General features: G+C 37.3%; 1 long non-coding RNA gene and 2 pseudogenes across 20 annotated transcripts; 1 reads left to right on the top strand and 2 right to left on the bottom strand.

The window, feature by feature from the left end:
• The first annotated feature begins 23,751 nt into the window (after positions 1-23,751).
• Positions 23,752-27,374, top strand: LOC147499282 (uncharacterized). Of its 20 annotated transcripts, none has more exons than XR_015195792.1 (7): positions 23,792-24,062; positions 24,564-24,619; positions 24,734-24,802; positions 25,214-25,335; positions 25,791-25,916; positions 26,059-26,113; positions 26,781-27,374. It is a non-coding gene; the product is annotated as an uncharacterized LOC147499282 (long non-coding RNA). The 20 variants fall into 20 exon arrangements; XR_015195787.1 differs by having other exon boundaries at positions 23,815-24,062; positions 24,564-24,613; positions 26,054-26,113; XR_015195794.1 differs by having other exon boundaries at positions 23,827-24,062; positions 24,590-24,619; positions 26,054-26,113.
• Positions 27,375-28,143: 769 nt separating this feature from the next.
• Positions 28,144-28,872, bottom strand: LOC147499281 (protein DMP2 pseudogene; annotated as a pseudogene).
• A 10,541-nt stretch (positions 28,873-39,413) lies between these two features.
• LOC147499280 (glucan endo-1,3-beta-glucosidase 4-like) lies at positions 39,414-63,046 on the bottom strand (annotated as a pseudogene).
• Between the last annotated feature and the right edge of the window lie 9,043 nt (positions 63,047-72,089).

Raw genomic sequence — 72,089 nt, 5'->3', positions numbered from 1 at the left:
TTTGCATTTAAAACGGTGTTTATCTAATCTTTTTTCCTATAATTGGGAACATCTTAGCTTACTATTCAAGTAGCTTCAATATGAACTTTATCTTATTAGATAATTTCATAAAACTTCAATAAAACTTCTATTATTAAACAACAAATAAAGTTGAAGGGTTTTATCAATGGCAAGTTATTTTTTTTTAATAGAGAGTACGTGAGGTTTTCATGTTATAAGAAATTTGGATAAGTGAGCAATATAATATCTGTATATAATAGTTATGCATATACAGTTGAATATATTTTTCAGAATAATAAATATGACAGGACTCATTCGTAGATAATCTTTGAAGATCCCACATAGTGAGTCAGGTATATAATTTAAAGAATAATTAACGGAAAATCGGAAACTGGATAATGTTTGATGATCCAATATAGTAAATCAAGCATAATTTATTTTTATGTCATGTTTGCAAGGACACTACATATGGATAAGTAGAAAGTTGGTATTATACACCACATTGGATAATTAAAAGGAAATCGAAAACTGGATTCAAATACATTGAACTGAGCTCAAAGAGTAATTAACGGGAAATTAAAAACTTTATGCAAATGCAATAAACTAAACTCAAAAGGTAATTAATTAGAAATCGAAACCGATGCAATCTGTATTAAACTAACGTCAGATAATAATCAATGGGAAATTAGAAATTGGATGCAAATGCTTGAAAAATATTTAACAGTAAATCGGAAACGGTATGCAAAAATACCTTAAATAATAATTAACGATGAATCATAAACTGGATGCAAATGTATTGAACTAACCTCAAAATATAATTAACATGAAATCAAAAACCAAATGCAACTGCATTGAACTAACCTCATAGAATAATTGACGGGAAATCAGAAACTACATGCAAATACATTAAAATAACCTCAAAGAATAGTTAACGGGAAATCAGAAATCGGATGAAATTACATCGAACTAATTAAAATCTCAAAGCATAAATAATCATAAATCATAAACTAGATGCAGATGTATTGAACTAACCTTAAAGAGTTATTAATGAAAAATCGAAAATTATATGCAAATATAATGAACTAATCTAAAGACTAATTAACGAATATAGAAACATAAAAAAATGGATGCAAATGCACTGAACTAACCTCAATGAATAATTAACGGGAAATCATAAATTTGATGCAACTGCATTAAACAAATCTCAAAAAATAATTAACGGGAAATCGAAAACTTGCTGCAAATGCATTAAACTAACCTCGAAAAATAATTAATGGAAAATCAGAAATTGGATGCAACTGCATTGAATTAACCTCAAAGAATAATTAACAGAAAATAGAAAATTGGATGTAACTGCATTAAACTAAAATCATATATTAACTAACAGGCCAAGAAATCAAAAATTGGATGCAATATCCTTGATGAATATTTAACGGAAAATCAGAAACTGGATGCAAATGCATTAAAATAACCTTAAAGAATAGTTAACTAGAAATCGAAAACCGGATGTAACTACATCGAACTACCCTCAAAGCATAAATAACCGGAAATTGATTGGAAACTAGATGCGAACTAACTTCGAAAAGTAATTAACGAGAAATCAGAAACTGGATGCAGATGTATTAAACTAACCTCAAAGAGTAATTAACGGAAAATTGGAACCTTAATGCAAATGCAATTAACTAATCTCAAATAGTCATTAACGAAACATTGAAAACTAGATGGAACTGCACTAAATTAATTTTAATGAATAACTAACGGAAAATCGTAAACTTTGTGCAACTGTAGTAAACTAACCTCAAATAATAATTAACGGGAAATCAAAAACTTGATACAACTACATTGAATTAACCTCAAAGAATAATTAATGGAAAATTGGAAACTAGATCCAACTACATACATTGAACTAGCCTCAAAGAATAATTAACGTAAAATTAGAAATTTGATGCAAATGCATTGAAATAACCTCGAAATATAGTTGTATTATATATAGGGAGAATATAATATCTCGACAAGTATAGTTTTGCATTTTAAGTAGTGCTTATTATAATTATTTTATTATGATTGAGAATGTCTTGCTATTTAAGTAGTTTCAATATCATCTTCGCCACATTGAGCATTCTCACAAAATTTCAATCAAACTTCTATTATTAAACATAACAACCAAAATAAATCGACGGGTTTTACTAAGATTTGGTGCTTTCGTTTGATAGAGAGTGATACAAAAAATTTAACAAGTGATTAATATAATTTTCATATCTCATAGCTATGAATAGTTGCTAATATTTTTTAGAATAATTTAATATAACGACACCCGTTCGTAGGACGGGTTCGAAAGCTAGTATATATATATATTATAGCTCTCCCCTCTCAATTGAGAAAGCGTTGCTAGAGTGTCACGTGTCCAGACTAATTACGATAAAGTAAGAGAAAAAAACTGCGAAAACTAAAAAGAGTCACACGAAATTAACCCCAGACCCTCTTTCTTCTCTGCTCACTCATTTAAAACCCCAAAACCCCGATAACTTCCCCACCTTGACGATGATTTGCTATTTTCTCGTATAAAACTAGCGCCAACTTCACTTCACTTCACTTCTCACTTCCCCATTCTCTCTCTCTTCTCTTATTCTCTCTCTACCACGCTTTAATATTTTGAATCGTTTGCGATCATGGTGTTCCAAAGGAGTCTATTGAAGAAAACGATGGAATCAAATAATAAGTTTCAGCAACTGTCTCTTTGTAGATTCTCATTGGTTTATGTTCCAAAAATTCCACGTTTTGCTTACGAGCCGAAGAAGTACAATGGCCCATCAGTTGATCAAGTTTTTGAGAAGCGGAAAAAGTTTCTTGGGCCTTCTTTGTTTCATTACTATCAAAAACCTGTAAGCATTTTTTATTTTTTTCATTTTTGTTGTTTCTATTTACTTATTTTTTGTTGGATCGATTTAGGATTTTGATCATTTGTGGAGTTTGTTTTGTTCTTCATCTACAATGTAATATGCTAAAAATAGATACTTTTTTGTTAGTTTCGAACAAGGTCTTTCAATTGAGTGTTCATCTTTATGTTGTCTCCCTTGATTTGTCTGTTGATATTGAAAATGTAGGTGTTTGAAGATTTGTGGATTGAGATTGAGATTTTTATTGCTCTTGATTCACAATGCTATAAGAATAGAAATGGTTATGGTCTTCTAATTGAGTATTCTAAAGTTCACAATGAAATAGTGGGTGCCCATAATTGTTTCAATTTGGTATGGATTGTTATTTTGTGTTGCATTAAGGATTAATTAACAACTGACCATTTTGGTACCTCGAAAGGGACGTGCTCCTTACGATGCTATGGACGATTATCTGAAGTGTAATGACGGGGTAAAAATAGGGAAAAGAATTATTCTTCTTATAGGCTTATGTAGGGCATACTTCAGCTCTACATACTACTTATTTAAAGTTTCTGCAATGTGATTGGATATATGATGGTATGACCTTTGCAAAGTGTAATTTTAACTAAATAAATTGTTTATAAATGCTTTCGAAGTTTATGCAATTCTATAAGGCATACCTTACTTGAAGGTTCTCTTTTTGTTGTTGTGTTCGATCTTGCTGCCTATTGTCCTCTTTCACATAACGAATACTTGAGTCTTATTGTTATGTGTTCGATCTCGCTGTCTATTTCATTGTCCTCTTTCACATAACGAATATTTTGAGTCTTATTGTACTCTCTTGGATCATTATGTAATTTCTTCTTGCACTGTATTTATTATAGTAGTTCCCTGTTGTTGAGACAATTTGAAATTATAATTTGGGTTAAAGTTGCAAGTGTTAATAGACCAATCAGAATTCAAAGAGTATTGTTACTACAAGTCGGTGCGTATCCAGGACTATGAACTCCTTTGATTGATAGTTAGATACTTAGATGCATGTTATATTTTTTGATTTTTTGATTTTTGATATATATTTGTTTATTTCATTTGAGTAGACCTAATTTAAGAAACATGCATTTTAGAGTGGTTGATAGAGACAGGGAGTAAGGACCCATATTAAAGAGCTACAAATGAAGTTTATGTGTTGGATGTGGTTGTTCATCTCTGCTTGCACCTTAACTGCTGATGTGCTTTATCTTGCTACTCTGCCAAGCTTTTGTATCTATTGTGTTAAAAGTCTGCAGGTTTGTAAAGATTAATTAGTAAATCGAAAGTTGGTTTGCTGCAAGCCAATGTTTTAGTGGGCATTTAGTGACAACAATATAGACACGAGTGGTTTGGCAGATTTTTTTTGTTTGATAGATTAAAAATCTTTAATTACATAAGTTGTGTTGGATTCCATTTCTATATGAGCAGATGCATTAGTTCCTTGGGATGTGAGCAGGGGCTAGAGATGAACTATGGACTAATAGTACTTAGACTTGAGAATTAACTTTAGAGAGGGGTGGGGGGTGTCTTAGGCATTTTGAACGGAGTTTCTACTTTTGTCATAATTAGAACTTAGAAATGTGCAGTCCAAAAGTTATCTTCTGAAACTTGAAGTCAATCATAACTCATTTGTAAAAGCCCCACCTTTTCATGGGTTTTTCAAAAAGTTGTTATTTCTCAAACTGAAAGTTTAAGTATGCCGCAATAACTATCTTATTGCTTACTATATTAGGGTTTTTCTATCATTGCTATCTGCCTATCTAATAATAATACTTTGGTGCTTTTTAGAGTATCGGTGTTGTTTTTGCACGTACTAGACATTCATTTTGCCTGATCAAGATATCTTAGGTGTTCATTCGTTTCATTTCCTTGCATTCTACTATTATGGTTATGAAGCACTTTTTTTTAAAGTAATTTTCTTGCTTACGCAAAATTACCCCTCAAGCCACCATATTGGTTGAGCTGATATATGACACTTCCTGTTTATATCATTTGAACTAAGGTGCTATTTTCGTTATTTTTGTGTAATTGCATATTTGCATATCTCCAGTTATGGCTATTTAGTTTGAATGTAAAATGGTTTATTTTTACAAGAATGGTAAGAAAGCTATACATATACATCCCCTTTTATTGGGGATGGTTATATGAACTCCACTAAAACGAACTCCAAATGAACTCCACCACTTAACTAAATGAACTAGAAGCTGATTTTTGGTGGAGATGTTTTCCACACAATAGAGATCATCCTCACAAAAAATCAGCTCATTTGAAGATGTACAACCTCATCAAAAATCATTTAGAAAGTTATGAAATTATCCAACGGTCCAGATTTTTTTAATTTCGATACAATTTTTGACAAGGTTAGACATATTCAATTGAGCTGATTTTTGGTGGGGGTGTTCTCCATCATGAGATGTACACATCTACAAAAAATTAGTCCTCAGTTCATTTTTATGAGTGGAGTAACTTTGGAGTCGCTATAAGGTGGAGTTCATATAACCATCCACCCTTTTATTTCTTTCAACTAAAGCATATCATATATGCATATGTACAGTTCACCGATAAAAAGCACTGATTCATTTGTCCATTTTACCTACTATTATGTTCTCATGCAGCTGCAATGAAGATCGGAAAACAAACATCAGAGTCAATACAATCACGCATGACTTGCACTTACAAGACAAATATGTATTGTTGGTGGGGAAGGATTGACGGAGAAAGCAAAGAAGTAGGTCAAAGAAGTAATGCCACTTCTCATATAGCTTGGCTTGATGTGAAGAATGACATGGCATCTACATTTGTTATATGGTTAGTGATGATTAGTTTGTAAGCACATTCATATTTGAAATAATGGTCGAATATTATACTGAAATTTTGCAAGAACAAATGGTTATGTAATAGACATAGTTATGTGTGCCTATCAGCCAATATGTACCATCATGTATCATCAATTATTAACTTTACAATCCACAAAAAGTAGGGACAAAAGTTGTCAATTATAAATTGTTTGTGCCTGTTTATTGTTTAGTAACTAATGACGAAGATAGGGGATAAGCACGAACGACTTGCAGGTGAAAAATTCTTACTTTCTGCAAGCAATTGCAATTGTTTGGTGCTCGGGAGTATTGGTTTTCACATGAGTCCTGGACAAAAAACTGGATAAAGTGGACGTAGTAGGTACATGTGATAGAGAGGACCAAAGAGGTACAAAAAAAAGAAAAGAAAAGAAAAGATAACATTTCCTCAAGTCAACTGAACTTTATCTACTTCATAACATGTGTCATTATGTCAACACTCAACAGACAAGAGTACGTGTTGGGCTTTTTTTTAAAAATAAATAGTGAGGCCCAAATGACTTTATGGATAACTCGATGTTTAGACGATTACGCCATCATAAAAGTCCAACGAATTCATGGACTATGGGCCAAAGTGTGGCCTTTCGTACAATACATACATTATTAGAACAGTTTGGGCTTTTGTTCATACATTTTTTTCCCGGATATGCTGTTCGTACATCCAAACAACACTCTTACACTTTGTTCAAACAATGTTACGACATATTTAAATGAACCCATTCTGCAAGACCATGACATAGCCCATTCTTAGCTAGAATGACCCACAAAAACTTAACATACGCTACCCTAAACCCTGAACTAACCTCAGAATAATTAATAGGAAATCATATACTAGATGCAACTGTGCTGAACCAACCTCGAAGAATAATGATATATCAAAAATATTTAACTGGAAATCAGAAACTGGATACAAATGCATTGAATTAACCTCAAGGAATAGTTAACGGGAATTCTAAAATTGGATGCAACTGCACTGAACTAACCTCGAAAAATAATTAACAAAAAATTGGAAACTGGGTCAAATGTATTGAACTAACCTAAAAAAATAATTAAACTGGATGCAACTAAATATACTTAACTTAACTCAAAGAATAATTAATGAGAAATCGGAAACTTGATATAAATGCATTGAACTAATCTAAAAAATAACATAGTTGTATTATACATAGTGGGGATGTCTCGACAAGTATAGTTTTGCATTGAAAATGGTGTTTATCATATTTCTTTTCTTATATTTGGGAATTCATTGATTTTCAAGTAGCTTCAATATCATCTTCGCTTCATTGAACATTTTCACATAACTTCAACCAAAATTCTATTATTAAACAACAAAAATAAGTCCAAGAGATTTATCAAATTAGGGGTTTTGTTTTTTTTTTTTTGTTTTGTTTTTTTTGTTTTTTTTTTTTTTTTTTTTTTTTTGGAGAGTGGGGATTTCACATTGGATAAAATTTAGATGAGTGATCAATATAATATTCATATCTCATAGCTCTATACAGTTACAAATATTTTTCATAATAATTTAATATAACGGCACCATTCGTAGGCAAGTCGATTATGAAAAATAAAATAAAATAACGACAAAGCAATAATGACAAATATTTTAAAATATATATAATACTGAATGAAACTAACGTCAAAAAACAATTAATGGGGAACCGAAAATTGGATGCACATGCATCGAACTAACCTCAAATAAAATTTAACAGGAAATCGAAAACTGGATGCAAATGCAAGCATTAAACTAATCATAAAAAGTAATTAATAGAAAATCAAAATATGGATACAACTACATTAAACTAACCTCAAAAAATAATTAATTAGAAATCAAAACTTGGATGCAAATACATCAAACTAACATAAAAAAATAATTGTCGGAAATCAGAAATTGGATGCAAATGCATTGAACTAACCCTCAAAGATTAAATTAACGGAAAATCAGAAACTGGATGCAACTGGATTGAACAAACCTCAAAGAAAAATTAATTATAAATTGGAAACATGATACAAATGAGTGGTACTAATCTAAAAGAATAATTAATAGAAAATTGGAAATCGGATGCAACTGCACTGTACTAATCTCAAAAAATAAACTGGATGCAAATACATTGAATTAACCCCAATAAATATTTAATGAGAAATCGGAAGCTGGATGCAAATTCATTGAACTAACCTCAAACAATAATTAACGAAAATCGGAAACTAGATGGAAATGCAATCTTATCAAATAATAAACGAGAAATCAGAAATTGGATGCAAATGCTTTAAACTAATACCACAGAATAATTAACGGGAAATCAGAAACTGGATACAAATGTATTGAACTAATCTCAAAACTAATTAACAAGAAATTGGAAATTGGATGCAAATGTATTGAGCTAACCGCAAAGAATAATTAACAATAAATTGAAAACTGGATGCAACTGCATTGAACTAACCTCAAAAAATAAATAACGGGAATCAGAAATTGGATGCAACTGCATTGAACTAACCTCAAAATATAAATAACGAAAAATCAGAAACTAGATGCAAATGCAGTGAACTAGCCTTAAAACGTAGTTGGGTTATATGTTGTGGGAATGTCTCGATAAGTATAGTTTTGCATTTAAAATGGTGTTTATCTTATCTCTTTCCGTATAATTAGGATTTCCTTGCTATTCAAGTAGCTTCAATATATATGAACTTCGCCTTATTAGGCAATCTCACAAAATTTCAATCAAACTTCTATTATTAAACAACAAAATGAAGTTGAAGGGTTTTATCAAAGGTGAGTTTTTTTTTAATGGAGAGTGATGTTTTCACGTTATAAGAAATTTGGATGAGTGATCAATATAATATTAATATATAATAGTTCTGGATATTAGAAAATATTTTTTAGAATAATTAATATAACAACACCCGTTCGTAGATAATCTTTGAAGATTCCACATAGTGAGTCATGCATAATTTAAATAATAATTAACGAGAAATTAGGAACTGGATCGGATAATCTTCGATGATCCCACATAGTAAATCAAACATAATTTATTTTTTATGTCATGTTTGCAAGGACACTATAGATGGATCAGTAGAAGTTGGTATTACACACAACATTGGATAATTAAAAGAAAATCGGAAATGGATTCAAATACAGAACTGAGTTCAAAGAGTAATTAATAGGAAATCGGAAACTTTATGCAAATGCAATAAACTAAACTCAAAAAGTAATTAACTAGCAATCGGAAACTGGATGCAATTGCATTAAACTAATGTCAGGGAATAACTAACGGGAAATTAGATATTGGATGCAAATCATTGAAAAATATTTAACAGGAAATTGAAAACGGTATGCAAATACATCAAACAAACCTCAAATAATAATTAATGGAAAACCGGAAACTAGATGCAAACGCATTGAACTAAGCTAAAAAACTAATTAATAGAAAATCAAAATCGAATACAATTGCATTGAATGAACCTCATAGAATAATTGGTGGGAAATTGAAAATTAAATACAAATGTATTGAAATAATCTCAAAGAATAGTTAACGGAAATCAGAAACCGGATGTAATTACATCGAACTAACCTTAAAGCATAAATAATCAGAAACTAGATACAGATGTATTTAACTAACCTTAAAGAGTTATTAACAGAAATCGGAAACTAGATGCAAATGCAATGAACTAATCTAAAAGACTAATTAACAAAACATTTAAAAATTGATGACTTTGTACTGAACTAACCTAAATGAATAATTAACGGGAAATTATAAGTTTGATGTAACTGTATTGAACTAACTGCAAAGAATAATTAACGAGAAATCGAAAACTAGATGTAACCGCATTGAACTAAAAAAATAATAATGGGAATCGGAAATTGGATTCAACTACATTGAACTAACCTCAAAATATAAATAATGGAAAATCAGAAACTGAATGCAAATGCATTGAACTAACTTCAAAATATAAATAATGGAAAATCAGAAACTGGATGCAAATGCATTGAACTAACCTCAAAACATAGTTGAATTATATATTGTGAGAATGTCTCGATAAGTATAGTTTTGTATTTAAAATTGTGTTTATCTTATCTCTTTCCGTATGTTTGGTAACTCCTTGCTATTCAAGTAGCTTCAATATATATGAACTTCGCCTTATTAGGCAATCTCACAAAACTTTAATCAAACTTCTATTATTAAATAACAAAATGAAGTTGAAAAGTTTTATCAAATGTGAGTTTTTTTTAATGGAGAGTGAGGTTTTCACGTTATAAGAAATTTGGATGAGTGATCAATATAATATTAATATATAATAGTTTTGTATATTTGTTAATATTTTTTTAAATAATTAATATAACAACACCCGTTCGTAGATAAACTTTACAGATTCCACATAGTGAGTCATGCATAATTTAAATAATAATTAATGGGAAATCGGGAACTGGATAATCTTTGATGATCGAACATGGTAAATCAAACATAATTTATTTTTTATGTCATGTTTGTAAGGACACTACAGATGGATCAGTAGAAGTTGGTATTACACACCACATTAGATAATTAAAAGGAAATAAAAAACTGGATTCAAATACATAACTAAGCTCAAAGAGTAATTAACGGGAAATCAAAAACTTTATGCAAATACAATAAACTAAACTCAAAAAGTAATTAACTAGAAATCGGAAACTGGATGCAATTGCATTAAACTAATGTCAGAGAATAACTAACGGAAAATTAGAAATTGGATGCAAATCCTTGAAAAATATTTAATGGGAAATCGTAAATGGTATGCAAATACATTAAAAAAACCTCAAATAATAATTAATGGGAAACCAGAAACTGGATGCAAATACATTGAACTAAACTCAAAAAATAATTAACATAAAATCAAAAACCGATCGAATGCAACTGCATTGAACTAACCTCATAGAATAATTAGTGAGAAATCAGAAACTAAATACAAATATGCATTGAAATAACCTCAAAGAATAGTTAATGGGAAATCAGAAACCGGATGTAATTGCATCGAACCAACCTCAAAGCATAAATAATAAATTGGATGCAAATGCATTGAACTAACCTCAAGAAATAATTAACGGGAAATCGAAAACTAGATGTAAATTCATTGAACGTAACTAACCTCAAACAATAATTAACTGAAAATCAGGTACTAGATGCAAATGTAATCTTATCAAATAATAAACGAGAAATCGGAAACTGGATGCAAATGCATTAAACTAATCTCACAAAATAATTAACCGAATTAGAAACTGGATGCAAATGCATTGAACTGACCTCAAAGAACAATTAATATGAAATTGAAAATTGGATGCAAATGTAACATGAAATTGAAAATTGGATGCAAATGTATTGAACTAACCGTTAATAATAATTAACGAGAAATCAGAAACTGGATGCAACTGCATTGAACTAACCTCAAAAAATAAATAACGAAAATCGAAAATTGGATGCAACTGCATTTAACAAACCTCAAAATATAAATAACGGAAAACCAAAAACTGGATACAGATGTATTGAACTAATCTCAAAGAGTAATTAACGGGAGATTGGAACCTGGATGCAAATACATTAAACTAATCTCATAGACTAATTAACGAACATCGAAAATTGGATGCAACTGTACTAAATTAACCTTAATGAATAACTAACGGGAAATTATAAAGTGGATGCAATTGCACTGAACTAACCTCAAATAATAATTAACGGGAAATCGGAAACTTGATGCAACTGGATTGAACTAACATCAAAGAATAATTAATGAGAAATTGGAAACTGAATGCAATGTACTACATTGAACTAACCTCAAAGAATAATTAATGGAAAATCAGAAACTTAATGTAAATGCATTGAACTAATAACCCTAATACATGTTTGTATTATATGTAGGGGCCCGCAGAAATAAATGTCTCGACAAATATAGTTTTGCATTTGAAGTAGTGTTTATCATAATTTTTTTATTATGATTAAGAATGTCATGTTATTCAAGTAGCTTCAATATTATCTTCATCATATTGAACATTCTCACAAAACTTCAATCAAACTTCCATTATTAAACCTAACAACAAAAAGAAGTCGATGAGTTTTATCAAGGTTTGATGCTTCTTTTTTATAGAGAGTGGTACAAGAAATTTAAATGACTAATTAATATAATTTTCATATCTCATAGCTATGTATAGTTGCTAATATTTTTTACAATAATTTAATATAAGGGCACCCGTTCGTAGGACGGGTTGGAAAGCTAGTTAGGGAACGTATATTGTTAGCGTGAGAAATTTTTTTTGACACGTAAGGGAGAAATTAGTGTAGGCAATAGGCAAATTTTTGTGAGTGCATTATGAAAATGGGTAGTAGTATACATTTGATTGTGTGTGCATTGTGAGAGAGATTGGTGTTTGTAAACAACTCTTTGATTATATTGGATTTTGGTGTGTTTTTGGACCTAGGCAATTGTCCAACCACGTTAGTTTTTTTTTTTTTTTCATTATTGTTTTAGTTGTTGTGTTGGTGTTCTTGTTTTGTCATTGATTCTATAATCTTGGGGTTAATTAATTGTTATTAGTCGGGGTTAGTGTGACCTCTAATTCCTAACAAAACTCATATCTAGTTTTTAAGGAAAATTTGCATTATTCTTGCCTAGACAATATCTTTTTTCTTTCTTAATTACATGTCACATCAATCCTAAGGGTGGAATTTGAGTCGAGCGGCTCGGGCTCGGCTCAAACTCGTTCATTTAATAAATGAGCCAAGCTTGACCTTATATTATAGCTCATATAACCAACGAGCTTAATAAAGCTCGGCTCGATAAATGAATTACTCGGGCTTGGCTTGGTTCAGGCTCCTTCATATATTATATGAGCCAAGCTTGAGTTTTTTTCAAAGCTCGCTTAATAAACAAGCCAAACTTGAGAATGGTAAAACTCGGCTTGATTAGCTCAAATTCTACCCTTACACATCATCAATACTAAGTACACTAAATGCTTAAATCTGTAAGAGATATGATTGCTTAAATCTGTAAGAGATATGATTACTTAAATCTGTAAGAGATATGATGTTGTGTGTATTATTTGACCTGTTATCCATCTTAGTTAGCTATTACTTGTCAATAAATCAAGGCTTTCGCTTTAGGCACTTTCGATTTCGTGTTGTGTAGACTCAAAAAAAAAAAAATTATTACAAGTTTGTCATCAACCTAAAAAACATGTTTTGTGTTGGGCACCCTCCAAATACATCAAGTTTACTTGTTGGCAACCTCTTATAGTTTTTCTCACCCCACTTTTACTCCCTACATTTAAACTCACGAGTCATAACTAAACCAGTCCTAAACCCTAATCCTTAAAAATATACCCTGAGTCCTAAACTACTTAATCAAATAACATAATCAAAACAATAACTTTTTAGAACATAAAGATCCCCTCTACAGACGGATGCCGACATGTTTGTTTTCCTTCCTCTATTTTTCTTAGGCGCGTCACCACGACCCAAACTATTCTTCTATTACAAGCAAGTTTAACTCTCAAGTTATTCTACTATATTTCGATTTGGGTTCGATTTCTATATGTTAATTTTGTGATAATTTGGTGAATGCAGTTAGAAAGTAGTAGAAGAGAGAAGAAACACACGAAGGTAAATATTTTTTTTTGGTGAACATCTTACCTACAGTCCTATATTAATATCCGTCCACATCAGCAAAGTTTTTAAAATAGTCCCTATTTTAAAAATAAATATTTTTCTTCTTACCAAAATGACTCTGATGGGGTCGATCTATTTTGTAATTTAATATAAGTCTTTTTCGTCTTTTCAAGTGTTCTGGAAAAAAATAAACAAAGACACGCCCATTTTTAATTGTACGCCACGGGTAATTAAGTAATTAACAATCCAGAAAAGAAACAAACCCCCGAAGCCCCACACAAGTTCTCAACCTTTCATTGATAGGAAAGAAGAAATTCTCATTGACACGAAGAAGAAAACAATCTATCTGCTCATTAAATAAATTTCACAATTTGCAGTTGTGTTATCAAATAAAATGTGTTCTCCAATAAAATGTGTTATCTGTTAAAATATGTTCTCTCTCTCTCCTCTCCCAAAATTCCTCCCTTCTCATCTCCTCTCTCCTCCTTTTTATCCTTCACTCCCCTCCCTCTCAACTGCCTCATGTCCTTCGTTCATCTCTCCTCCATCCAAATCGTCCCCTCGGTCCCTCCACTGTCAAAGGCGGTTTCGAAAGCGGTTGGAATTCCCTCTCTTCCCAACTGCCTCTTATCCTTCGTTGATCCCTCCTTGATCCTGCGTCATCTGTCCTCCCACCTGTCGCGGTAGTTTCTAGTAGTTCCCAGCGGTTGGCATTCCGCGGACCTGATCAACAGCATCAGGTCTCCTCCATCTTAACTTACTTACGGTCCACTTACCACCTATAACCTTTTATGTCAAGAATACGGCCTCTACAGATGCCCCTCTCGATTCCTTTGCCGTCGTGTGAACCCTGTGGTGATCAACGGACAGCCAATGGGACCGAGAACCTCCCCTCAATCCTCTCTTCACTTTGCGGTATGCTGCCTTGTGTTGGTTCAGTTACCTTCCCATTCCTTATTGGCCCAGGGTCCATCATTGCATCCAGCTGTCCCACGTGCACGCGCCTTTGCTCTGACCTTTACCATTTTGAGGCCCCACGTGTCTCCCTTCCCATGGTCCCTTGTGATGATATTACCTCTTTACCCCCACCGCTTAGACTCCTGCTTAAACCCCTCTCTCTACTCCAAATCTATCACTTCAACCTTGCATCTTCCTTCCAGCCTCTCCAACTTCTTCTTGTTGTTCTTCTCGCTTTTGTGAGATCTCCAAGCTTTGATCAGGTTTCCTTAGAGCTGCTCCGTTGGTTGTGCTACCTTGCAATTCAGGTTTGTCTCCTCTCTTTCCATTCCCTTCTCTTGTTATTTTGCTGCATTCACTTGCCTCACTGCCCTCACTCTACCCTTTATCACTCGTTCCCACCATTGTTGCTTCCCCTTCCTTCTTTATTTTAGTCCGACATGTCGGCATCTGAATCGGCGGATACCTCGGCCACTCGATCCGACGGTTCGAGTCCGATCTAGCGGACATATCGCGCCGAATCAATCTGAATCCTCGAACCCCGATTCTTCTAATTCGCCGCAGAACCCTCTACCTCAGGAAGGAAAACTACTCTTCCACCCCCACCGTCATACCACTGTAGACCTAACCTCGATGCCATCAAGGCCGCCTATGGCATCCCGGGTGACTTGGTCCTAGAGCATGTGCCCGGCGTCACCCATTTTCCACATCTGGTAAAACCTCGGCCTGGTTGTCTCATCGCTATCAGAGGTCGGATAAGCGTGCTTTCGCTTTCCTTTAACCCTTCTAGATGTCGAGGTGTGCAATCACTTCAATATTCCGCCCTGCCAAGGCATAGTCAATTTTTGGCGTGTCATGTATGCCGCGAACCATTATAATGAAACTCAGTCCCCTAAAATCCAACTCCGCGATATAATTACTCATTTTTATATCAAGAAGAGCACCAAGTTTGGTAGTGTAGGGTATCAGTCCTTCTGTACTCGTCCACAGAAGAAGCCCTTTATTCTCCACCTTACCACCTCTGACAAAGTATGGCATTACTATCCGCTATATGTGTCTGAGAATTTTCTCTCCGCGGATCTCCCCTCCGAAGTTTCTCTAAGGCACCTCAGTTTTCTTTCAAGTGGTACGTACCGCCTTTTACTTCGCCGTGCTCCTTTCTAACTATATTTTTAACTTGTCTTTATTTTGTGATCCAGGTTGGAGACCTGATTCGCTATCTCAAATCTACACCGGCCTTTCCTCCGAAATTTTTCAACACCTCCGCGATTTGGGCAGTGCTCAATGCACCTTTCTCGGCATTGACCCAGAAAAAGGTAACCCTCTTTTACTTGATCCATCCTTGAAAAACATCGGTGACTACCAAGGTCCCCTCTATCGTTTGCCGCCTCCCAAAGAAAGAAAACCCAAATCCTCTCCTATCCCTAAAAGAAAACCCCACAGATCCTTCAAATACACCACCAAGATCTACCACTCCCAAGCTGTTGCCCAAAGAGCTGCCGCGCAACCCCACTCCCCTACTCCCCTTACCGCCCCCTCTTCCTATTCTGCGTTAGCAGATTGGGAAGACGATATTAATCCTCCTCTTACCACTACTTCTGCCGCTGATATGGCCGCCAGCAAACTCAAACTTTGGGACAGCGACTCCGACGGTGATGACTCCGTGGAAGTCGTTCCTAGAAGTCCGCCCCCGAAGAAAGCCAAGTCAGCACATCCTGGAACCTCTGTCTCTCATGTTACCAAGCCGCGGCCCATAGCTCCAGGGCGTCGGCATGGGAAGGAAACCACCGCGTCTGGTTCCTTGCCCTCTGGACCTGTTGAAGTCTGGCAACCTCGATTCAAGGTTAGGGATCGCGATGTCAATATCCGAGATTCAAAGATCGACAACCCGCTGTTGCGAGCTCTCTCTTCTTCAGTTCCCATCTTCCGAAGGATCAAGCCTATGGCGATTCTGGTTCTTTGGCGTCTCACAAAACGTCTATCTATACTGGTTTGGAAAGGGGTTTCCTTTATTTCCCATGGCGATTCCCTGGATGCGCACTCTTTACTAAGATTTTTTTTTTTTTTTTTTAAGCTGAGCCTGGATATTGGACATGTGGTCTGCGGTTTGACTAGCACTTTGGACTCCTTGGAGATTACGAAGCAGGAGATTAATGGTCCTGATGGCTGGAAAGTGAAGTATGCACAGCTGGAAAAGGACCGGGATGATCTGCGCATCTTGGCAGTGAAATCGCATAAAGCACTTCAGCAAGCCGAAGATAAGCATAAAGATTACGTAGCTGGAGTCGCTTCGAAACTGGAAAGCCAACGGGAGGCGGACAAGCTGCTGTGGACAAAGCGCTGTAGGAAGCCGCTGACTGCTTTCGAGTCCTAGCCGAGAAGAAGATAAATCGTGCACTAAAGCAACAAATTGATGAGCTCATTGCTGCTGGCCACCTTCTGCCTCTTTCTCCTCCGGCTATTTCGTCTCCAATCATTGATCTTCCGCCGATGGTGCCATCTGAGGCTGATATGCTCACAAGAACCCATTTCTACCCACAGCGCGGTCACTTCCCCCATGGCCGAGGATGATGATCCTATACTTGTCGGGGAGGCGCCTGAAGTTTCCTCCCAGAAGGATGGGGTTGACAGCCAACCTAGGGGTGAAAACCAGCCAATGGGAGAATGTGCCTCTGAATATTTGAACATCGTTTGACCATCATCTGCATTATATGATTTTGTTCTTTACCATTGACACACTTTTGACCTTTCTCTTTTGACTTTGTGTATGTGAATGTAGCCTGGTTTCTGGGTGAGCCCAGCAGGTTTTCTCAAGCTCTTTTAAATTGGACCGTTACTCTGTTCTTCCTAATTTTGCGATAGAAAGGCATAAGTCCATTAAAAATGTAACATGTAATCTCCTTGCTTTTCCTTTTATTTGTTGTTGTGTGGCTGTGAAGCCGTGTGGGGCAACTTAGTTTGCCCCATGTATAATTCGGACTACTGTCCACGGATGGCTCATCCCCTCCGCTGCTTTTGGTGGCTGCGAAACCTTGTGGGGGTTCAGCCGCTCTTCCCCACCGCCGAATCGGACTAATGTTCATGGGGCTCTTCCCACCCCCCGTCTTTTGGCGGCCGTGAGCCTTGGGGGCAGCCTTTTCAGGCTCGGTTGCCCCGCTTGATTTGGATTATTGTCCGTGAAGAAGGGCTCTTCCCCGTCTTTGGCGGCCGTGGAGGCTTTGTGGGGCAGCTCGGTTTTACCCCGGTTTGATTTGGACTCATCGTCCGAAGGGCTCTTTCCCCACTATCTTTGGCGGCCGTGTGAGGCCTTGTGGGGCAACTCATTTTGCCCCAATTTGATTTGGACTATTGTCCGTGAAGCGGCTCTTCCCTATCTTTGGCGGTTGTGGAAGGGCCTGGGGGGCTCGGCTGCCCCCCTTTGATTTGGACTCTTTGTCCGCGAAGGGGCTCATCCCCCTCGTTGCTATGCGTGGTCGTTAAGCCTGTTGAGGCCGCTTCAATCGCCTTTAGGACCGCTTAATTCTTTTGTTCTCATTCATAAGACATATAGACGAAGTACTCACTTTAATATATGACAAGTAACAAAAAATTGACAATCTTCAATTCATACATGGAATTTCTTTAACATTCTAATATTCCACGGCTTCTCAACCCTTTCCCCTGCTGAAGTTTGCAATCGATAAGTTCCAAATGTACCCTTTTCCCTCACAACATAGGGTCCTTCCCAGTTGGGCCCTAGTTTTCCTTCATTTTCCTTTCTCGTGGCTGGTGTAATGCGCCGCAGAACTAAATCCCCCACCTCGAATGTGCGCGGCCTCACTTTCTTGGCATACTGCCGCTGTAACCTCTGATGATATTCTTCCAATCGTATGCACGCAATTTCTCTTTTTTCTTCTATCAGACTCAACTCACTGGCTAATATTTTTTCATTCCTTCCCGTTTCTACAAAGATTGGTTACGTGGTGGAGACTATCATCTCCACTGGTATGACTGCCTCTACTCCGTAAGTCATTGCGAACGGTGACTCCATAGTCGATGTTCGCGGTGTTGTACGGTACGCCCAGAGTACATGGTTCAGTTCATCGGCCCATGCTCCTTTCCTTGCCTCCAGTTTTCTCTTTATATTATCCATTATGATTTTGTTTGAAGACTCTGCTTGCCCATTTCCTTTTGGATTATATGGTGCTGAGAACCCCTGTTTCACCTTAAATGCCTGAAGGAACTCTCGGACCTTTCTTCCTGTAAGTTGTGTTCCATTATCCGCGATGATCGTATGTGGCAAACCGAACCTGCATATGATGTTCTCCCATATAAACTTCTTCACATTGTCTTCTTTCACTTGCTGCAACGCCACTCCTTCTACCTATTTGGTAAAATAATCGGTAGCTGCCAACATAAATCGTCTTTTGCCGCTTGCCGTGGGCAGCGGCCCAACAATGTCCAACGCCCACATGGCGAATGGCCACGGGCTGAACACGTTATGTAGCGGCTCCCCTGGAGCATGTATGAGTGGCGCAAATCTCTGGCACTTCTCACATTTCTTGGCATACGCTGTGGCATCTCTCTTCATATGTGGCCAAAAGTACCTCTGTGATATCAATCTGTGGGTTGTCGTACTCCCTGCCGAGTGACTGCCGTAATCCCTTCGTGTATCTCAGCCAGAATTTCTTGTATCTGCTGCGGCCCTATGCATTTCAGCATCGGTCCGTTGAAATTTCTTTTATACAAATCCCCTTCGAGCAATGTGTATCTTCGACTAGTTTGTTCCATCTTTCGTCTCTCTTGTTTGTCTTCTATTTCCTCACCCATCAGGAAGGTTTTAATGGGCATCATCCATCCCTACTCATGTTCAGTTGTAAGCCAAACGCCTTTCTCCTCTGATGTGCTGGGTCTGCTTAGGACTCTCACCTCAATTGTCCATCCCTCTGTCCCCGGCAGCACTGCCGCCACATAGGCCAAGGCGTCGGCGTGTCTATTTTCACCGCGCCTAGATGTGCAAACCTAATTTTCTCGAACTTGCTTGCTCTCTGTTGTAGGACCTCCAAGTACTTCGCCATCTTTGGGCAACGGGCCATAAATCCTCCATTCATCTGACAAATTACTAAGTTTGAATCAGAGAAACACAGACAATTCTCTCACCCCCAAATCCTTTGCAAGATCCAAACCTGCTATTACCGCCTCATATTCAGACTCATTGTTTGAAGCCACAAATCCCAATTTCATCGACAACTCTAGCCTATTGTTCTCAGGCGTCACCAGGACGACTCCAATTCCATTCACTGTGTCTGTCGTGGATCCATCTGTGAAAACTCTCCACCCATTCCGCGGATCCCAAGGATCCAATGGATCTTGACTCGATTCCCCTTCTGGTTCCATGACCATTTCTTCTCCCCATGTTGGGTCCTCGGCCGGAAATTTGGCCAGGAAGTTGGCCATGGCTTGCGCCTTTTCAGCAGTTCGAATCTGATATTGGATCTCATTACAATTGAGCATCACCGCCCATTTCAAAGATTCTCGCCTCGATTTGTCCGCCTTCAACGCTTTTTTAATGGCAAATTAGTTATTACCACCAATGTAATGACACTCGGCGGCTTTTAGCTTCAATGTTGAAAATATTAAGGCCAAAGCGTACTTTTCAATTATGTTGTATCGGGTTTCCGCGTCCAACATGGTTTTACTTTGGAAGTAAACTGACTTTTCTATTCTTTCCACCACCCGAACTAGAACTGAGCTCACGGCGTATTCTGACACTCCAAGATACAAGTACAGCTTTTCCCCCAGTTTTAGCCGCGATAGCAAAGGTGCTTTTCCCAAGTAACTCTTTAATTCTTGAAAGGCCCCTTCACATTCCTCTGTCCATTGAAATCCGGCGTTTTCTCAACAAACGATATAGCGGTCGGCATTTATCCTAAGATTTTGAAATAAATCTGTTCAGATCCGCTGACTCTTCCAAACCAACCTTTGTACTTCTTTTACATTTTGAGGGGACGACATCTCTATCAGTGACCTTATCTGTTCGGGGTTCGCTTCTATTCCGCGATGGGTTACTATGTATCCCAAGAATTTGCCCGAAGTTACCCCAAAGGAGCATTTCTCAGGGTTGAGCTTCAGTTTGTACCTCCGCAGTATGAGGAAAGTCTCTTGGAGACCCTCTAAGTGTTCTCGCTCTGACATGCTCTTTTCCACCATGTCGTCAATATATATTTCCATCCCTTTCCGAATCTTGCCCTCAAACATTTTTTCTCCTAACCTCTGAAACGTGGCCCCAACATTCTTTAATCCAAATGGCATTCTCGTATAACAGTAAGTCCCACCTTCCACCACGAAGGTTGTCTTTTTCCCCGATCCGTCCGTACATCGCGACTGATTATATCCCATGGAAGCGCCCATAAATAAAAATAATTTGAACCCCCCGTTCGGTCCACCAGTTCATCCACCCGTGGCATTGGATAACAATCTTTAGGACATTCTTTGTTGACGCCTCAGAAAATCAACGCACATCCTAACCTTGCCATTCTTCTTTTTGAAACCGCTGACTACATTCGACAACCATTCCGTGAACTCAATCTCCCTAATTATCCCCCTTTTATCGGTAACCTCTTCGCGTATACCCTCCGCATACTTCGGCCTCACGCTTCTCATCTTTTGTCTTACTGGCTTCGCATTTTCATTCATATGCAAGTGATGACATGCAAACTCAGGATCTAACCCCGTAATATCCTCTATTGCCCAAGCAAATATATCTTTATTCTCTACCAAAAACTGTACTAGCTTACTCTTCCATTCATCTGGCAATTCCGACCCCACCAAAGTAAATTTCTTCTAGTCTCCTGCCCCCAGGTTCACTATCTCAATCTCATCTAAGGTTTCGGTCCAAGTGGTGGCTCGTATATTACCGTCAAAGCCGCCTCCTATAATTGCTATGCCGCCCCCGGCTCCTGCTCTGCAATCTCTCCTTTCATGCCGCGGACCATATTTCTTACTGTCACCTGTTGAATATTCTGTGCGGCTACTTGATCTCCTTTTATTTCATACGTACCTCCATTTGTGGGGAAACGGATTACCTGGTAATAGGTCGATGGAATTGCCCTCATTTCATGAATCCACCGTCTCCCTAGGATTGCATTGTATTGGGAGTTAGTGTCCACCACCATGAACCTTGTGAATATGGTCGTCGGACCAGCAGTTACTGGTAATACTAGTTCGCCCACGGGTTCGGTCATACTGCCGTTGAATCCAAACAAATTGGTTCGCGGCGCTTTCATCTGGTCTCTATCGATATTCATTTCTTCCACGGCTCCTTTAAAACGGAGATCCACCGAACTTCCTCGCGGCCTATCAAAACCCTCTTTACCAAATAATTTCCCATTGCAATGGTGATTACCAATGCATCCTCATGTGGTGAAATTACTGATTCCAGGTCCTTTGGAGTGAACGTTATGGTTTCCTCTCCCTCCGCGGTTCCACTAACTAACCGCGGCATGCTCACCACTTTATTGACCTGTCACAAACTTGCTGTCTTTCTGATCTTATCGCGGTGTACATTTCTCCCAACTGTTTCCCCGCTAAAAATAACGTTGATAGTTCCTAAGATTCTAGCTGGTGCCGCGGCAATCTTTCAAAGATGGCCCTTAGTGATAAATTCTCTAAGCATTCCCTTTTCAATCACCCTCTCCACCAACCACTTCAAGGCATAACATTCATTGGTTGCGTGGTTCTGGATCTGATGATAGGCGCAGAATGGCTTCCCCTCTATTTCTCCTGATGTGTTTCGCGAACCTTCATAGTAATGGAGCCCCTTAATCAGTGGCAAGATCTCCTCTAAAGGTCTGTTAAGGGGAGTTTGCTCTATTCCGCGGTACGGCTTCCTTTCCCGAACGTCCCTCCTACCACGATCCCGAGTCCTCTCTAGTCCGCGATTCGCCCGGTTAATCGATGACATCTTATCCCTTTCTTCTCTCCTGCTCTTACCCCTCCGGTCATCTTTGTCCACCGCCTCAGATCGCCTTCCCTGATCTCCTCTGTTCCTTTGCGTTCCTCTGCATTATGTCCTCATATCGTATGTACTTCTCCACCTTCGATACGAGCGTGTAACGTGGTGATTTCAATCTTGGACACCGGCTTCGTGGAACTCTAGTTCCCCATCTCAAACCATGTTGGAATGCTATTACCGCTGTATGTTCTTCCAAATTTTCCACCCTCGCCTCTTTCCTTGAACCTTACACAAAAACTCCTTAACGATTCCGGTGACCTTTTTGCTTGACATTGAATAGGGCCGCGATATCTACCACTCTCCGCCGGTGAATGAAATGATCGACAAAAGCGCCGCTTCTAATTCTTCAAACCTGTTGATGCTCCTCGATGCTAATCGTAATACCGGTCGATGCTCCCCTTAAGGCTAGCCGGAAACATCATGCATCGGAGTCCATCATACTTGCTTTTCCTCGCCATAACGGCATCTCGTTTCGGAAGTGATGTAGATGATCCGATCCGGCCCCTTTTCCATCATATCTTTCAAACTGGGTTGGTCAACCTCTTTGGCACTTCGAATTCCATACCAAATCTGCCGGTGGGTTCTTATTGAGACTCGCCACCTTCTTTCTCACGCCTCGTTCACTCTCTCCACCCCTTTGTTCGCTTCCCTATCTTTCTCAATCATCGCCTGCACCACCTCCATCGTGATGCCCGCTATTTGTTCCTCCCCTATGGATGGAAATTCTTCATTCTCTCCCTCCATTCCACTATCTTGTAGATCCCTTCGCTCTGTTTCCACCTGGGTGGCCTCATTTTCTTTTCTCAGACCGTCATTCTCATTGCGTAACCTGACTATCTCCTCTTGCAATAGTCTGGTGGTGTCCGCCGCCACCTCAGATGTTTCTTCTTCCCCCACTCCTTCTATCTCTGCGCTCGCTTCTTCTTCTTCTGCCTCTCGATCTGCTTCTTTTCTAGGTCTCCCTACCGCTCTTTTCGCTATGGTGGCCATTTTCACTACGTCCCCACAGACGGCGCCAAATGTGTTATCAAATAAAATGTGTTCTCCAATAAAATGTGTTCTCTCTCTCTCTCCTCTCCCAAAATTCCTCCCTTCTCATCTCCTCTCTCCTCCTTTTTATCCTTCACTCCCCTCCCTCTCAACTGCCTCATGTCCGTCGTTCATCTCTCCTCCATCCAGCGTCCTCGGTCCCTCCACCTGTCAAGGCAGTTTCGAGCAGTTGGAATTCCCTCTCTTCCCAACTGCCTCTTATCCTTCGTTGATCCCTCATTGATCCTGCGTCATTTGTCCTCCCACTTGTCGCGGTAGTTTCTAGTAGTTCCCAGCGGTTGACATTCCGCGGACCTGATCAACAGCATCAGTACCACCTATAACCTTCTATGTCAAGAATACGGCCTCTACAGCAGTCCATTGATTTTGATTTGTAAGTTCTGTTTAGTACTTATTTTTAACACATATAACGTTTTTTATATTTTGGGTTTTGAAATCTATTCAATCGAACTAAAACCAATAAAAAGGAAAAACCCTTCATGCCTTTAGAGAGAGAGAGAAGTTTTGGCATAATGTAAAATTAACTATAGTCTCCTCAAATTCTTCGACACCACAGCCATAATCTCCACTTTCATTTATTAACAGTTTGTTTCTAACAAATAGGAAGAGATGGCGGTAGCACTATTGACGAAGAAGATAGTGAAGGCAGAGTAATCGTAAAATATGCGTCAAGGTATTATAACTCTCTTTCGATCTTTCTCTTGGTGTTTGAACATTTTTTTGGAACTGTTTTTAGATTTAAAAGTTGATTTGGCATGTTATATTCATACTTTGATTTTGAAGCTGTTATTGTACAGGTTAGAAAATATATTGGCATTTACTCATTTTCTTAATCAGTTGCTACAAATATTGTAGTTAGCCAATAGCGTTTTAGGTTTGTTTTGTCTAACTTCTAAGCTTTATCAAGTTAAAATAATCTGGCTTACATCTACGTATTTCTATAGTTGTACACGAACATTATAACTATAAATGTCCATGGGATGTACTTTTGAGTTGCCAACCCTCCCAATGATGATATCTCCTTGTTTTCCTTTTTGTTTCTAGTAGAAAATGTATGATAGCACAAAAGCTAAAAGTTATTGTACATCTGCTGCGGGATCAATAGAGACTATTTTATTTGCACAATTACACTTTAGGAAGGCTAACCAGATTTTCTTATAAGCAACTCAAGAAGTGATGGGAGCTCAAATATTGTATCAGGGCACGTTTCATTGCACGATTCGGGTGGGGGTTAGTTGATTGTCCTTGGTTGAGAAGAATTTTTTTCACTTTTATTTTTTGTTTGTTTGTTTGTTTGGTTTGTTATATAGTAGATTGGAAAGAAATCATATAGGGAATGTGCAGGTGAAAGGACCCATATATCCATATCCAGTGTAAAAGTGGGAAACGTATTTCAATTGCAAAAGAGCTCAGGTATGTTTCTTTCCATTCCTTTCAGTTCATCTATTTCTTCATTTTTTACACATTATTTTGAGTGTGATGTATTTCGGTCACGTTATTAATGGGCATGTATAAAGTCTTACTGTCATAATTCAATCGAATGGTTCGCTGTTTTTTTTCATTGTTACTACTTATTTTCAGCTTGAAAATGCAAGATTGAAACACGAGTGCCATTATTTCTTTCTGATAACTGAAATCCTAGATACTCCTCGAATCTGCCTGTTTGTAGAAGAGTAACCATGTTATGAACATGAGATGGTCAATAACAATCATGCCTACTTAATGTCTCCAAATCTAAGCAGCTTAATATTATATCTCCATTCATTTTATTTTATTTTGTTTTTTTTTGCAATGGTTATTCACAGCCCTAAAATTTTTATTCAGTTGTTGGAGCATAATCAAAGTAATTGGTAAGATCATTTCTCGCATTAGAAGCAAAGTACAAAAGATGGGGTACCAGCACCTGCTGCATGAGATGCCAAAGAACCTACTAACACATACTCTTGGTTAGTCCTTACTTGATTTGATCTATATGTCTACATCATTTTGTTGAATAAGCTCTAGCAGTGAGCGAGGGTTGTAACCTAATGCTTAGTGGCTGCATAATTAATCTTCTGTGAAGTCTTATGGCTAAAACTCAGTTGTGTATTCTTTTGAAACTCTATGTCTTTAAGCAGTCTCCTTGCCACTTAAGAAGATTAAACAAATGTGTCCTCAATATGAAATACTTGATCGAAAGAGAAATAAAAAACGACAAGTCAACTTGAAGTCACTTTTAGTTTGATAAAGATTGCTAATTTTTTTTTTTAACGTGATGGAAGCACACTTAAAAGAAGCAACACAAATAGATAAATTAAAGAAACGTTAACGTAATATATGTCTTCGTTCCGTGTTTATTCTTTGTTTAACAACTTTGTTTATTCTCATAATCATTTTGTGATGGGAGCAACACGATAATCAGTTTTGGAGCGAATATCGAATGTGAAGGATTTAAGGATAGCTCATGAAGAGTCACTGATAGGTGATTATCTTTGTTTTTTGGACGAGTTTCATGAGGAGGCCAACATATTTTTAACATGTTAAATAGGTATTATAGTAGTTAACTTGAGGAAAGAGGCATTCTCTTTTGCTTACATTTTTTGAATGAAAGTGACATTTACTTTCTTTCACATTGATTAATCTAAACCATTTAGTACTCACGTACTATTTTTTTGAAATGTATAGCACAGTCATGCATGGCGTGTTGGAGCTGAATATAGCTCAATGACTATATTGAAGGAAATGGTAAGGTTTAGACTTTCATTAGTTAGCTTATTTGTTGTGTGGTTATAGACATGCTCACCATGCTATTTAAATTTGTTCATCAATCTAACCTTCCAGTGGAAGAATTAAAAAAGAGGACCAGGTGTCACCTACTACATAGAATACAATGATATAAATGCTTGTGAAGCAACGTGCTCTAGGACAACAGAGGATAACAATTAATATTCCAAGCTCTAAGGGATGATATAAACATTATGCATGTCTACACGTTTATGGTTATACTCTAACGATACTTATAGTCTATTCTTTCCCATGCAAAGCTGCACTTAGGGTACAATAGACTTCCATAAATAAATGAGATATGTGCATGACATCTAATGGTCTAAATCCATAGGTCTCATATGGTGGATAACTTTCATCAGATTATCATCATAACTCTCTCTCTCTCTCTAGTTCTTACTTTAAAACATGTGATATTATTGGCCGTGTATAGTTTTGCTTGGAATTGACCTATCTCAATGCTTGATTCTTGAGAGAATATTATAGTGGATGTAGCTAGGGGTACTCTTTAAATAATATTAATTTTCTTCTCATTGTTTACGAAGACAATTATTGTTTAGTGTTTTTTGGATTGAATTTATATTAATTCATGGAAATGTAGCCTGAACAACAAGGTTATCTCATGTAGGTCTGCTGTTTGTTTCTTCCAAATCATATAGGAGACCGTATGATATGGAAACATGAGTCCAGAGGAAATTGGTTGCGGCAAGAGCATATGAGTTGATCAGAAAGAAAGCTCCTAATTTATACTAGCTAGACTAATACCGTGTGGAAATAAAAAGTTTGTTCCAAGCTTTCATGATTAGCACAGAAAAGATACCATATGTTAGAGTTCATGTAGATTTAGTGATACTGAAGAAGGGCATCAAGATGCCACATGTGCACAAAGGCAGTCGAGACTACTGGTGGGGCTGCAAGGTTTGTGTGGAGCTATGGAGATGGATGTGTTACCTATTCAACTTCCAGTTTGGCATTAACAATGTAAAACACACAATTGACAAAGGTTAAGGCGTCCAGGTCCTCCATAGAAAGGATCATTGTTGCTGAGGTGTGAAACTCCATGTCCTCCATATAAAGGATCATTGTTGCTGAGATGTGAAACTTGAGTGGAGACTTGGAAGGACAAAAATGAATTTGTTTTGTGTTTGTTGTTTGTTTGTTTTTTTTTTTCAAGATCCCATCCAAAAATAAATTTGTTTCAATAGCAAGAACTTTAGCTCAATAGTGTGTAGAAAATCCTTTTCTAGATCAACTATTATGAATTACGATATGTTCAATAACGATGGTGACCACTTATATCTCCCGACTAGAAAAATTAACTTAAAAACAAAAATGGACCAAGGTATATTATTGATATACTAGGCAAAAACCCAAACAAAATTCAAGCAAAATTTATAGACTATTGCAAAAAACAAGACCCAAAAAATCAGACACAAATTACACCTGGCCTTAAATTAATAGGCCCAGCCATTGGTCGGGCAACATGGCTAGTGAATAAATGATGTCAAAAGGCAAAAGCCCAAAGTAGTCCTTGTCTTCTGACGCAGACTGTGGTTTTCTTTCAAAAGTTTCTCATACCTTTTCTTACAGTTTTTAAATCACATTTGTTGTAGATCATGAGATGCCTAGTACATCTTTCTCTATCTGTGACGGATGTACTATTGGCACCTCTGTTAAGAAGTGCTCTTTATTTGCTCATATCTTTTGGATAGGCCTCATTTTCCCCTGAGCTTCTTTAAATCCAATTTTTATTAGTTCCTTTGAATCAGTACGAATTTTGAGATCCAGTACTGCTAGTGAAATCATATTAAACGCTAATAAACTTGAACTTTGTTTCAGCTGCACATGGCATGTCTACTACCATTCTATATTTCTATCCAATTAGCAGCGTGCATGAGATGCTCACATTTTGATAATAGTACTTGTTCACTTCATTCAAATCACTGAATTATTCATGTTCATTTATATGAATAGAAAGAGGGATATGCCACTGGAACTTAAATTGTAACCCCTGACTAACAATCATGTATCAGGTAATTGTAAGTGACTAATGATCTCGGGAAGGAAAACTTACATTTCTTACTTTGCATCCAACCCTGTTCAGATTTTTTGGCTATATGATCCCACTACGACCCTTCAGAGGATTCGATTGAAGGGTATCCAGTCCCATGGCGCTTGTTTGGGAACAGAACAAAGACAAAGCTAGAGAATGCCCCGACAACGGGGAGGTAAGACAATAAACAATACTTGTTCTGCTGATTCAAAAGATGGATAAAAGCACTTCACTGTGTTGGGATCCAAGAGTGCAACTAGTACAAATACAAGCATTGATAAGAATGCCTGAACAAAGTCGCCTAGTCGAAGTTTATACATTGATAACTTCTCAGACTTTGTGTCAGAATCTGATATAGAGGAATGAGTCCATTCCTCATTACATCATCATACTGAGTAACTCCATTACTGTCGAGGTAACTGTCTGTAAACCATGAGAAACAACAAGAGAACCACAAACCTAAAGAATAATTCCTGTGAGGTACTTAATAATGGTGTTGCATTTAATTTCCGTTGTTGGTTAAGACAGGATTAAGGAACTCCAAACGGAAAAATGTCCCACCAGGGAGATGCTTAATAAGGTTCCCTAAGCCTGTGATTGTCTTGTGTACCTTGTGTTGTTGAGTGCTTTTCCCTGGTATTGAAGAAGATGTGTTGCTTGTACCCATTTTGATCATCTAATATTTGATCTTGTATGTGTGTTTGTGACTGTTTATATGAAGAGAATGGTCACTTGTTTTAAAATCAAGACACAACTAGTTTTCTGATATCTGATCCAGCAATTGCATGTGTCCATGCGAATTTCAATAATACGTTTTCATTCTTCTGACTAAATCGAGACTGTTTGATGAAGACCGAAAGATACCAAGAAATTTGGTTAAAACTCTTGCAGTTCCTTACAAGAAAATGTTGAGTAATACCAATGTAAACCACCCTAATCATTTATACTACCTAAATTCGTTGAGGATGAAGTCAAGTTGCGTCTATTGGTGAATAGAGTAAAACACCAATCTATTTGAAGTATGATTTCATACACTATACGAGGAAACAAATAACAACAAAGATAACAATGATGGGTGAGGACGACAATGGGCGGACATCATAAATGCCAATCTGATCCAAAACTTTAGTAAATATTTTGCGTATACGAGTTCTACAAATTTCCCCTAGCTCAACTAATAGTATGTAACAACGACAAAAATGTACTAGGAAGGAAATTAGACTCCGAAGAGTAATGATTTCAATATAGGCCAAGATTGTTAGTAATTAAGTGCCGCAATGTCTTCCAGTCCAGAGAAGGCCCGCTGATGGCTTGGAAATTAAGAACGGGGAGGAAATTATTACTTTTGAACTTAGACAGCATCAGTTCAACAATGACCTATATCACGAAAAGAGCAAAAGATACCAAAGCTTCTTTATCTGTAGCTCGATGAAAAATCCTAAGACCAGGACTCGGCGCCATAAAGCCATAAAACTGGGGTAAAAACCTTGATACCGGTCTTTATTAGTCTCAAACCCATTGAATTTGGCAATTACGGCTAATGCCCGTCCAATTTTTTAAGGGTCCGGTTACTGCCAGACTCCAATTTGTGTTGGGCTTGCCGGGGATACCTCTGAAGCTGCCAATAATGATGCTGCAAAACTGTTATTGCCAGATGTCGCTTGAAGAGAAGGATCCGAATCATCTTGGTCCATTTGAAATTGATGCTTTACAGATTTGGGAATACAAGTTCAGTAGAAAGTGTAACAATTAAGCGGGCGAAAGAAGTTACAGTTGATGGAGATGTCAAGGAGTGATACCTGTGTTATCATCCGCACCAGACTGGGTCAGTGATTGCTTACTTAAATCTATGTGCTAAAGATACCTGTATTAGTCTGGTTAATTATAATTTTGTTGTAGAGAACTTGGCAGAAACTGTTTTTAAGCTGCTATATGTTGAACACAAAGCCTAATAAGGACCTTACATTTTGTTATTGTTTTTTATTAATCAGTATTAAAAGAGAGTTTGCAATCCACAAAGTGTCTCTAGAGAAACTAATTAAGTTATTATCAGAAAAAAAAAAAACGGTAAGTGGGTAAGTGGAATTCTTTGATCAAGTGCTTGGCCTCGCCCTCTGGCTCACTGTTGTCACTAACTTCTGTCAGAGCCTGAGCCTGATTTGACTTTCACACAGTTCAGAATTCAGACATTAGATCAGTACATGACATGATGTACCACTCTCCCTGGTGCATAGAGAAGAAGTCCTCTAAACTAAACCTTAGTTAATCCGCATGCGAACCTACCGGTTGTCTTGAAGAAAGTTAGAAACCAAGTATTCACGTCAACGCAGAGCCAGTTAATATTTATGTGAACATAATTATTTTATGTTTGATCACGTGTCATAATGTAAGACTCACATATACAAACAATAATTAGAACAATAATCCAACAGAATAGAAGAGATGGACTGAAAAGGTTGCAACAAGTTAAATTCACTTTGGTTTGGGTCTGCCCAACACAAAACAACTTTTGGGACCAATGGCACATTTGTAATAAGTGTTTTAGTTTTTGGGATCTGCCCAACACAATATGGAGTCCGGCAGTAACAAGTACCTTTTTTAAAGTGTGAAATAAAGGTTCGGGTTTCGCTTAGTTGCGAGAAAAAACCAAATATGCATTATTTACTTTTTTAAAATATCGTATATACCATTTTATATCAAATTTGCAGATTTTGGGTTTAATCTCCCTCACCAAAAAATCGTTACATAAAACTTCTCCATATGCGAACAAACTAACAAAACACCCATATTTTCTAAAACAAAATAAACTGATAAAAATACTCCTGAAAACTATCCCAACACCACCGTAAACAACCCTAACATCTCTTTCATCTTTTTCACATTTGAAATTTTTTCCTCACACCATAAACCCTCGCCTCTCTTTACTCTCTCTCTATTTCCTGACACCACCATAAACTCTCTTTACTCTCTTTTTATTTCCCGACAAAAGATTACTCAAATCTTTTGAAATGAAAAAAATTTGCAATTTACTTATTTTTCTTACTGTTTATGGTAGATTATTGATTGGTATGTGTTCTTCCACCTCCCCAAGGAAGTGGTGAAGCTAATTGGATGTTCTCCACCAAAGTGTATATATTTCTCATCATTTGTATGGGTAAGCATCTTCCATGTAATTTAATTACTGAAGTTGAATGTGTAGTTTGTGGTTAGTCTGCATTCTTATATTTTGCAGACTAAATTCACAAAATCTCTGAAGATGTAGTCAGTGGTTACTCTGCATTCTTATATTTGCGTAGTAGTTTTAGTCTTGAAGTTGAATGTGTAGTCTGTGGTTACTTTGCATTCTTATATTTGCATAGTAGTTTTAGTCTTGAAGTTGAATGTGTAGTCTGTGGTTAGTCTGCATTCTTATATTTGTAGACTAAATTCACAAAATCTCTGAAGATATAGTTTGTGGTTAGTATGCATTCTTATATTTGCATAGTAGTTTTAGTCTTGAAGTTAAATGTGTAGTCTGTGGTTAGTCTGCATTCTTATATTTGTAGACTAAATTCACAAAATCTCTGAAGATGTAGTTTGTGATTACTCTGCATTCTTATATTTGCATAGTAGTTTTAGTCTTGAAGTTGAATGTGTAGTATGCATTCTTATATTTGGAGACTAAATTCACAAAATCTCTGAAGATTTAGTCTGTGGTTACTCTGCATTCTTATATTTGCGTAGTAGTTTTAGTCTGAATTCTTAAAATCAAACCTTCAAGTTCTAGAAGAGATGAAGATAAAATTGAGAAGATAGTTGCTCCAAAAACTACAAACAAACCAAATTTTGTTAAAATCCAGTTCAAGTTTTCATAGTTTTGCAATTTCAACTTTAGATTTTTATGTTTGTGTATGTAGTAGTTTTACTATGCATTTTTATATTTTCGTAGTTGTTTTTACTCTACATTCTTAAATTTGCATAATATTTTTTATTTGCTTTTTCATGTTTGTGTAATGTATGGTGGTAATTTTACTCTGCATTCTAAACTTTGCATGGTATTTGTACTTTACATTCTTAACTTTGCATAATATTTTTACTCTGCATTCTTAGATTTGCATAGTATTTGTACTCTACATTCTTAAATTTGCACAGTATTTTTTATTTGCCTTTTCATGTTTGTGTTATGTGTGGTGGTAATTTTACTCTGCATTCTTAACTTTGCATAATAATTTTACTCTGCATTTTTAACTTTGCATTCTTAGATTTGCATAGTATTTATACTCTGCATTCTTAAATATGCATAGTAATACAATTCTGCATTTTAAATTTTGCATAGATGATCTTTGTTATTAATTGGTTTTCTGTCATTATAACAGAATGTAAACAAGACGAAGTTGTATAAGACATTTAGATCTTCGATATGAGGAAGAGCTTGTGGAAGCAATTGAGACAACAACAGGAGCAAAGAAGGATTGTTTGTGCTTTATTGAGATTATCTGCCAGAAGGCTGCTTGAATGGGGTTCCAGGGTCTCTGCTACTGACAACCGCCCACCTAATCCTAAGTGAATTCCATGCCTTGGGAAATAATCGTCATCTTTGAGTTTGGTTTAGTTTTGATTAGATTAGGAACTTTGTTTGTGTAGACATATATGATGGTACATTTGCTTGTTTATTATTGATCTACAAGTAGAACCAAGTTGTATCTATACAAGTGGTTAATAGGAAGTTTTAGTTTCCTTGAATGCATTTTTTTGCAATGAGTAGTTTAAAATTGGAGCTTGACATAGCTGACGCATTTAATGAATCAAATCCCGGTGACCTTTGCAGAAAGGTTAAAGGTTGTGCTAAATCCGGTGAAAGAATCAGGAAGCCAGATAACCTTGCCACTTATGCCCAATTATATAAACTTCTGCAATTTGTGTTTTTGGGTTATTTGTACCACAATTCCTAAATATAATAGTGAACTTGTGTTACTCTGCTTCATTCTAGATGCCACCAATACAAGATAAACTTCAGTGATTGTGTTTACATCTTGCATCTTCATAGAGAACAACTTTTATACTTTACATTTACATATCTTTTGTATTACCAAAAATTAATATGTAAATTTAAGTTTTCATAGGTCAAGTTACTATGTATATATATATATATATATATATATATATGTAAAAATACATTTACATATATTATGTTAGATGTCATGCCAAGCATCTTTTGAAGCCTCTTATCCCAAGCTGCAAAGTCATCCAAGACAATCGATGTTTATTATCAAAAAATTGATATGTAAATTCATAGTAAGTTTTCATGAATTAAGAAGTCAATGCAAAAATAACTTTTCATATAAAACTACTATGCAAATATAGATTTGCATAGAAAATTAGTTTGAAAAATTATATATATAAAAATATATATATAAAAACATATTTGTATAAAAAACGAGTATACAAAATTAAATTTTCATATAAAGTATACCTATGCAAAAATAAATTTAAATTTGCATAAATTTGCATAGAAAAACGAGTATGCAAAAATAAATTTAACGAGTATGCAAAAATAAATTTACATAGGAAAACTCATATGTAAAAATATATCTACATAGTAGAATTTATAGTGAGAATACATTTGCACACTGAAAAATTGAAGGAATAAAGGGAAAAAGATAGAAGAAGAGGAAAAAATGGAACTATTTGTTCAAACCCACAAGTTGAGATGACATCATCAAGTCTATTCAATTAATTTGAAGAAGATTGAGACTCACTAATAAGATGAAATTGAAGAATATCTAAAACAATTGAAGAAAATTAGTTAATAGATTCAAAATCAAATCTTTCAAACAAACCAAGCTCTTGTCTAGAAAAAAATTGAAGGTGATTGAGAGAGGGATCGAACCAAACATATCAAAATTGATTACTGATAAAAATCGAAGGTGATTGAGAGAGAGATTGAAAGTGGAAGCTTGTTTCTTCAATGGCGAAACAAGAACATCACTGTTTTGATGTTATTCAATCGGTGCTCTTCATTTTTATTTTTTTCTCGTAATCCTCGGTGTTCTTCAATCTTAAATCTCTATTTTCGTATTCCCCCATATATGAAAGGGTAGAAAAGGAAACAATTTTGGTGAGGAGATTAAAATTAGACTGGGTTTAATTATTTTTACAAAAACAAGCAGATTATATATAAACAGTTTGAAAAGAGGGGGGTTTAGTGGGTCGGGGCGATTTGAGGGTGGTTTAGTGTAACGGGTTCTGAATGAGGGAGGTGAGCCTCATTTCTTGATCAAATTTGTTACTCAACTTATTTATTTCTCAATTTAATTTTAATTATCGTAAATTTGGAAAGAAATTGAAATTGTGATTTCTCATATTGTGAATTTGTAGAAATTGAGTTATGAGACATTTCTCCTAAAGAATTAAGAATTATAAATGTATTCAAGATAAACCTTAACTTTTAACATTTGAATAGGTCAAGATATATATGTTAATTTGTTTTAGATATAATTTTAATTTTGCAGTTGGGTTTAAGAATAATGGGGGAATTAAATTTTGATGAGTTACCATTACTAGCGTTATTCAACCAAGCGTTAATAATACATGTTCGAACAAGCGTTAAATTTTGATGAGTAGCATCTAATTCCACTGTCGACAAGGTAATAACTTTTTTGTTTTTTTATTATAATTAGTTGTAATTTTTATATTAATTAAGAATTCGTTGTTTGGGTTAATTTTGGGTTATGTAGGACATGTTGAAAAAGGGTGTGGAAGCTATACACAAGTGTGAGGATATGGTAAATAAACTTGAGTTGTTTTATGCTAATGAGACTAAAGAAGGTGTTGCTACCACTAATCTCAAGTATATCCTGGTAATCATTTATTTTTATTTTTATTTTAGTTTTAGTTTTGCAAGTGTGTAGTTGTTTGTTATTTTCATTAGTAAGTAGATGAGTTAAATGAAATATGCGTGTTCGAGTTGTTTTCCGGAACTATAGAGAAAATTATAGTAACTTTTTTCACCTAACAACCCAAATTAGAAAAGATGAGGCTAGAGGCTTAGGATATAGAGTTATAGAACAGTTAAGTGTTACTCCAGTTTTCTATTTGGCCCTCTACCGTTACTCAATTAGCTCACTTGAAGTAATACATGAGATTTCATATTATTGATTTGGAGGAAGTTCAAGTATTGTGATGGTACCTGCTTCACAAAGTTTCTACTAAAAGTTGGATTATTGTGAGTTGAAAGAAATTTGATGTATGAGCTTTGTTAGAGTCGCTTCCTATATGGATTTGGTTCAATTCGTATTGTGTTCGCATCCATAACTTATGAAATGTGGTTGGATGGGTTTAGTTTTGTAGAGTGTTCTTCAGTAGCGAAACTTCAGGATTTGTACATTGGTTCCAAATAGTTAGATTGAATTATATATAGCCAGTAGAATGGATGCTACAATGCCTCCTAATTGGATTCAGCTCAAGTTATTGAAACTACATGTGGGTATGCTTTGGTAGAAGGAACAAGAAAAAGAAAGTGGATATATGGGCAACCTTCAAAAAAGTAATTGGCAGAGAGAAGACAAAGAAAACAGTTGAATGAGTATTGTTTGCATATTGAACAATGAGAACTCTACTTTGCATAAACAATTAGCTTCTTTGAAGTTTCCATTAAGAGTGCATGTAGTTTATATATACTAGCAAGATGCACATGCTATGCACGCGATGTCAAACAAAACTTATCGATGAGTGTAAACATAATTTGGGTGAGCACAATTACAATTGACATTATGCCTGAGCAGACACACTGGCAGCCATTTAAAATTTGAATTGAATGGAACTCCATTCCTCTTTGATTTCCAAACATAAGTAAGCAATAAACTTTTAAGTACAGCTCCAAATCACATGTACTTTAAGCTTTTCATCCTAGTAAGTGCACATTATTGCAAACAGCAAAGATAAAATGTTAGTGCATCAAAAGCATCTATGTAACTTTATTCACTGAAATCAGTATCCAAACCTTAGGTAAATAGGTAATATGCAACCATAGGTATTGAATTGGAAGAATGGGACATACCCTCCATAGCTGAGTCATTTGGTTTGTTAATCAATCATCCAAAATGGAGTTACAATGGCATATGCGGCACAATGGCATACTCAGTCTACATAGGATATTACATCAATATAAGAATTAAAGTACACCAATAACAAAAAGAAGTAGGTCGCTCTGACTTGTCCTCCACTATAATAGCTGATATGTTGTAGCCATCTACTCGCAAGCAGCTACTCGTAGGTAGAGGGAGACGGATGGGGAATCGATGGAAGTATGTTCTTCTTATGTGTTCATGCATTGGGCGTTGGCTTGAAATTGGGTCCCAGATACGCCCATAAACTTAGCAATTGTCAAAGGGAATGATTCTCGTATAGTAACTGCATTATGAAATGGAATGCATCATACTCACATATATGCAAGAAATCATCAAGAATACAACCCATTGAATCATATCCATTGATACTCCAATATTAACTGAGTATCTTTGGGATGAACTTAATTCAGTTAGAAAATATTTCTTTACTAATTTAAAGAGATTAAATTTCAGATTGTTATAGTTATCTAGAATTATAATTTGATGGCCTTTTTATAATTCATTGAATTAGATATTTCCTATTCTAACATGGATATTTTAGGCGTTGGATTTATCGCCAACTTTCTCCAATAAGCACCACCAAATATAGTAATATACCATATTTGTTTTTTTTATTGTACATTATTCACGAAGATTATAGATGAAGATTAGTTAAGGGAGGTGAAAAACGATATATACAGAAGAGTTAATTAAACGATATATATATATATATATATATATATATATATATATATATATATATATATAATATATATATATATATAACAAAAAAAAAGTAAAGAACACATAAATTTACTCCAAAAATTTATAAGTTTCTTTGAGAAATATTATTGACATAATCATATTGCTATACAGACATCATTCCTGACCTCTTCCCCAAGGCATATTTTACCAGCTACCAACTTGGTTTATAACTGATTTAGTCTTTATTCTCATTCCAAATGAACTAAAGAAGAAAAATGAACCTTGGAAGGGGTAGCACAATTGGTCCGGCATTGGGTTTGCTCTCCAATGGTCACTAGTTTGATTCCCCTCAAGGCCACTGGCGTGGTAGTACCCGGTCGAATTTACAACCAGGGCTCCAGGATTAGTCAAGGTGCGCGTAAGTTGGCCCAGACACCCGGTTAGCAAAAAAAAAAAAAAAAAAAAATATTAGAAAATTGAAACCTCCAAAGAAGTTCCAGAATGACCCCTATAATTCCATAAAGGATGGACTCTCACAGGGTTAAACCCTTTGCTTGCTTTACCAAAAAAAAAAAAAAAAAAAACCCCTTGCTTGCCATTAAGTCTCTTAGCTTGGATCCACTTTCTTTCACGTATATTTTAGCCTTTACTTCAGTAAGAAGGTTAACATCAACCTCTGCCTTGAGGAAAAACAAATTTTGGGCTAAACTTGGGGCTTGATAAAAACCTCTTTACAAAATTCGCACCTAATTAGTGGAAGTCGTCATTAATTGATCTTGGTTCGAATAAACTCAATGGTCCCCTTCCTGATAGTCTCTCCTCTTGTCTAGCACTGAGAGCTATTAATTTTGCTAGGAATAATCTAAACAGCCAAATCCCCGAAAGCTTCAAGAATTTGCAGTCCCTCTCTTACCTCTCGCTTTCTAACACCAGCATTCACAATATTTCAGTTGCTCTTGCTAGTTTACAGCAATGCGAGAACCTAAAAACCCTTGTGCTCACCCAGAACTTCCAATCTAAAGTGATGCCAGCGGTTGAAGATCTAAAGTTTGAGAACCTTACAGCTCTTGTAATTGCATATTGTGGCCTAACCGGATCTATTCCACAGTGCGTGGCTGAGAAATTCCACCAAATTGTAGTTGTTGGATATATCGTTGAATCACTTGAGTGGAACCATTCCAAATTGGTTAGGCGGGATGCAATCTCTATTTTACTTGGATTTGTCGAATAATTCTCTTTCTGGAGAAATCCCAATTAGCTTGACCAAATTGGAAAGCCTCATTGACCGTAACATCTCGCTGGAAGAACCATCTCCTGACATCCCATTTTTCCTTAGACAAAACCAGAGCAGTGTTAGGGTGCTGATAATAGTCTCTGCATTCAGCATTCACGAAATTTCTAACAACCCGAATTGAGTACACTACACCTGAAGTTTGCCAAAAATCAAATATAAAGAACACAGAATTTGGCCTTTCCAGTTATTTAAGACACAACAGCAAGTCAACAATTTCAAGTGTTAAGTGCAAGGTGCAAGTGTTGAGGATCTCTTAGTTTCACCTCCATACCAATCAAAACAGTGAATAACTTAATATTTCAAGACATTATAGACATCACCTTTGATGCTTAACATAGAGCAAATAACATGAAAACTCTTCAAGGTTTTTGAAGGACCCCAGCCGTTGCCTTTCTAAAAGATTTCTAATAAGCATGCACATTATGACGGAGAATGTTTTTTGGGACAATCTAACTAGAATTACAACCTGAGCAACATCTTCATTTTTTCATGTTTTTTCAGAATACTGAGGCATGGCAGCCCGTGTAACTAATCAACACATTTGTCATGATACATAATTTAAAGATCAAGAACTATAAATATTCCCGCTTTTCATAATAGATTCTAACGGATGCTAGCCCGATTAATGCAACACCAGTGAAGTCCGGGGAGGGTGGGATGTACGCAGCCTAACCCCTGCAATTGGAGATGTTGTTACCAGGACTCAATCCTGTATCCGGGCCACAATGGGGATTGGTTTTTAGATTCTAATTATTAGCAACCATAGTGAACTTGTTGCTCCAAAAAGCACAGACTCAACTTCCACTTTTTCTTTTCTTCCTTATTTCTACATCTTACTAAAGCGAGAAACATCTCTATGTTTTTTCTAGTCTTAACGTGGTATTAGATAACCAACATGAGGGTGTGAAACACACACATACTTGGGACTTGGGAGTCAACGAACCTTTGAGATCTTTCGGGATTCCATATGTTTGAGATCCTCCTCACGTAAAAGTAAAAGTAAAATAACAATAACAGAAACAATAATACTAATTACTCATCCATCCACTTTAAAAATGTATGCTACACTTCAAAGCTAAAATCTTCGTATTTATGCCAATCGAGGCGTTAGACGTCTCACATAACACCAGAGTCCAACACTAAAAATAATACTCTTATTCACTATGTTACATGAACACGCCATATTTTAATATGTGTTGGATACGTATCCACGTGTCCGTGTCAGACACTTCGTCTTTGCGTCGGATATGGACACACGCATCCGTGTCGATGTAACTTAGTGGATTAGCTAAATAAATACCGAATTAATATAAAAGTGCAACTTACTGGGATCAACATCGGTGAACATTGCGGTACCACCAAAGTCACATGTCCCACCAGCACTCTGCATTTTATGGTAATAATAATCATTGTAAGCAAAAGAAGCATGATTAGGAAGAGTGTCAGGCTCATAGCAAGGACGCCCCTCTTGAATGATATGGCATCACAATTAGCTTTCCCAGGCCCACAAGCCCAGTCCAGACCAGCTTCCAAGGAACTTGGATATGCATCTTCTTTTGCAGTGCAGAACACACCCTTCGATAAGTTCCCAGAAATTATATCTGAATAATTCAAATGAAAAGGTACACTGCAGTTCCATTCGTATACAACATGCCCCAGTTCTTCTTAGATACGGGACCTGGCCGACTGTCTTCATTGAACAAAGCTCATAAATGTAAGTCTTGACAGTGCGATGGATGGTCGCCTAGGGGGGCCTGAATTATTGAGCACCCAGTGGATCAGATTATTGTTGTAGGTGTCGTGGTCAAATATCGTCATACCGATATTCCAACCTGAAATATGATGGTATATCACGAAATGTTAAATAAGTTTGTGCATTACAGGTAGAAGGCGGGAAAAAGGAAGGAGGAAGAAGATGGACACGCGGCAATTGATGATTGGACAAAGCTATCCTTACAACACTATATAAAGACTGGAAGTGGAAGATATAGATTCATTCCAAAATCATTACACAAAATCATTTGTAAAGAACGAGAGCAGAGAGAGAAAGTGAGGAAACTGTAACCGCCATTGTTACTCTTTAATAAAACTATGTTTCCAGTTCAATTCAGTATTCATTTTCTCATCTTTAGTTTCATCGTTCTCGTTAATTGTAAGTGATTAATAGGATCACTACATTGGCGCCGTCTGGGTTCAAAGACAAAGATCGAGAGTGTGATTTTTCGTTTTCTTTTTCTTTGGTTGAATCCATTAATTGAAGTTTGGTTAGAAAGAGTAATCAATATGCCTCCAAAGCATGCTACAACAAGTAAGGCAATGATGGTGAATGAGGGAAACACTTCTCATGCTATATCTAAGAATGAGGAGCGAAGAACTCGAAGATCAACAAGTAGGATGATAGAAGAAGAAGAGGAAATGCAAGAGAAAGAAGTGTCTTTAAAAGATTTGTTGAGAAGGATGAATGAATTAGAAAAGCAGAACCAGATGTTAATGGCTGAGAATAAATTGATAAGGGAAGAGAAGGAGAAGCATGCTGAAGACGCTATGTATGAGAAGGATGATGAGGAGTCGAGTTCAGGAGCTCCAATAGTGAGAAAGAGCCATCTCGAGGAAAGGAAAAAGAGTCATATCAAGGAAGTACAATATGTAGTGAGAACAACTCCGAAAGAGGTGAATGAAGAAGAAAATAAAGCCTTAGTCACGAAGGAGATAAGAAATGATGCAAAAGCAGTTTGGAAATCAGTTGTTGGAAAAAGTCTCGACATCGATAAGAAAGTCGGCAGATGATGTTGGTAGAAATCCATTAAGAAAGGAGATAGAGAGGGCATCGTTACCTTCGAAGTTCAAGCATCCAAAATTAAGCTAATATGAAGGAGCTACGGACCCCATGGACCATCTGTTTAGTTATCGACATCAGTTCTGATATATCAGGGCACCGAATATTGGGATACTGTCTTATGTCGGTCATTTTCATCAAGCTTGAAAGGAAAAGCATTAAAGTGGTTTTGCACAATTCCAGAAGGATCAATTTCATGTTTCAGAGAGATTGAAGAAAGGTTCTTGACTAATTATGGTCATTAGAGGGTGAAGCCAAAGCAAGTGTCAGCTTTATTCCAGTTGAAGCAAGCAAAGAAAGAGTCATTAAAAGATTTTCTAACAAGATTCAAGGCTGAAACATAGGCGGTGGAAAGATTGGATGAGTCAGAGATGACAGCAGTCATAGCTTTTCAAGCAGGGGTAATCCCAGGTTCTTACATGCATAAGTATTTGTTGAGGAAAGAAGTAAAAACTTTGCAAGAGTTGTATGATAAAGTGGATAGAGATATCATAGTAGAAGAAGGGTTTAGAACCGCTACGGTGCAAGCGGTGTTGCAAGTCACCGATACAGGGAAAAAAGAGAAAGATAATAATGATCGATATGAGAATCGAGACTCCTCGAGGTCAGATAACAAAAGGCCTCAGGAGCATTATACAAATCGAGATAATCAGTCTCAACAACGAAGAAAATATGATAGAACATTGAAAGAGGAGCTTGATCCTAGAAATTTTATAGCTCTAAATTCAACGACAGAAGATATTTTGTGGCGAATAGCAAATGAAGATTTTGTGATATGGCTGAAATACACTCTTAGAGAGATGAAAGGAAAGCCATATTGTCAGTTTCACAAGATTGAGAACCACGAGACAAATAGGTGTCTCCAGTTATTAAAGGAGATAGACAGGCTTATGAAAGATGGGAAACTAAGATAATTTCGTGCTAATGTTTGGCCTGCAGAAACAGCAACCATAAGAGAAAAGCCATTGGGCGTAATAAACATGATTTACAAGGGAGAAATTCCTTAGAAAAAGATTGTTCGAGACAAGATAAGGAAGATTTCGACGGTGAAAGAAGTTCTAGAAGTTAATATCGAGCCAGTGCCAGTAAGTCAGTAGTTGATATCTTCTAGCATTCCTGGAGCAATCATGTTCGTACCGAAAGATTTGTCTAAGGTAATGTTGCCACATGATAATGCGTTGCTAATCACTTTGCGTATTTCGGGATATGATGTACAAAAGATATTAGTAGATTGTGGAAGTTCAGTTAATATTTTATTTTGGAAAGCACTCAAAGGAGTTGGTCTCGATGAGATGCATTTAAAGCCACCAAAGTTCAATTTATATGGTTTTAATGGAACTTCTACCAAACTTGCTGGGGAGATAAAATTAGTAGTTCGAGCTGGGCCTCAAATGGTAATGACGAAATTCGTGGTCATCAAGCACCAATCTGATCACAATGCGAAATTGGGGAGGAAATGGATATATAAAATGCGGGCTGTACCCAGTACATTTTATCAAGTACTCAGATTCCCAACTGTATATGGATTGCACGAGATAAGGGGAGATCAATCAAAGTCAGAAAAGTGTAATTTCGTTACAGTAAAGGGAATGATGAAGGGGAAAAACCAAGACACCGGGCGTCTTGGAAAACTCTGCTTAGCAGTTACAGCAAACTTTGCTTGTTGATACCAACATACAGATACATGAGCGGTTAAAGTTCACTCAGGAGATGAATAAGCATGAGGAGCCACCATGGGAAAGGAAAACAATAGAAGTGGTGGATAAGGTTAATATCGGTAAAAGAAAAGAGGAGTATTATATGTTCATAGGCACAGAAATGGCGGTAGATATAAGAAAAGAGAATCAAGATGTTTTTTGCGTGGTCGATGTCGAATCTCACCGGTATCGATCCAGAAATATGTTCACACAAGTTAAATATGGAAGAAGATGCAAATCTAGTGCATCAAAAGCATAGAAAGGTGAGACCAATGTACGAAGAAGCGGTGCAAGCAGAGATACAAAAAATGTTAGATAATGGCATCATTAAAGAAATTGAGCATTATGAATGGGTAACAAATATAGTGGTAGTACCTAAGAAGGATGGTCGAGTTCGAATATGTGTCGATTTTACTGATGTGAATAAGAAGTGTCCAAAGGACCATTATCCCATGCCCAGAATTGATGAATTGGTCGACAGAACGGCGGGTTTTGAGTTGATTAGTTTTTGCGATGGATATTCAGGATATTTTCAAATTCTAATGGCAGTAATAGATCAATTGAAAATGGCTTTCGTGGTCAATGGAGGCATATACTACTTTGTCAGAATGCCATTTGGGTTGAAGAATGTGGGAGCCACGTATCAAAGGCTAGTGGAAAAGATGTTCAAAAAACTCATCAAGCATATTGTTGAGGTCTATATCGATGATATGGTCATCAAATCTATGAAAGCTGGTGATCATATAAAGGACCTCGATACGGTGTTCAGAATATTGAGAGAGTTTAGTATGAAGCTGAACCCTAAAAAATGTATCTTCGGGGTCAGTTCTGGAATTTTTTTGGGTTATATCGTTACGAAGCGAGGTATCGATGCTAATCCTGATCAAATATGAGCGCTTCAACAAATGCCATCACCTACAACTCAAAAGCAAATACAAAGGCTGACGGGAAGAATAGCGGTGCTCAATAGATTCATTTCTAGAATGTCTGATCGCTGTAAGCCACTTTTTAAATTGCTTAAAAAGAATGTCAAGTTCTGCTGGAATGAGGAGTGTGAAGACGCATTTTTTGAATTAAAGAAATATTTGCAAGAAATGCCAACCCTGACAAAGCCAGATGAGGGAGAAAATTTGCTTCTTTATTTGGCTGTATCGGATTTTGCGATAAGCTTTGTCCTCGTGAAGGTGGAAAATGGTATGGAAAGACCAGTGTATTTTCAAAGTAAACCGATGCTCGAGGTCGAGACTCGATATTCGATGATAGAAAAGTATGCCTTGACACTGTTATTCTCATCTCAAAGATTAAAACCTTATTTTCAAGCACATTCGGTGATAGTAATGACGAATCTACCGCTAAAGCAGACTCTAGCAAAAACTGCTAAATCAAGAAGGATGTCTAAGTGGTCGGTACTAATAAATGAATTTGGAGTCGAGTATCGAAACTGCATATTAGAAAAGAGTTAGGTACTAGCCGACTTCCTGGCTGATTTTCCATTTGAAGATGCCAGTTGGGGCATGGAAGAAGAAGAGTTCGCAATGCTACAAGAGCCTGATGACGTTGTCGATACAGACGATCCATGGGCTGGAGCAAATGGTTGGAGACTATTTGTCGATGGATCTTCTGGAGGAAAAGGGTGTGGCATCGGAGTAATGTTGGTTACTCCTGAAAATCAAAGACTCGAGACTGCAATAACATTGGGTTTCCATGCATGAAACAATGAGGCTGAATATGAGGCTTTGATAGCTGGTTTCGAGATGGCTAAATCTCTAAATATAAAGGAGTTATCAATTTTTAGTGACTCAATGCTTGTGGTCAGCTAGGTTAATGGAGGATACTCAGCAAAATGTGAAAACATGGTCAATTACTTGAATTTTATAAAGTCTAAGTTGAAGAATTTCAGTAAAATAAGGCTGTAGCATCTCAATAGGAATGAAAATCGACACGCGGATGCTTTAGCATATGTGGCAGCAATGCTGGAAAACACGGAGGGTCGTACTCTGCATATCGGCGTTCAAGAGAAGCCGAGCATTGACATTGAAGGATTAGCAGTTATGGAGATTGATACACTGGGGGCGTCATGGTTGGATCCATATATTTCATATTTGGCTGGCGGGAAAATAGTGGAGGACAAAAATGAGGCCAGAAGAATCAAATCTGGCACCCAAAGATATATATTGATTGATAATGAGTTGTATCGAAAGAATCCTGGAGGTCCACATTTGAAATGCGTATCGTATGGGGAGGCACAACTAATCATTGCTGAGCTTCACGAAGGGGAATGTGGAAACCACTTAGCTGGTAGGTCATTAGCTAATAAAATCATAAGATAGAGATATTTTTGGCCTCAAATGCGAAGGGATTGTCTTCGATATGCAAAAAAGTGTGTGTAGTGCCAAATTCATGGGAATGCCATACATGTCCCAGCTGAAGAGTTACATTGTGTTTCAAACCCATGGCCTTTTGCTTTATGGGGAATGGATATTGTCGATCCGCTTACACTAGGGAGGGGCAAAAGAAGGTTCATATTGGCAGTCACATATTATTTTACAAAATGGGTAGAAGCCATAGCTCTACAACATATCAAAGAAAAGGATGGTGTAAATTTCCTTTTCGAACGAGTCATATGTCGATATGGGTTGCCTTATGCTATTATATCAGATAATGGTCCGCAGTTCGAAGGAGGGAAGGTGAAAGCTTTCTTGGAATCTTACAAGGTTAAGCACTTCACATATGCACCATACTATGCTCAAGGTAACGGGTAGGCAGAGGCAACAAATAAGACCATTATGGATAATATCAAGAAAAAATTAGAAGACAAGAAGGGTCTGTGGGTGGATGAGCTAAATAGTGTTTTATGGGCTTATAGAACAACACCTCGAACAGCCACAGGTGAATCACCTTTTACTTTAGCTTATGGTATGGAGGCAGTAACTCCATCAGAAATGGTGGTATCGACATCCAGAACAAAGATGATAAAGAATGGTCAAAATAATGAGAGAATGGCTTCAGAAGTTCTTAATCTTGAGGAAACAAGGGATCAAGCAAGGTTGAAGTTCGACACCTATCATAGGCAGCTTAGAAAAGCTTTCAATAAGAAAGTAAGTGAAAGGCATTTTCAGAAGGAGATTTGGTCCTGAAAATGGTTACTCAAGCTACTAAAGAAAAAGGGGCTGGCAAACTAGCAGCAAGCTGGGATGGGGCTTTACATCATTCACAAAGTCGGGATCAATGGAGCTTACTACTTAATAACGGATGAAGGTGTAATATTACCAAAGCCTCAAAATGTAAGCAATTTGAAAGAATTTTATCAATAAAGAATATTTCCAGTATCATGATGTAATTTTTTGTTATCAAGGCCATATAATCAATAAAGATATTATCATTCTCGAAATCAATGTTGATACATATATAACAAATATTTGTAATTCTAGAATTATGTGAGTGATAATAGGTCAAGCAAAATCCTGGTGATCTGTAGATCCTCATCTCGATACCAGGTCAATAAATTCCTGTTCTTGGCAGAAATGCGAGTTCAGGTCAATAAAATCCAGTTCTTGGCAGAAATGTCAAGTTCGGGTCAAAAAATCCTGGTGATCTATATATCCTCATCTTGATACCAGGTCAATAAAATCCTGTTCTTGGCAGAAATGCGAGTTCAAGTCAATAAAACCCAGTTCTTTGCAGAAATGTCAAGTTCGGGTCAAAAAATCCTGGTGATCTGTAGATCCTTATCTCGATACCAGGTCAATAAAATCCTGTTCTTGGCGGAAATGCGAGTTCATGTCAATAAAATTTAGTTCTTGGCAGAAATGTCAAGTTCGGGTCAAAGAAAATCCTGGTGATCTGTAGATCTTCATCTCGATACCAGGTCAATAAAATCTTCTTCTTGGCAGAAATGCAAGTACAGGTCAATAAAATCTAATTTTGAGCATAAAGGCGAATGCAGAAATATGGAATACGTGGGATTGATTGATCGACACCAGAATATGGATGAAGTAAAGGTATGTTTTTAGGAATAATATTTAAATACAATGTGGATGTCGAGTGTCGAATATCGACATAAATTTGTTTTTATGTAGAAAGCAGAAGCAGGTATTAATAATTAAGGAAGCTAGTACCAGAGATAGTGCAATAATATTTCATTAGAAAGGGAACAAGGGTAGGCGAAGCAGCCTATTACAGGTTACAATAAGAGATAAAATATAGGAAACAAGGTTAATCATAATCTTCATCTTCATCTTCATCATCACCATCTTCACTATCATCTTCATCAGAATAAATATTGGGAGTTTCTTCATCATCATCTTTGGCATAGTCATTACAATGTGAATCTTTTAACCATTCATCGCTATGGTCATTTTCATTTTCTTCCTCATCAGTTTCTTCTTCTTTGTTTTCTTTTTCTTATTTAGTTTATTTTTCGGAATGCTTTTCATCATCAGAGAGGTCAGTGGTGTTACAATCAGACTAACATTATGGGGGAGAATGATCAGAATGATTAGGTAAAACCATATTAATGACCAGAATAATAAGAAAGAGGGAAGTAGAATTCATGTTTTTTTAAGATGATCAGTAAGGAAATGGAAAGAGATAGGTTAAAATGCAAAGTTTTAAAGGGTTTTTATAGAAGAAAAGGTGGGTACGAATACTAGTTTTAATGTTGATTTGATAAGAAAAAGAGAAGTACTAATGGTAGGTGTACATGAAAACGAGGAAGAGGTACGGAAAAACTATTTTCTTCGTTGTATGTGCATGGGACAGTCAGAGGTTTGAAGGATGTTTTGTAAGTTTTAATAACATAGTTTAGTACAATCAGTATTGGTTTTTGAGCCTGTACTTTGTGGGTCAACAGAATATTTATTGGCTATAATAAATGCATGTCAAAGAATAATATTATATGATAAGTATCGATACTACTTTTAGTGGGAGTGGTATCGAAACTCGTTTTAAAATCTAAGTATATGATAAGTATCGATACTACTTTTAGTGAGAGTGGAATCGAAACTCGTTTTAAAATTTAAGTATATGATAAGTATCGATACTACTTTTAGTGGGAGTGGTATCGAAACTCGTTTTAAAATCTAAATATATGGTAAGTATCGATACTACTTTTAGTGGGAGTGGTATAAAAACTCGTTTTAAAATTTAAGTATATGATAAGTATCGATACTACTTTTAGTGAGAGTGGTATCGAAACTTATTTTAAAATCTAAGTATATGATAAGTATCGATACTACTTTTAGTGGGAGTGGTATCAAACTCTTTTTAAAATCTAAGTATATGATAAGTATCGATACTACATTTAGTGGGAGTGGTATCGAAACTCGTTTTAAAATCTAAGTATATGGTAAGTATCGATACTACTTTTAGTGGGAGTGGTATCGAAACTCGTTTTAAAATTTAAGTATCTGATAAGTATCGATACTACTTTTAGGGGGAGTGGTATCGAAAATCGTTTTAAAATGAATATACAGGTTATATAAGTATCGATATGTTTTTTCATACTTGTGTAAGGGGTGTGTAGAAGATGAGTTTATCTCCTGTTTAAGTATGATAAATATCATAAGTTTTGCATACAAGATGAGTCTATAGAAAGCAAAATGGTATATTTTCCACAGTCTAAAAGGAACGTTAAAAAGTTACAAAGCAGCTTAGGCCAATATCGACATTCAAAATTCATCATCAAGATCGGAGGGAAAAGACAAATGGATCATTGTATCAAATATTACAATCATTCAACTTTGTAAGACAGAAAGATTAGAAGTGGGTTGAAGTCTCGGTAGGTTTTGCATTGAATTTGTCTGATTCCAGAAGTTTATTGAGACCAGCATGAATATCTGGATCATCTAAGATATTAGGAGTGATAAGGAGGGAGTCAGGATTAAAAGGTGGAGTAGACATCTCCGTCTCGACAGCCTCATTTGCAGGTGGGATGGAATCCACAATATCATTTCCAAAGATCGCCAAAGATCCGGATCGCTTCGGCTCTCGTTATCGATCGAATCCGCACCTTTATCTTTGATGATGTCAGCAGGAAGAAATTGCCTGAAACTTTTCATGGTTTCCACACAATATTCCATTCGTGAAGCATAGTCAGCTACTTGGGAATGGGCTTTATCCAGTTCAGTTTCCAGGTTATTCTTTTCAGCTGCCCGTTCATATATTTCAGTAGCGAGGGAGGTTTTGGTTTGAGCAAGTTCTTTTTCCATAACCTGGAAAGAGGTGTTCAGTTTCTGATGCAGCTCAGTGACTTCATCAAAGTATCTCTTTGTCTCAACAACATGATCTTTTTCTTTTAGCAAGAGAACATTCAAGAATGTCTTTGTCCTTTTTCAGCTGTTGAATGTCTTCCCTATAGCGACGACAACTAGCCATATCACTCTCAAATTGCCCCACAACAACAATTTTAACCTGGAAAGGAGAAGATATGGTGTGCAGATAAGGTAATAGATAAATAAGGGTAAGAGAAAGGGGAGGATTAGAAACTTACTTTCTCAAGAGAAGTGCATAGGAGTTGAAATCTTTCTTCTGTGGTGATTTCGGTCATGGCTCGCCTGTCTCGAGGAAGGATAGTATTCAGCACAAGAGTTTCTCTGAGATCAGGTATAGCAGGTTTAGATAACAGAGAGGCATTTTTTTTGACAGAGGTATGATCTCGAAGAACAAGTTTAACCTTAAAGTCGCTAATGGACGAAGATGAGTAAGAAAAAATAGGTTTTGTGGTGGACGGATGAGTTAAAGGCTTGGAGAGTATAGTGGCAGGGGCAATGTCGGTACTCTTGGCAGGTTTGTTTGGTTTCGAGGCTGGTGGTGCTGTAGTTTGGCAAGGTTCTTTTCTTTTTTTCGAATGATGTACTGGGTCGACATTCTGATCTCGGGAGGAAGTAGGAGCTTGGGATGAACTACCATCTGTTGGTTTTTTCTTGCTCATAAATCTGTCAAGCATCTTTGAGGTTTTGACTGGAGCATGAGAAATACGAGATGCCATATCTGTGAAAAATAAGCAGTGTTGATCAAATACATCATTCAAAAGAGGATAATTATAGAAGTCGGGAATCTCTTTTTTGATTTGAGGAAAAAGATCATCAGTTATTTTAAAACCATTAACAATATATTCAAAATAACATTGAGGAGTATTAATTAGTAATTCAATAGAATCAAAGTTTGTTCTGAACAGTTGTTCAGAAAAACAAGGGTGTAAATGACATGGAGTAGTGTTGCAAGGCATATCAGACTTGGAAGGTAAGGAATCTTGACCTCGAAGAAAGGAACTTTTTAGGAAGTATAAAGGAGCGACATAATTAGCGGTATCGAGAAGCTCGACAGTCAATTCTGGGTTGCCAAACTTATTAGCGCCAGTTCGAACATTGACTTCTTTGTCATTGCCTTTTAGAAGATCTGTTACTCTAGTGGATTCCCCAAGACTTTTCATCGAGGGTGGTTTAGGAACTGAAACAAACTCGCAATAATTGACCAGTCAAATAAAAAGCTCGAGATAAAGGAGGTAGGGGATGTCGAAAGATAACGTACCATTAAGGTTAAACACAGGATGCACCAAGGAGAGAATGACTATCGATTCAGATGACTCCCACTGCCCAGATACAATGATAGGGTATAATGGCCATCTAAAATCACTATCTCGATTTTTCCTTATAATGCCAGCACGGTGCATTCGTCTTTTGGGATAAAAATAACCACTGGGCTCTTTGATACCTTGTTTATTTTTCTCGATACGTTCAAGAAAGGTATAGTGTTTTTGGATATCGATGAGACAAATTCTTTTAGAGGGCCAGACATCGGGTTCAAGATGAGAATTATAAAAGTTACAAATATACAATAATCTCTAGAAGTTGCTTATGCCTTGGCCAGGAGAGATGGCCAGGTAGTTCAATATTTCTCAATCAAGCTTCGATAAGGGAAGACGTAAGCCGGCAGCCAATTGCCCAATAGTGATAATGGTAGTTTCGAGTTCGCCACTTTGACATTGAGTTCCTTTTTTACTTCCAGCGTAGTGTCGAAGTTTGATAGAATTGGGTATTTGGTAGGCAGCTCTAACTATATGCAAGTTGGGTCTTCCAAGAAAGCAGGTGTCCAAACCACCACTCCACATGCTATGATCGTCAATAATTTCCCGATCGGTATTCGAATCCACAGTTTCGAAGGGATGGCAGGGTAAGCCATCAGCCAGATACGAAGCGTGCCATGCTGTTTCATCAGTCTCAGTTCTTTGAGATGAAGAGGCTGAAGATGACGAGTTGATTCGAATTGCAGATTCAACACTTTCGTTCGACATGGTGGTATCACTAGAAACAATAAATTTTTTATTAGAAGTATATCCTCTATCTAAGCTACTATCGCTGTATCTAGTATAAGTATATAATATGTTATTTATTAGGCATGTATCGAAGTCTCGAGAGGATAATGTCGGGGTTCAAGGTGAAGAATTATGTCTCAAACGTATACGTTCTTGACGTCGAAGCCGGGATTGTTTCAAGAGAGTACGTATAAAGTTAACACAAATTTTTCTCCTAGCCATACTGTCAAAGATTGTAATTAAGAATCTAATTAGTATAAGGATACACATGTAATTTTCAAGCACTCAAAACCTAAACCCTAAGTAGAATAATCTGGATAAAAAAGATGGCGAAGTCAGTTTAGTTTATTTTCAACAAACGATAAAGTCGTAATAGGAGATAGTATGTTTAAGTTATTTTGTAGTACTAACCTAATATTGTGCAGAAGAATTCGTTGAAAGTAACAACGAGTACAGACAAGATGGAGATTTTCTGGAGACTATAATGGTGGTGGGGATAGATGTTTTTGTGTAAAAGTGAGGAAAGAGAAAATAAAACAAGGTTTTATAAGTTCGAAAAAGAGAAGAGAGAGAGAGAATAAAATACGGCGTTTGTGATTTCGAGGCAACTGAGTTGTCCATAATTGTAACCATTTGAATTTTGAATTTGGGTTTGTGGTGTTATTTTTTATGGTTCTTGAAACATTCAAATTTTTCGGGATGAAAATTTGGACATTTCGAGAGGGGGCGATGTCGTGGTCAAATATCGTCATACCGATATTCCAACCTGAAATATGACGGTATATCACGAAATGTTAAATAAGTTTGTGCATTACAGGTAGAAGGCGGGAAAAAGGAAGGAGGAAGAAGATGGGCACGCGACAATTGATGATTGGCCAAAGCTATCCTTACAACACTATATAAAGACTGGAAGTGGAAGATATAGATTCATTCCAAAATCATTTGTAAAGAACGAGAGCAGAGAGAGAAAGTGAGGAACTGTAACCTCCATTGTTACTCCTTAATAAAACTATGTTTCCAGTTCAATTTAGTATTCATTTTCCCATCTTTAGTTTCATCGTTCTTGTTAATTATAAGTGATTAATAGGATCACTACAGTAGGCTTCTACATTCTCTATAGTGGCAGCAGGTTCATTGGTTCCACCAAGCCAAGGCCATCCTGATTCTGTCACAACAACAGGAATCCCAGAAAAATTGAGTGCTACCATGGAGTAATAAGCGGCATCAACCATCGCATCAAACATGTTGGAGTAACGGAAGACAGTGTTGGGATCGACGATCTGTTTGATTGAAGAAAATGGCTGGAAAAGAGCATACTCAATCGGAAAATACCATCTTCGTCAGTGTAACCATAATATGGATACACATTTAACATGTAAAAGGATCCTATTTTCTTCAAAAACTGGAGGAATTGGTATATGGTAGAGTTCTGTTTCGACCAAATATGATCAAAACACCAAGTGTTGATGAAAAAGACGAAGAACGTAGAAAAGTAATTAGAAAAATGATGGTGATCGGGGGAATGATGAGACTGTACCTTGCGGTTGCCTACGTACCCAAATTATCAGTGGGATCAAGTCTCAAGAACGTAGTTCTGAATGAAAAATAGTTTGGTATTTATATGTATAGAATAAAGACTTCTTGTAGCTGAAGTATTCTTGTAGCTCAAGTAATTGTAATTGAATAGAACTCTCAACTGATAATTATCTCTTTGATAAGAAACGAATATGGACGTAAATTAATGTATGCGTAAGTGGCAAGCCATGTGGCTAAGGTTCAAATTTAGACACATGAGTTAATGGGCCCGCATACATTGATCTATGGTATTATTGTAAATTGGGCTTTAGCCCCGTCGATTAAATGAATAAAGTGGAGATTCCTACCAATGGACGTTAATTTAGGTGGGTGGGGTCGAAACATCACCCCCTCTTTGGCATCGCGAACAAAGTTCATATGGCAAAAGAAGAAAAAAAATGAGCGGAATGTATAACGAAGTGTCTTGTGAAAAGAAATAATTGGAAAATTGATTTGTCGAAAAAATTAAGAATTATCGGGAACGAAATAATGTCAAACTAACGTATACGGGACGTAATGTAGTTAAATAAAAGATGGCCGAAAATGCATAGAAAAAATAAAATATGCACGAAATAAAATTGCAAAAAATTGATTGGCTTAAAAACGTACCCGAACGCCGTCACGTAATATCTGAAATTTGATTTCGGCGACCCGATACCAATAATAGCGATACTAGGATTAGACCGTTGAAAATAAACGTAGGGGCAATATAATAATAATAGTAAGAAAAAAACGTTAAAGACGAATTGAATTCGAAGGCGACTAAAGACGATAAGAATTCGGATTAGATAAGAGTTTGATTAGATAAGAATTCAGATTAGATAAGAGTTTGAATTAGATAAGAGTTTATATTAGATAAGAGATGATAAGAGTTTGGATTAGATGATAAGAGTTTAGATTAGATAAGTGTTTTTCTATTTGGTTCATCCAAAATACATTAGGCATGCTTACTTGTTGGTTGGCGAAACCACAAAAGGGTGAATGATGGTATCCATGTGAAAACATCAAATTACAATCTCCTGCCTGCCTTAACTCAAACTCAAAAGGAAAGCTAAAACCGAAAAATATAAGTTTGACCATGATACCAAAACCAAAAGCCAAACATGCGGAGGATTCAGTTTCTCTTATGAGTCTGAAAAGTATTTTTTGTCTCATTCTAAAGATTCCTTTTTCTGAATAAGAAGTTTTGTCCAAAGAAGGGATGTACTCCGCGTGAGGACTAATTCAAAAATCTACCGCTACATGGCCATGGGAGAGTGAATTTCTAGAATCTCAAACGTGTCAAGCGCAGAATATGCATTGACGAGGCAGGAGGCACAATCCCTGAACAAACGCTTAACTATTGAGGATCTTGAGAATTCTTGGGATAATCGACAGCATCCAAGCACTCGGGGGAGTTGAGGGAATTCTTGAGCATACCTTATTTAAAGGAACATACTTTCCAACTTGTTTGTGGGTGTGAAGAAAATTCTCATTGTTTGTTCGTTCTCGAAGGAAATCTGCTTGAACAGAAACATAAAAACTTCTCAATATGAATGAGCAGAATAATGGATATGACAACAGAGACGATGTCAGACGCCATTGATGATGCTGTAAATGATGACGAAGCTGAAGAAGAAACTGATGATCTGACTAATGAGGTGCTAGATGAAATTGGGGTTGAAGTGGCAACACAGTTATCAGCCACTCCCAAAGGAAGAATTGCTGGTAAGAAGACGGAGGATTTGATGCAGTGATTAATCGATTCTGATGAAGATTTGAGCATTGAGGAAATTATTGAAGGTATGAATTTGGGCTGCCGAAGAAGATGAAAAAAGTCAAGGAAGCCTAAGAAAAGGGGAGGCAGACGCAAGGGGTCTAAAAGCAAGCTTAGCTCTGAAGTCAATACAAAACTTGGGGAAGCTAATATTTTTTATGCTAAAGGAAAGTATGAAGTGTATTTTTGTCGCAGCCTGCCTGAAACGGCGGTATAATGAGCAAAAGATATCGACGAAAAGTCTGCGAAAAAAGTTTTGAACGGAAAGACCTTGGAGAAAATTTTTGCACAAAAATTTGAAATTTGACGTAATGCGCCTTAGAAGAAAAAAGAAGCCAACAAAAATTTTCGCTTAGAAAAACTGACGAAAAGTGTCTCTCAAAAATATCGGCCTAATGACGTAGAAAAAATAATGAATCTAACAGAAAGTTTCACTCAAACAATTTATCGTAGAAAGATCGGCATAATGTCTTAGAAAAAATAATGAAGCTGTCGGAAATTTTCGCTCGGCAAGTTTCTCGTAGAAAGATCGGCACAATGCCTTAGAAAAAATAATGAAGCTGACGAAAATTGTCGCTAGGAAAATTTATCGTAGAAAGATCAGCACAATGCTTTAGAAAAAAATAATGAAGCTGACGAAAAATTTTGTTAGGAAAATTTCTCATTGAAAGATCGGCACAATGCCGTAGAAAAAATAATGAAGCTGACGAAAATTTTTGTTCGGAAAATTTCTCATTGAAAGATCGGCACAATGCCTTAGAAAAAATAATGAAGCTGACAAAAATTTTCGTTCGGAAAATTTCTCATTGAAAGATCGACACAATGCCGTAGAAAAAATAATGAAGCAGTCAGAAAATATTTAACCGAAAGCGCTAAACTAAGCGAAGCGAATGCATATTTCGTAGAAGAAAACGAAGATTTAATCGAGCGACCGTAAGACAATTGACAGAGACAATTAATTAGGTAATTGTGTGAATGTAATACCATAAAGCTAAAAAAAAAAATTGATGAAAAATAAAAATAAAGTATGGGTTTGCTATTGAATATTGTTGTTGTGTCAGATAACATACCCAGGAAAACCCCGACAATGTTGTAGATTTATGTAGTTGAAATGAAATAGAACGAGACGCTTCCAATCTGACTTTAAGCTTGCAAAATTAGATTGAGCGAAAAAATGCTCCGATGCTAAACCCAATTTAAACGACACGGGTAACTTCATCAGATGTTGACATAAGCGAAAGTAACTGACTAAGCGGCGTAAAATCGTTCAATTTAGGCTATGAAATTAAATGTGGTAAGTTCGTCCGATTTTGTCGTAGCGATATCTGACTAAGCGAAATGTAAAAATAAGTTCAACTTAGGATGCTGAAATTAAACGTGGTAATTTCGTCCGATTTTTTTCGGGCGATAATAACGACTAAAAGCCGAAAAAAAAGCGTTTAACTTAGGCCGACAAAATTAAACGTGGTAATTTCGCCCGGATTTTGTTGTAGCGATAAATAACGATTAAGCGAAGCGTAAAGCGTTTAACTTAGACCCGACCAAATTAAACGTGGTAACTTCGCGATTTTTGTTGTAGCGATAGTAACGACTAAAAGCGTAAAAGCATTCAACTTAGGCCAATGAAATTAAATGTGGTAATTTAAAATCGGATTTGTTGTAGCGATAGGACGACTAAAAGCGGCGTAAAAGCGTTCAACTTAGACTAACGAAATTAAACGTGGTAATTTCACCGATTTTGTTGTTGTAGCGATAGGAACGACTAAAGCGGCGTAAAAGCGTTCAACTTAGGCCCATTTAAATTAAACGTGGTAATTTCGCCCGGATTTTGTTGTAGCGATAGTAACGACTAAAAAGCGTAAAAGCGTTCAACTTAGACCGACATGAAATTAAACGTGGTAATTTCGTCGGATTTTGTCCGGGCGATAGTAACGACTAAAAAGTGAGCGTAAAAGCGTTCAAACTTAGACTGACGAAGCTAAACGTGGTAACTTCGTCAGATTTTGTCGTAGCGATAATAATGTTGCGGTGGAAACAAAATGATACCATTAGAACTGAATTGAAAGAAAGACTTTATTGAGCACAAAATCTTGAAAAGTGCAAAAATAATAACGGAAAAGAAACTATTGAACTAGAAAGCATCGAACAAATTTTTTTTGTTCGGTTTTTCGCTCAACTTGTTTATTTTGTCCGCTCCCTTAGTAAAATAATTTGTTGCGACGAGCCAGAAACAAACACTGTCAGGGGCTGTCGGAAATAAACCAACAATGTCAAGGCCCCATTTTGCAAATGACCAAGGTTTATGGATTGGATGACCCCGTCCGCGGGAAGTTGACCCATATCATATATCATGTGTTTGACAAGGCACACACTTCTCCGGACAAGCGCTTAACATCCTTTGGCATGTATGGCCACCAATACCATTGGATCATTGCTATGTGAGCGAGACTTCGCCCGCGGGAGTGGTGTTCACATAGTCCTGAATGAATTTCTTCGAGGCCTAGTAAATTGTTCGTTCTGCCCAAACAACGAATGATAGGATTGAGACTTGTGCTGCTGTGATAGAGTTTCTAGTCATCAGGAATTCCTGAGCATCGTCAGCTGCATGATCGTCGTCGGTAGATACCGAGACATTATCAGTGCCAAGCTCGTTGGAATCATCTTACAGCATAAGTGTTTAATCCAGTGTTGTCATAACAGTGACGACTTGATTTTCCACGGATAAATATGCGATAGAATCAGGATGCCTTACATCATAACGCGGATACTGTACAGTAATGATAGATGTAAAATTTCATGCAATTTGTTGAACGAAGTCTAAATAAACGTCCATTCTATCATTGCGAGCCGCATATTATCATTCAAATTGGCTAACGACTAACTTAGAATAATTAATCGTAACTTAGTAAGCCCCAGTGAAGAGTTGTCGTATACCACAAATGACGGTTTTTGGACTTCGGCCATATTATTTGACGCGTCAAATCCCCAATGTAGAGACCTCTCAATTATGTCTTCATTTAGCTTCAAGATGACACAAACAAGACCGGAGGCGGACTTATTATGCGAACTATCGGTGTAAATCTAGCAATTAGCTGATATATCCGATATATATTTCAAGTCATCGCCCCCGGGAGGTAATGACAATTAGAGATCGACGTTTTCCTCATCGAGTAATGCTTTCGACATAGGAATATCATCAATAAGAAAATCAGTCATTAGCGAAACCAAAGTTTGTCTCTGTTTAATTATATGAGTGTCAGAGACAATGTTGTAAACGCTAAGGTAAATTTTCCATTCTGCGACTCGATCCGTAAACGTTGCGAAAAAACTTGCTGCTGGGATATTAAACAAAGTATAAACTTCGACTATTCCTTCTTTGAAATAAGCTTAAAACGTCGGCGGCATGAAACAAGGCCGATTAATATTTTTTCAATACAAGAATGCCTCGAGACATATGACCGGACATTATCCATGACAGATGACGAAAGAATCGTCGAGGCAATAACCGTCTTTGAATAATTTGGCGATCGGTGGAACGGTAGCGAATTCGTATCTGTCGGATGTTGAAAAGGAATAAGAGGGAGTAGTTCGATATCGCCAGTTGACTGGAACCACACATTTGCGATGGTCGCCGCCGAAAGTGCATCAAGAACTTAGGCTCGTCGGTATTCATCATAACTTTGGTAGAACGCGTGATGCGTCGGTTTTGCATAAGAACCGCAGACGGCCCAATTATGTTCGACCAAATATGATCAAAACACCAAGTGTTGATGAAAAAGATGAAGAACGTAGAAAAGTAATTAGAAAAATGATGGTGATCGGGGAATGATGAGATCGTACCTTGGGTTGCCTACGCACCCAAATTATCGGTGGGATCAAGTCTCAAGAACGTAGTTTCAATGAAAAAATAGTTTGGTATTTATATGTATAGAATAAAGACTTCTTGTAGCTGAAGTATTCTTGTAGCTCAAGTAATTGTAATTGAATAGAACTCTCAACTGATAATTATCTCTTTGATAAGAAACGAATATGGACGTAAATTAATGTACGTAAGTGGCAAGCCATGTGGCTAAGGTTCAGCCTTAGACACATGAGTTAATGGGCCCGTACATTGATCTATGGTATTATTGTAAATTGGGCTTTAGCCCTGTCGATTAAATGAATAAAGTGGAGATTCCTACCAATGGACGTTCGCCACGTAGGTGGGGGTCGAAACAAGTTCCATGTGGAATTGAAGATGGCTGTTGAGGGAGGAAAAGGGCTATCAATCACATACATGGACTGGGGACTCGATACTTTGACCTGGAAACTTAGATTTGAAGCCACAAGAGCATGATAAAGGTGAGTCATTGTCGGAACCAGCACGGAAACAACATGTGGAATTGTAGTTAAGACCTCGGTTACCAACAAAGAATTCTTTGTGATATTAGTTGCTATCGGTGGCAAACAACATTATTATTTATCTAAGCTCAAGCTCTTCGATGGGGACTGTCCAATCCCTAAAACATCTTTGTTGGTAACCCCCACCATTACTTCAACCCCAGTGTTTGCCAGAGCAATCAGCATGCAATGATCTGCATCAAAGAGTCGAACATTAGTATAACACCCCGTCTTTTATTTGCTTTTCCTATAATAATAGTAATAATAATAATAATAATAATAATAATAATAATGAAAATAGATAAAACAGACATAGGATAACTATCAGCTTAGGGATAAAAGTCCCGTAAGTAACTAGATAAGTGTTATCCTTGTTTTTCGGTGAGTTTTTTTAAAACTAAAAATAAAAAGGGGTTTCTCACGTAAAATTTTTAGGGAAAAAACAGCGAGAGTTTTAGAAAAAAAAAGGGGAGTTTTACTGAAAGAAGAAAAGGTTTTGAACGAGGAAGATCGCCCTTTCGCAAGAATGATCGACTTCGGTCTTTCGGATTTTTCCCGCTTTGAAAGTCCGGTTTATAAACGATTGAGTAGTCGGACGATGTTTATTTTGTTTAATTATTTGTTTATGCTAATCATATCAGTAATACTGTTTTCCATATTTGAGATATTGTAAACTCTGTTAATAATGGTGCCGGCTGTTAGATACAAAACTTTGAAATACTACAGTAAATAAACTATGATGAATTTTAGCATTGAGCTGTTGAAGCCTTGACACGGATTGTTAATGGCGTCAACCTCAGAACCCAAAACGTCCTATTTTCTTGTGTGTTGGAATGTTGGTTTTGTTGGAACTTTGTGGTGATGTTGTACTGGTTAGTTTGAATTTTGATTGATGATGTTTGGTTGTGGTGGTGAAGTGTTGGGTATTGAATTGGTGTTTGGTTTGATTGGGTGAGGGGAAGCTTTGGAACAGGCGTGTTAATGGAGGTCCAGTTGGGAGGGACGAAATTGTGAATCAATGAATTGGGTTTATGGTATGAATTAAAGTAGTAGGGGTTTTGTTGTAGGTTAATTTCGATTAGTTGGAGAGTTGATTTCGTAGTGGGTTGGGGTTGTTGAAGCTCCAGAGAAGCCATTAATGGTGTCGATTCGAGTTTTTCATCGTATAATGGAATCACGATTTGTTGGTATAGGCGTGTAAGGGTTTTCTTAAGGAACCCAACCGCTGGGTTTAATGGTGGTGACGAGTGATGGCCGGTGGTGGTGGAGTTGTTGTGAGGAAGAAGATGAACAGTGAATTTCGATTTGGGCTTGGGCCAAATCGTGGGTGGGCTTACGTGTTTTAAATTTTAGATTTTCTTTTGGTCTTAAGTTTTTTACTTTGGGCCTTTGGCTTTGGGCTTTTGGGTTAGAGGAGTTTGGGGTTGGTTGACTTTGACTGTTGACCAGAGTTAACTTTGAATGTTAACCAGAGTTGACTTTGATTGTTGACAAGAGTTGACTTTGACTAGTTGACCAGAGTTGACTTTGACTAGTTAACCAGAGTTGACTTTTAACTCGGATTATGATTCGGTCTATTAGGATAGGTCTAGGACTATTAGCATGCTGGACTTTAGGCTAAGACCTTTCTAAATATACTTGTGTACGTGCATTTACTATTCTGTGATATTTCAGTCTTTTATGATATACAACGTTATGACACTTATACATCCATGAAATTAATAACGCGTAAACCAAAAATACATGAATCAAGATATTCTTTCGTTCTCTAAATTAATTTATGCAATAAATTTCAATAATGTGTAAACAAAATTTACCGCACCCTTTTAGAACTCTCCACACCTCAAGTTTTGGAATTTGAGTTTTATGACTGATAATGTCATATGTTAGGTGGGTATTTATTAAATGTGCCATAAATGGCCCATTAGCGTTATATATGGGTATCCATTGAATGTGCCATGAATGACCCGGGTATTCATTGAATGTGCCATGAATTACCAGATTGTTTGGACTGCCCTAAAGAGGAACTAAGGTATTCGCCTTGTGGGTTAGTTGTATTCCTTGAGCGTACGGGAATGTAGGGTTGGGTATTCCTTGAATGTGGCGGGAATGACCCAGGGCATTCATTGAATGTGCCATGAATGGCCCGTTAGTGATATGATAGGTATTCCTTGAATGTGGCGGGAATGACCTAAGGTATTCATTGAATGTGCCATGAATGACCTGAGTATATGTGCCCAAAGAGGCTGTGAAATATGTGTATGAAAGCCCAGAGGTGGCTATGATATGGTGGTATTCGGTGGGAGAGAGGCACACAGGAATGTGTGATTTGGCAAATGTGTGGAGTGCAAATCGTGGAGTAGGTACTAAAGGGTGGGTGTATAAGAAAAGAAATTTATTAATTGAGAAGATAAATTGATTTGATTATGCGAGTGTGTTTGGGCTTACTTTTGAATACCAAAAGGATATCTACATATGTTATATAAAATTTCTAACTTTCTTTTGCAGGAGGGTAGGACTTAATAATATTTTGTGCAGGGACGCTGATAAGAGCCCAAAACTGTAGTTTTAACCCCTTAATAATCATACTGTTAGACCAATTATGCGAATAATAAGTAAGAGTTAACACTGATTACGCGTTTTTATGCATTTCGGGCTTCAAAGTCCATTATGTGCGTAAATGTACCACTTTAGCGAGATAAAGGAGCAAAGTCAGTGAGAACTCCGAAAAGCCGTATCTTTGGACTCGGACCTGAATTGGGCATACCTTATGTCAAAACGACCGGCTCGGAAAGAGCTTTGCAATGGTCCAAGCCTTGACCCAATCAGAGGAGCAGAAGTAGACGAAAAGTCTGTGGAAGCCAACTGCAGCTGAAGAGGCCTTTTTGGACTGAAAGAATTGGGTTTTGGGCCTGATTCTCTGGCCCAAAACATGGCTCCAAGCCCATGCACGATTTTTAGATCTGGATGTATAAAACAAAAGCTTCATTCTTTGTTAATGGTAGATGGTTAGGTTAGAAAATAGAGGTAGCTTAGAATAGAAAGTAGCCATTAAAATAGCTTCTAGATCTAGTTTATTTAATTGTTTTAATTAAGTTTAGTTCCATTTAAATTATTGTATTAGATTAAACATTTGAATCTTGCTCTTAAATTTGATTAGATCAATAAAGTAGTGTTCTTTATCAATTTCGTTTTTGTCATTTACAATTTATTAGATCTAATTTCAATTCTTGTTATCATTCAATTCTTAGTTATTAATTAGATTCCATTATTGTTTAATTAAGTAAATTTCAATGCTTTTTATTATGTTTAGTTTTAATCTCAATGGAAATGATTATGGAATGTTTCAAGGCTAAACTCCATTAGAGGGGTTGAGAAGCCTTGATGAAAGCTTGATTCCGTTTATATCGAGTCGCCGTAATTTCTATTCCACGCCTGAAATAATTAGTTCACCATGAGAATGGGTTTAATTGTTCACATGCTAGTTTCAAATTGGTAGAAATGCCATGTGTAATTAGGGATTAGGAAGAACCGATTGTTCGTGTAGCGCTTCAATTCGATTACTGACGACTTCGTCGCTTAGTGGATTAAGTTGAGTTAAGGTGGAATCAATCCCCTCTAACTCCTTAGCATCGAATCAATGAGCATTCCCATAGTTGTCGATAATCGACTAGTTGCATTTCGTGGGTAGTTGCATCGTAGTCTAATTCCCCTTCGTAAATCTCTCATTGACTTTAAGTAGAGTACTTACACTTGAGAACATAGCATACGGAAGGACTAAGAGTGGAACGAATCACTCTACTCCACTATATCTCATTGGATTGAGAGTAGAGAATCTTTGATAATAGACTCGTAAAAGTTCAGTTTTAGTTTACTTACGTTTTGAATTCATAGTTCATTTCGTAGGTAAACTACCCAATTTTACTCTTATCAAATGGCGCCGCTGCCATCTTAGTTACACTTTCGTATTGTTTTCGTAGTGTTAGTACTGTTTTAAAGTCCCATTTCACCCACCCACCCTTGTTTGATTCATACTGTGGCTATCCGATTCGGTCTTAAAAATTCGGGCAAAATTATTACTTTGGCCTTGGCAGCTTTGCTGCTTGACCAATTCCCCCATGTGGAGTGCGACCTGCCCTAAAAACACTGTAATTTGAAAATTACCGGGCCGAGCCATACATCTTGCGCCTTGGCCATGTTAAATTTTTCGATTTCGGCGGTTTTGATTCAAACTTTGATCTTTCATATTTTTCGATTGGTCTAACTTGCTATATACACCTAACAAGCGTAAACAAGACGCTATTCATAAGCGAAGCAAGGACGCAATCAGGTATTCCTTTCTTCCACACCTCGCATCTCCTGTTAGAGGTTTATACTAGTATATCAGAATTGTTTGGAGTGTTGCATGTTTAGTTAAGCTCGACTTAGTCTTGCATGAGATTAAGGTCTGGTCGTACAAAACACCCTAACGTAAATACACAACAACAGCAACAAACAAGTCTATCTAGTATACCACACACTACACCTCTAGCTACTATTTCACACACACCACCTGATATAATGGGGGAAGAAAGAGAGACTCCTCTCTCGGACTTCTACAAAGCCTTGAGCGATAGCCCCAAATCTTGCATCGTTCTAGCAGACCCAGTGGGGATTTGAGAATCCTCCAAATATTTTTAATTTGTTACCCGTTTTTCATGGTTTAGACCATGAAAAACCTTATCAGCACATGCGTAGGATTGAACAAGTCTTAACAACATTCCACCATCCTACGGTTGGTACGGAACAAATTAAATTAAGGGTATTCCCTTTCACCTTAGCCCGATAAAGGCGTCTTGGTTAACCGCCTGGCCTAATTACGTGGACTCGTGGGCTAAACTTGTTCACCTGTTTATGGAACATTTTTACCCACCCCTAAAGACGGATGAGATCTTTCCAAGATTCATTTCTTTCGACAAAATCCTCATGAATCATTTTCAGAGGCTTGGAATCGTTTCACCGATCTGCTTATAGAGTGTCCACACCATAACCTACCAAAAGACACGTTAGTTCGTGCCTTTTTCAAAGGACTTCAACATCACCATAAAGAAGTCCTTGACATAATGAATGGGGGTAGTTTCTTAAGTAAAGGAGCCTCGGAGGCTTATAAATTTTTAGAAGACCAAACTAAGCGAAATAATAATTGGGGGGGTAGTGATGATATCCCCCGCTCAGCTAGTTCTTCTTCAACATTAAGGCGTCGGTATGTTTGAAATTAAACACGATTCGAGCTTAAAACTCTAATCGAATCACTCACTAAAAGGTAGAGGCCATTTCACGTACAACAAAAGCCTATCCCCGTCATGAATGTAAATTTAAACCCATGTAGTTTCGGGAGTCCCCGAGCATCCCGACTCCCACTGTCCTATAGCCTATGAACAGGCTTCTTCCATTAATAGTGAACCTAACGCCCCTTGGAGACAAAATCCCAACTTCGGTTGGAGAAATAACCAACAAGTCACACCCCAAGGGTACAATAATCAATATGTTAGGCCAACGCAAAGCTTTAACCAAGCTCCACCACGACAAGGACAGGGTCAGGGTAATTTTAATAATTATAACAACCAAGTGCAACCTCGACAAGGTCAAGCACAAGGTCAAGGTAATTATAATAATTATAACACTAATAGAGGTATCGTTCCTACCAATAATAATTATCAAAATCCACCCATAAATAATTCACGTGAAATCGTTCGACCACACCACCCGTGACTACTACACCCACAAACCGGATCGCTTTGACACCTTTATACAAGTGAGCCAAAAAACTTTTCCAAACCATGGCTCAATCTAACCAACAAAACCTACAATCCGTTAATAATTTAACCCAACAAATTGGCTCAAGATAAAGCCCAAAACCAAAGGTGTGTTTCCAGGTAACGCTTATACCTAATCCTAAAACAACAAACCACGGCCTTTGAGGTAACGGATAATACTAGTAATGAATTTGAAAATGTAGGTGAGATAAATGCCATCACCACTCTCCGTTAAAGCAGAGTGGTTGATAATAAGGTAACTATGCCTATAGTTACCCCACCAAAAGCACCTACACCTACTATTTTACTAGATACCCAAATAGAAACTGAAGAGCCTACCATTTGTAGAGGTACCGGTTACAACACAACCTAAAAAACGAAGCCACGGTTAAACATCCGGGGATACCATTGCTAAATATAGACGAAACCTCCGTTTCCACAAAAATTAGCCATGTTAACTAGGGATACAAATTACGAGGAGATTAGGGGCGTTTTCAAGAATCTAACTATAAACCTTCCCTTCCTCGAAGCTATTAAAAGCTACCACATCATGCTAAGTTTCTTAAGGAATTGTGTACTACTAGGCGTAAGACAAATATACCAAAAGACGCTTTTTACAGAACAATTCCCAACCTTATCTGAACATAATGGAATTGTTAAGTACAAGGACCCCGTTAGTCATCCCATCATCTGATGCACCTTAGGAGATTCCTATCACGACGACGGCGTTATTAGACCTGGGGGCTAGTGTTAACTTACTCCCATTTTATTTGTATAGACAAATAGGTCTAGACAAGATGCAACCCACTAAAATGACATTGCAACTAGCTGATCGGTCTATTAAGTATCCTAAGGGTGTAGTCGAAAATGTGCTAGTAAAAGTTCAGGATTTCTACTATCCGGCTGATTTTGTAGTCCTCGATACAGAAGTCGCTAACGACTCTGTCCCGATCATTTTAGGGCGTCCCTTCCTGGCAACTGCCAATGCGCTCATTAATTGCCGTGATGGTTCAATGTCCATGTCTTTTGGCCATCTTGTCATTGAAGTCAATGTTTTTAAAACAAGGACACGCTTACCCGATTAGATCTATGGATGGAGAGGTTAGCATGATCGAGAGCTTTGCTTTCGAGATTATTTCAACAACACGCTCCACGATGATCATATGCCCAAAATTCTTTCCTTTGGAAAGTCAGACTCCAACATTTTCATTCCTACACTAGTCGATACACATATTATTGATGAGGACGGGATAGATGACTTTCTCAAAGACGTAGAGGACTACCATAGTAATGTGGATATGACCAATCTAGATGAGGAATTCGATGAGTTTCTTCGAGTAGGTGACAATTCACCCTATCAAGAACTAACTTGCACAACATCCACCTCGATGCCCCTCCTTCCACCCTTTCAAAGGAACCCCGAAGTTTGCACTTGATCCTTACGTTTTCTCCGTGCTTCATAATTTTTAAAATCCTCCTAGCAAAAGCGGATACTTGGGAAGGACAAACTATTTGACACCTTCATTTTCAGAATTGAGGCAGTCCACACACACAATGAATGAGTTCGGTGCTAAAACCACATCCTCATTGTGTACAAGCTGTCTTTCTACAACTTATCCATATCCACCATATTCTCCACACCCATTCACTTTTCCACACTTATTTACTAGAACACCCACTCATTCAAAAATTAAAAAGAAGGTGCATGATAGGTTACACAATAGGGTAATCCGACTTCCCTTTCATTTCACTAGGTTGAGTCATAGGGAAAATTGGTGTTTGATTGTGTTTGGATATGTTTTCTGTGATATTTATTTATGGAATGATCCACAACTATTTCGGTTGTTGATATATGATCAATTGCATGTTCATACATATGTTTTAGATAAAGTCTCGAGTATCTGACTATAAACGACTCAATTTCTGTGTTTGGTGCACTTCCTTACACTTTAATATATTGGCGAGTGCACCATTAAGGTAACCGGGCCCTCCCTATGGAGTGTGTGGCTGTAAGTACCGGATCCTAAGTCCACGATTCACATAGTTCCGCGTTTCCACTCTTGCATGTTTTTCTCGATTTTGAGTCATGTTTCTCTATGGTGTGAATTATGTCTTTATTGCTTATTGTTTTTCTTTCTAAAAATAAATAAAAATAAAAATAAAAATAAACATAGTAATCTAGAAAGTCTCGGAATCGACTCTAAAAGACCCATCATAAAACCAAATTTTCTAAGCCGTTGTAAAAATTTGTTTGGGGAATAAAGTGTTAAATGTTTCCGCACTAAAATGTTTATGTCCCATTAGAGTTGCTTAGGCCGTTTTATTGTATTACGATTTGGATTGACATAATCTATTAATTTAGAGTTCATTCGTTTCGCGCAGCTTACGTCATGCCGCATTTTCGAGGCGTTTTCCACTATCTCGTATGTCATCTGAAGTCGGAATAGAGTGTTTTATGGATCATTGGATAGGAAATTCTCTCCTGATCATTTCCATATCTCATTCGCATAAATCGGACCGGTAACGAAGCGGGAATTTTGATTTGAAATTCGCGAAAAAATCGAAAAAATCAAAAATTTCGATTTTGGGCTTGGGCCCAACCCGCGCCCAACCCGCGCCCACGACCAGCGCGCTCGCGCCCTTACATTCTCAGCAACAGTTCATCGTTTTTTCCACTCCATTCCGCCATTAACAAAGCTCAAAACCCTAACAAAAATAAAAATTAAAAAGAAATACCATAAACTCACGCCAACCATCAAATTTCCAAGCCAAATCTCTTCTAAAACTAAAACCAAACCACCTCCACCAATTTAACCCAACAAAAACCACCAAAAATTCAAAAATTTGGTGCTGCGCCGCCACCACCACTGTTCTTTCAGTCGGTCAAGTTAAACCACCACTACCACACCCTCTACAAACCCCAAACCGTATTCAAACTTCAAATGGCTCAACAACGCCGAATCATACCGGAGCAAGTTTTCACTGCCACCATTTAAAACTTCGTTTTTACGGTGACGAAATGGCTAGTAGAGACTGGAATAGTCTCTGGTACACGACCGAAGCCTTCTACCATGAAGACTTGGTCCGACGGTTCTACAACACCAGGGAGTTGGAGGGGAGTAGGATTTTTGTGATGGTAAGGAAGAAGAGAAGGGAGTTGACTACTGGGCTGTTGGCTGAGATTCTAGGCATTCCGCCTAGAATCCATCCGAGGCCACTTTACAGAGCCCCAGCTGTGACGGGTAGAAACCATTGATGGGCTCGATCACATCAATGGGAGCTACAATACAAACTCCCATTGTGTTCGCCAGGCATCGAGGACCAACCCACCGCTACTGACCCGGTGGATTGGGTCGGAATGTCCTAAGGAAGGACAAGGTCGGTGACATCGGTCCGACCTCTGCCTCCACGTGTTATGGGTACTACAGAGCGTAGGCACGATTTACGTATCGGAGTTTTTGCTAAGCATGATCGGGGGTCGGAAGGTCTTTGGCACCTCTTCCGTGTTAATCACCAAGATCATCTTGAAGATGAAAGCAGCTCCGGTCGTCAGGAGGATTTACATTACCACTTGCACGGAACACGCGTATCTATAGGGAGTGTGTCCAACAAGTTTGGAGGAGGGCGGAGGATAGAGGAAGAAGAAGAGGATGGTGGGGCTGGGAATGAAGAGGAGGTCGGGGGACAGGATGCCTCCGGGGATGAGGAAGACTTGACCGCTTTGATCAGATGCCCTCCGAGGTGTTGGTCTGATCGCGGAACGCATGGCTGTGCTTCATAGGGGCATCGCGTTCCTAAACACTATCTGTGCAGACCTCCGGGGACTTCGACAGGCGACTATTCATCACAACCGAGCTCCGCTTAGAGAGAGAGGATGAGAGATGGGAGGCGGTGAGATGGAAGCCCAAATACGCCGGTTTAGAGTGGATATGCTTGCACGCTTCCCACCTCATCTGACTCGCTACGAGGACACAAATCACGAGGCATGAGCGTCGTCGACGAAGGACGACTGCTGCTGGACCTTCTGGAGCCCAGGAGCCACCACTAGAGAGTGTGCCCTCCGCCACCAGTGGCGAGCTGTTTAGAGAGTCTGAGGATTGATAGTGGTTGTTGTTTTATTTACTTTTGTTGTGTTATTTACTTTTTGTTTTTTTATTTACTTTTTGTTGTTTTTATTGTAATGTAATTTTTATTTCCGTAATTTGAATATTGTAGTGGTACTCCAAATGAAATTTTAATATAAGGGCTTATTTTCATTATGCATGGTTGTTTCATATTGACCCCACCTTCCCAACTTGTTTGGGGGTGGTTTTATCAATTCAAGCATTATTTTTGTATAACCCTCGTATTAGAATTAATTGCGGAGTCAAGGTGAAAATATGGTTGTTTAGGCAGAAATATGATTAAGTATCATTGTAGGATGAAATCTAGATTAAATAGGTACATTCTATCATAAAATCAACCTAAAAGATCTTTGGGTTTGAATTAGAATCCAGGATATGAGTTGTTTCCGTTTTCGAGTTTGGAAATTTTAGGATTTCCGGAAACTGCCGTAATTAGTTTTGGCAACTTTCCGATCCTTTTTAGCAACTTTAAACCTATATAAACTTGATACAAACTATCCTCACAACTCACACTACACCTAAACTCCATCACTCACCTTTCACACCCGCGATTCCCGTTTTCGACTTCATTTTCGCGAAATCGCAACTTCGGGCTTCCCAGCCCAGCGATGGCCACTCTACACTACACCACGACAGAAAATTTTTGTCGAGGCGCCACGCCAAGTTGAGCGACTTCAGCGCCCTAGTTCTTGGAATTCCAAAACCACAAAGAGCTTCGGCGCCTGGTTGAGCGGCCTTTCGGCGCCACGACTTCGCGTGGACCGAAATTTTCCAGTTTTTCGCGTAGTATCCGGATCATTCGCGAGCTATCCCAAAGCGAAATTTTGAGATGACATCTCCAACATTGATACGGAACAGTCTTTGAAGATTTGTTCCAAAAGCACTACTTACGGTGCTTGGTTTAAAGCGAGGTGATCACATATGTTGGCTGAACCTCTTATGGTAAGACCGGCTGAACTTTATTCTCCAAAGACTTGCATCTTATTTTTATAATAACTGCATTTTCTTTGAGAGACCGGATGGAGTTCTCCATCAACATTGACGAAGAACCAATGGAAATTGCCAGGTTCTTGCTAGCATTTGTTCTTGGACTTGCTATGCCCACTGAGATACAAGACCCATGGTGCTATTGGGTCGATAATATGCATGTCTACACTTATGAGTTTTTGCACGAGGCTTATGGGGCGGGCATTTTCCCGATTGAGGACCAAGGGGACTATAACGTTGCCCTTGGTAGCCCGTCCATGAACATAGGAACTGTTATGTTTTGGATTATGCTAAACATTTTAGGGGAATGGCGTTTTTCTTACGTGAATGGCGCCACTTGCGGCGTTTTTCCTTGCTTTAGCCAATGGGCGCCCGGTTCTATGACCTTCCCGAACTTTGATGTCTAGTTTAGCACGAGCCTATACTATGAGGCATAAGTACCTTCTTATGCCCGTTCTAATTTCACGTATTATGCTATGCTTCTTTCCTCGCTTTTTTGTACACGTTTCACGGATTGGATTAGGGTAGACCGCGGTCGCGACCCACCAATAGTATTATTCGATCTTTCCGCAAATGACTTGGCAAGGGTGGCGGATACAACCTCACCAGGGTTGCACCCTACACCCCATCGGACCAAGTGGCACTTAATAGGTTAGCAACCATAGATGATAAATGGCGTGAAGCCCTGGCAAATTATCATAGCATGGCAGATCGGGCCGAAGGAACCTCACTTCTTTATAGAAGAGGAGGATGGCGAGTAAACGATGGAGTGGAGGTAAGTTTTAGTTTCGTTAGTGTCCGCTTATGTCCCAAAGCAATTTAATTACATTAACCCCATAATGGGTGGAACTCTTATAGAGTTCGTCCGTTTTTATTTCCTATATTAGTATGTTCTAACCTTGTTTTGCGGATGTTCCGAATTTCACGCATTTCCATGGTATTTTTCTACCCTCTATATTTAAATGCTTTGAGGACAAAGCATGCTTCTTGTTTGGGGGCATAGAAATACTTGTAATTAAGGCATCTGTTAGGATATAGATATGTATAATATGCATTTGTTTTCAAGTTAAAATTTTTAAAAATATAAATAAATAAGTTTATGCTATACACTTAGGAATATTGGTATTGTTTTCTTTCTATGCTCTTAACAATCTAGAAGTCTCCGTGAAGCTTTTGCATCGGAATAATAGTTAGAAACTTAGGTTAATATGTAGGTAATAATCTTTGCATCTATCTATAAATATATTACATGAGTATCTATGATTGTTTTTGGCGATAAGTTTCTGAAATCTAGGCTAGAGTACTTATTCTACAAATCCTGTGAGAATATAGCCTAAAGCCTTATATGAGTGAAACATTTGAGAAATGACACAAGGGAGAAGTAAAATCCGGATAGAGAAATCACACGTCCACTTGCTTGATCACTATGCCATATCCTAAGCGAGAATTTAGGCCCTTTTTGGATCGATATAGCCAGAAATTCAAACTTATGAATTATTTTCCGCTAGTCGCCCCTCTGAGCCTTTCATTAGCCCTTCCATAAACCACAATTCATTTACCCTGTTACAAAAACAAAAACAAAATAAAAAATATATATATAATAAATCAACCCACCCAATTAAGATAAGCCTGAGAATAGAATGAGATAGAAAGAAGAAGAGAAAAACCTATGTACACAAAAATTAGTAGTTGCTTTTAAAAAGAAAAGAAAAGTTTCCATCCAAGAAAGAAAAAAAAAAAAAAAAAAAGAAATAAATAAAAACTCCAAAAATAGAATAAAAGGGAGTCAAAAGCCAAAGAAAAGAAAAAGAAAAATATGGCTAAGGATGGAAACAAAGTATAGAAGCAAAATAAAATAACAAGGTTTTCTCTAGTTACATAATATGAAGACTCTATTATCTCAGACTTGTCCTCTTGAATATCCATTTCCTTCCTTCTTAAACCATCTCCTAATCCCCGTAACACCTAATAAAGACCTCTAGCTCAATTAGGAATAGGTTAGTGTGATAGTAAGTGGCAGATGTGTTTGATCGACTCCGAACTTCGTGTGTCATTGAGATTGTAAGGTAAAGTGTGCCCAATTGTATTAATCGGAGTAGCTTAAACTTGAGTGGAAAAATCAGAGTGTTGTTTCTCGACTATTAGCGTGAGAACCTACTTAAGGACGCTTATTCCGAAGTTCTCCGAAACTAACCCACGCTAAACATTTTATAGTACTACTCATGGTGTATATGTTTATTGTAGATGATAGATTATTATGCATATATTTACTTAGGTTTTGACTTGGTTATTCTTGTTCATAGCTAGTGAGATGTATAGATAATTTGGAGCATG

This window comes from Coptis chinensis, chromosome 5 (genome assembly GCF_015680905.1).
Source record: "Coptis chinensis isolate HL-2020 chromosome 5, ASM1568090v1, whole genome shotgun sequence".
Taxonomy (NCBI): domain Eukaryota; kingdom Viridiplantae; phylum Streptophyta; class Magnoliopsida; order Ranunculales; family Ranunculaceae; genus Coptis; species Coptis chinensis.
The sequence above is the reverse complement of the archived record's forward strand: the minus strand, read 5'-3'. Positions and strand labels throughout refer to the sequence as shown.